Genomic DNA, 72,089 nt, shown 5'->3' on the forward strand with positions numbered 1-72,089 from the left:
ATCAATTCTAAGAAATGTACCACTCCAGTGTGAGATGTTAGTGGGGAAGGATGTGCCAGTGGCCAAGACTAGGGGGTATATGCAAACTCTGTACTTTCTGCTCAATATTATTGCAAAACAAAGTGTTCTTTAAAAGTCTATTTTTTTAAATGACAGTTCATTTTTAAAAATAGACTTTTAAAAATGTTGTAGCTAAGTCGTAGAGCACTTACCTCTCATGCATGAGGCACTGGGTTCGATCCTCAGCACCACATAAAACAATATTTACAATTAAAAAAATATTTACAAAAAAAGCGACAGTCTCAGTGTTCAAGCATTTTATTTAATCAGATAAATCTCCACATTGTTGCATATACCAACTTGTATACAATATAAGGGCATGTCATTTGTTTACAAAGCTGAGCAGTAGGCTGACATGTCTAAAATTTCAAGAACATTCAAAGAGCAAACACAGAAAAGGTCATGCAAGTTCTAGAATAGTGAGTGGATCATGACAGAGCTCACTCAATTTACCCTATACCTTTCTAATGCACATATCTTTAAGCAGGAAAAACAAAAACAAAAACAAAAAACCCCCTAAGACCAACAGGCTGCTATTGTCAATAGTCAGACACACATTTCAATCAGGGATGTTGAACCTCTTACCATTTGCTGGACTGTTTGGAAAGAACTTAACCCTAATCATAGAAAAGGGTTAGTTTATTTGAAGAGACTTACTGTGGTAAAATGTATGCCCTTTATCCATATTATGCCTTGAAGTCACTGAGCTTTCACTAAAGTATGAATGCACAATACCCAAACTAGGCATCCCAGCTATGACCTTTCATTTAGCTACACTAAATGTCCCAGATAAAACACTGTGAAGATTAAAGATACCATGAGTAGCGAAACAGTTCAACTGTAAAATAATCTAGGTCTACCATAATTTGGTAAGTGACACTAAGTTTAAGAACCTTAAAAGACCCTATGGACTTTTTCTCAGGTGACAGTTTTGAACTATCTTATGACACATTTGACTTTCAGGTTTATAATGATGGCTAACTAGAAAATAGACTTTTTACTCATGCAATCTCAAACTTACTTGTTCATATCTAGATAATTTATAACCCACCATACTAATGGGTATGTAGACATGATCAAAAAGATTCTTTTTGCAAGCTTTGCCTCACTACACCCTTGACTCCTCCCAACCCCAAATCTATGATCCCCTAGCTTTAAACCATAAGATCAATTCTGAACTCAAACTTGCTTGAATTAAGTTTATAGGATATAACATGCAAATCAGGGGCTAAAGTTATATTCATTTGTCAACAGCAAACATTATAAATGTATGCTACTACCCCACTAAACAGAAGTCCTGGAGAAACCACAAAGATAACAAAACACCCATATTAAATTAAAAAATGTTCTTGAAGTAATAATTTTATTTCACAGCAGTTCAATTTACCACCAAATGCTTAATGACCACAAAATGTTTCTGCAACTAAACTAAGAGTTATAGGGAATTGGGAATATATGTTAGATACTAACTATCTTCAAGCTTTGAAGATGTCATTGCATGAAGAAAATTATGGGAAACACTGTTCCCGATAATTATGTACACCCTTAGTGTAACATATGGAGATCACTGTCTCCGATATAGACACTGTGGTAGGCAAAAACTACCTTGTTCTTTATACATTATGGAAGACACTGCTCCCGATAATGTGAGTTAGGTTTGTGATAAAGGTACTGGAAATTTTGCAAAATTGGAATTTAAGTTACACCCTGCATAAATTGAGCTGTAAAATTTTGTATCTATGAATACTACCACAGCCTTTAAATAACATTTATTTATAAACTGGTCACAATTCACTGCATTTAGCAGAAATATCATTTTTATCTGGTAAGCTAAATAAAAGTCTTGATTAGCAACCCCTAATTAAATTTAATCTTTTTCCAATACTTAGCATCATAATTTTATTTGGCTTGCGGCTATTTTCTAACACCCTCAAGTATTGACCATGAGTGCAAAACTTCCAGTATCTGTTGGGTTTTATTAGCAGATGCTGCTTTTATTCAAAAAAAACGACAGTATAACTGTCATAATTATGGAAGGCACTGCTTCCGATAATTATCTTCTATAAAAAAAACACCATTTATAGTGAACTCTGTCACTGATAAATAAACAATAAATATCTCAGTGCCAAATCTTTTCCCAAAAGATTAACACTTTGACCAAAAAATTGGCGGTGTGTTCTTTTAAAAGTCTGACAAACTGAGTCTGAAATTAAATGCCTAAAACTGATTCTCTTTCAGAATACTTTGGAAGAAACAAAAACAACAAAGAAGGAAACAAAGGCTATGGGGCAGGGGGCAGAGGTCAGATGAAAAGAAAATGTACTATAAGTCTTTGGCTTCTGGTCTTCTCTTTTCTTGAACAATATTAAAACATTAAGGCCTTACTCCTGAAATAAACAGTTGAACCTCATTTTATCCAACTAAAGGATCCCTATTTCAGATTTCATTAGTAAGAAAACAAGTCTTCTGAAAGCCAACTGTTTTGTTCAGGGATGCAGAAACCAACTAAATCCTTATGGAAGGGCATATCTCATTTGGAGAATATGATCCTATAATCTAGTATCTCTTAGCATCAAATGAAAGTGAAGGATCACACCAAGATACCATTTCCAGCCTTCACTAGATATTACCTTCTTCCTTCCACTTCAAAAGATACCAGCTCAGCTGGGTACAGTGGTGCATGCCTATACTCCCAGCAACTTGGGAAGCTGAGGCAGGAGGATGGCAAATTTGAGGCCAGCCATGGCAACTTTGAGATCCTGTTGCAAATAAAAAAAGGTGCCTCAGTGGACCACAGCTGGGTTCAACCCCCAGTACAGAGGGGTGGGGGTGGGGGTGGGGAATAAAGAAAAGACACCAGCTCATGTCAGCTCCTGTCCTTGGGATTTAGAACAACAGTTCATGTAACTGGTTCTGACATTTTCCTAATTAGGATGCAAAGAGGCAGTTATCTTTACAAAGCACTTAACATTCTAGAGATAATCAGAGAAAATACTCTGTCATGAACTTTTTTGGTGGTTACTCACTTTAACTTGAAATGCAGGTTCCTACCCTGTATTAAAAGCTGCCACCTAAAGACATCTAGTAGCATCGAGATGACTGGGTAGAATTTTAACATTAGGTTTTGTAGTCCTACTTGAAAATTTAGCATAACCAGCACAAGTCAAACCAAACTACCCTGATGTTCTTACGTAAGTTATGGGTATCATGTTTAAAACTCATTGTCAATATTCCAAACATCACCAGATAGAGCATTTGCTACTCCTTGAATAGTCCAAGTAGTTAGAGCCAACTGGTTTCTAAACAGAGTTTCATTAAAAGCACCGTTATTTTTCTGACGTAGTTTCAAGTTCTCTAGTAAAGCTGACACCGTATGAGAGCCAGAGCCCCAGAAGATGTGCCGAAAAGGAGAATCTCTTGGAGATACATAGGGTGAAAGAAAGTGATACTCCACCTATGAAAATAAAACAGGGCAACTTACACAGTGCTATGACTGCAGAGAGAGAACACTATTGTTGAGAACTGTTGTTCTCCCATTTCAAATGTTAGATTCTCCTGATTTTGAGAACTTTGAGACCCAAGCCACTAACCTTCTAAAGTTAAAATTCTGAAGCAAACTGTCCATTCCTCTGTCAAAGTGAACTAACTATATTGAGATTTTGGGGTACAAGCAGATATCCTCTGTTCCTTCCAAGCAGACTAGGATAAAACAGTTACGGTCGGACTTAGGCAACAATTGATCTGTTTTTTCGGATCCTAGGGATAAATTCACAGCCTGGTGCATGCTAAGCATTCTAACTAAGTGAACTAAACCTGCAGCCCCCAAAGTGTTTATAAAGTACTAAAAAGAGGGGACTCAGGACATGATGGCTGTGATTCAGCCACTTGGGGAGGCTGAGGCCTAAGCAACTCAGGGAGTTGCTCTAATAAAATATAAACAGGAGCTGAGGATACGGTCACTGTTGAGTGCCTCTGGGTTCAATCCCTGGTACCCATGACCCCTCAAAAAAGAGGTCTTTAGGGGCTGGGGATGTGGCTCAAGCGGTAGCGAGCTCGCCTGGCATGCGCGCGGCCCGGGTTCGATCCTCAGCACCACATACCAACAAAGATGTTGTGTCCGCCGAGAACTAAAAAATAAATATTAAAAATTCTCTCTCTCTCTCTCCTCTCTCACTCTCTCTTAAAAAAAAAAAAAACCCTCAAAGTCAAATATTTCTTTTATTGCTGGGTTATATGTGTTGATTTTAGATTTGCTAAGAGTTAAAATCTGCCTTCAATTCTAAATAAGCTAAGGACTCTAGGTTCCCAGATTTACTCTACTTTTTGCAAATGTAAATTTAACAAGTAAAATTTTACACACTTCTTTGGTCATCGTGGCATATGCCTGTAATCCCAGTGACATGGGAGGCCTAGGCAGGAGGATCGAAAAGTTTGAGGTCAACCTCAGCAATTGAGTGAGAGTGTCTCAAAACAAAAATTTTAAAAATGGCTGGGGGGGGGGGGGGCTGGAATTGTGGCTCAGTGGTAGGTCGCTCGCCTAGCACAGGCGGGACCCAGGTTCCATCCTCCTCAACACATAAAAAACTAGAAAATAAATATTAAAAAAAAAAAAAAGATAGGCATCAGCCAATTTTCAATTAAAAAAAAATAAAAATGCTAGGAATGCAGCTCAGTGGTTGAGCACCCCTGGGTTTGATCACTAGTCCCAAAAATAAATATTTAAAAATTACACATCTAGTTCCTCCTTTTTTGTTTTAATACTAGGGATTTAACCCAGGAGTGCTCTACCACTGAGTTATATCCTCAGCCATTTTTAATTTGGGATTGTGATCCTCAGCTTTCCAAGTAAGTACCTGGAATTACAGGAGTGCACTATTACTAAGAAGTTTACTTACTTTCATGATACGATCATTGATTTCCCTCATGACAAATCTATTTGTTTTCTCAGCATTATGGAAATCTGTTGTCAGTCTGGAAGTAGCACGGAAGTAGTCTCCACGAGCAGAATACAACCACTGTAGATTCAGGCCCATCTCCTGTCAAGGAAAGACATTAAATTCACTATTAGAAGTTGTATTTTCTCAGTATGATTTTACGTATCATTTTAATAATGTAGATGTGGCAACTGAGGAGTAGTTTTGTTTTGTTTTTTTTGAGACATGGCTTTGTTAAAAGTTGCTTAGGGCCTCACTAAATTACTAAGGCTGGCTTCAAACCTGCAATCTTCCTGCTTAGCCTCCCAAGCTGAGCTGAGATTACAAGCGTACGCTACCATGCCCAACAGAAGATAAAAGGAATGACTTGACAGGGAAACTTGGGACTTAGAAAACAGCAGAGGAGGTAGAGAGGGAAGATGGGAGGGGAGGGGAGGGGAGGGGGGATAGTAGGGGATAGGAAAGGTAGCAGAATACAACAGTCACTAATATGCCATTATGTAATAATGTGAGTATGTAACAGTTGTGATTCTGCAATCTGTATTTGGGGTAAAAATGGGAGTTCAAAACCCAATTGAGTCTAATGTATGAAAGATGATATATCATGAGCTCTGTAATGTTTTGAACAATCAATAAAAAAAAAAAAAAAAAAGAAAGAAAACTAGAAACATCTTGTACCAGAGGCTCTATGAACACAGTAATACATTCATTTTTTTAACCCAGCAGCTAGTACAATTATCTATTCTTAATCTCATAAGAAAACCATCCTCATTAAGAAATTCAACATAATTTACTAAAGAAAAATTATAATCCTATGTATTACATTGTTTCCAGTTCAATTTCCCTATGGGGAAAACCACAAGTTGGTTCAATGAACTTCAACATCTAATTATTTCTATCTGGTAAGTCCCATTTTCTGAACAGTTACAATTAGTTTCAAGAAAGCCATAATTATTAAAATTCAGTTATCAGTGAGTTACTTCAATTAAGAACCTTAAATCAGGTCCTCATACCATAAAACCAGTTGGACACTACATTAATAACTACTGGTATGCTCTTTCTATTTGAGCATTGTCCAAAAGGAATATAACCCATATTCACAACTGAGATCTTCATGTCTTACCTATGTACAGGTTGACTGGGATCAGACACAACAGAACACCACACAGCTCTACATTCTGAAGTACGTGTTGTGTTCTATCCTAAATTTATATCCCAAAACTTCCTCCTTTTTCAAATGAGTAGAATACTAAAGCAAACTTATACCTCCATTTACTTTAAAACACTCTTCGTGTTCAAGTTCAATTCCCAGTATAAAACACACACACACACACACACACACACACTCTGGTTGCCAATCATATCGCTCCCCAGGAATATCATACTTCAAATTGATGGATACTTTAGCAATAAGAACCTAGTCTCGTGGAAATGTGAATTAGTATAGCCATTATTGGAAAACAGAGGTTCCTCAAAAAATTAAAACTAAAGCTACCATATGATTCAGCAAATCCACTCCTGAGTATATTCCTAAAGGATATGAAATCAGGGTGTCAAAGAGATACCTGTACTCCCATATTTATTGCAGCACATTCATAATAGCCAAGGAATGGAAACAACCTAAGGGTCCATCAACCAATGAATGAACAAAGAAAATGTGGCTGGTACACATAGACAATAGAATATCATTCAGTCATTAAAAAAAAAAAAAAAAAAAAAAAAAGAATGAAATCCTGTCGTTTATGACAACACGGATAGAACTACAGATCATTTTGTCAAATGAAAAGCTAGACTCAGAGAGGTAAGGTACTACATGATCTCACTCATTCATATGTGGATAATCAAAAAGTGGATCTCACAGAAGTTGAGAGTAGAATGGTGGTTACCACAGTCAGGGGAGAAGGGAATGAGGGAAGGATGGGTAAAAGCTCATCGGTGGGTATTAAAAGTATAAAGTTCTGAAAAGGGATTGAACCCATGGCCTTGTGCATGAGAGGCAAGCACTCCACCAATTGAGCTAGATCCCTAGCGCTAAACAGAAAAAAATGTTTGAGAAGATATGTTTACCCTGATTTGAAAAAGATTATACAGTATATCAAAACATCACATGGTACTCCATAAATACACATTTTATGCTTTTAGGTATCAGTTAAAAAATTAACTTAAATTTTAATAAAATTTATTTTTAAATAAATTTCAATTAGTGTTTACCTTTATATCTGCTCGGTACTGGTTCAGATCTCTCACAAATGAAAATAGTTTGTTGTTGTACATCTCATAGTCCAGATTCAACTCAATGTCATGGGTAAGTTTAATCATGAACTGACCAGCCACTTCTGCAGCTGTTCGCATCATTTTGTCCAACTGAGGGACTTCTTTAATCAGTACATCATAGGTATCCATATCAGTATTCAAATAAGGATAATTCCCATTCTGGAAAACAAAGGAAGGCTACTGTACTCACGGGGGTTATAAGAGTTGGGGTCTCACATTCTAGCTTCACCATCAAGGTAACAGTTACTGCAATTCTTCATTTTTTAAAAAATATTTTTTAGTTGTACACAATGCCTTTATTTTTATTCTACCGCTGAACCACAACTCCAGCCCACAATTCTTCATTTTTAATATATTCCCACCCACTTTTATCTCATATCTGCTTCTATAAGAAGATGAACATTCTTGCTACTTCCTCTGAATCTATCCTTCTAGAATGACTAATTTCTTCCATCCAGGTCCTATAGAATTCATGTTTTATCATATCACATTCTCTGAACAGATTTCAAGCCAAATTCCTTGAAGCTATATACTCTGTTCTCTTTGGGAAGCTTGGCCCATATTGATGGGGAAAGAGAAAAAGCATACATGAATTGCACTATAAAAAGTGTTATTCTTGGATTAAAATTTACCTTCTTCCTAATCATGCAGCACTTGGTCCATTCATACATATTACCTTTCTAACAAAATGTTTGATGCTTCTTATACAACTTTAGTAACTATTTCTTATGCCTCAGCTCTACTCCCTGCTATTGTCCTCGGTGAAACTCTTACCAATAATCCTTTGACTTTAATTCATTACTTTCAGACTGTACATTTCTGACTGTACCTCCTAACCAGAACTTCTAGGCTTTGTCATCTCAAACTACATTTGAAGTTTTAAAAGATCTTCTTAAGATGAATAGGAATCACAAAATCCTTCAACCGTAAGACATGACATCCAGTAGACATTATGACCAGCTAATTCAATCCATTTATGTTGCTGCTCTTGCAAAAGGTCAAAAAAATTTCAACCATATATCTCAATTCACATCTTCTATCACTCCCTTACTTTATATTTTCTTCCCTCCTAGTCCTAGCTAAAACACCCAATGATTAAAAAGTTCAATTGTGGAGTTGGCTTCTACTGAATTGACAATTTGATGACAAATCAACAGCTTCCATCTGACCCCCCAATGCTAATGCTACTCTAGCTACTTCAGTGCAGACGACTCCATCATTCTATTTATTCTGCCTGGCCTTCAGTGCCTTCTAACTGGCTCTTGTGTCAAGCCAATCTTATTTCTGTACAATATGCTCAGTTCAAAGTTCTGCCTACTGACAATCACACCTGTTTAAATTTTCTGCTTTTAGCCATAAATCCCTGCTTAAGACATGAGCATTGCTAGACAAAGATCTAGAACTTCGTGCAATCATATAATCAATATCAGTATTGTCTGGCAGAACTTTCTGTTTAATGCAAATATCCATACTGCATTATTCAATATTCAGTCCCTGGCTACTCAATCATTAAAGAAACTAAGCCTTGTTAGTAAAACTCACACTTCTTTGAAGAAATTTTAGTAATAAACTCAAATGCTCATTAAGCCAAGATAACAAGTCCATTTTAAAACTGATAATAAGGGAATATGCAGTAATTACAACTTCTGAAAAATCTGAGCATTCTAGGAAAGTTGGTCTCAAAGTTAATACAAGGTCTAACATATAATGCTTTAGAACTCTTCAGACTCACCTCACAAAAACAGAAAGAGACTGCTGGAATTCCGGAATATGCAAGGAAAGGGAAAGCAGCATTATCAAAGGAAAGTTGCTCACTGCCAAGGAAAAGAGAACATGTCTTTAGAAAGTTTCCTAAAAAACAGACTGCTGCCAAGCCACACCTCTAGCCTCGAAATAAATTCTTAAATAGAATATCCCTAAGGATAGCTAAGGTGGCTGCAAGGTTAAGAAGTTTATAGTTCTACCTAACCCAGTAGGTGCTACTGGGTGATTCTGCTTTTCTTTTGGCTTGTTCATTCACTTTTCAACTTACGCTTTGTTAATCCAATTGCTGTCCTGATACAGAGATAGTCTAGTAAGTGGATGTTTCACCTATAAATAAGAAATTATCATTAGAACTTAACTTTTCTGAACTTATTCAGGCTAGTCACTAAATTATATTCATAATTTATATATTTACATTTACATTGAAAAAAATTTTCTTCAAAGCAGTTAAAACAGCTCAAATTTCTTAAGCTAACCCTATAGATTTATATGTCAGTTCCATTACTTATGATGAGAAAAAAAAAAAGTCTTCCTTATTGACATTTTACAGGTGGCCTGACCACAATTTAAAATGTTCTTATCTAGCCTTCTGGATATGCCTATTTTGTTTCTGGTTTCTTCCTTGTACCACTTTTTTTTTTTTTTTAAATGTATTTGTTAGTTATAGGTGGACACCATGTCTTTATTTTGCTTTATGTGGTGCTGAGAATAGAACCCAGTGTCTCACGCATGCTAGGCGAGCACTCTACCTCTGAGCCACAACCCAAGTCCCTCCTTGTACCACTTTTTATACTGCTAATCTAACCAGCAAACACATCACTGCCTTGAGGTCCTATAATAATTTCTAGATTCCAACAGGATCAAGGCCAACATCCAATATCTGACCTTCGTTTTCTCCCAACTCCAGTATATATCCTCTAAATCCATTAAGCAAATATTCTCTTTAACATGTGTTCCTCCCTCATTCAAAATTATAGTCATTTGTCTTTATTCAATGAATATTTCATCTGGACTTATTTAAGTCCATTTAAGCCTTCCTTAGCATTCCAACTTAAACACACTGTCCTGTGGGCATCTACAATACAGTTCAGGGTCTCTTGGCATTTTGTTACATATTCCAAAGAAGATTATGTTTTCTTTGAGATTGGAGCCGTGTGTGTGTGTGTGTGTGTGTGTGTGTGTGTGTGTGTGTTACCTTCCTCACCTCACGCAGTTCAACAGGTTAGGGATTAACAAACCAAGAGCATGACTTAAATAATGCTATTATAAAATTTATCCTAAATTCTTATCATTGGTTACTGATAATGGCCTAAATATTTTTCATCTTATATAAACATGACAAAAAAGTTATACATTTTTGTAATTAGTTATACACTCACGTCTTGCATTGTTTTCTCAATAAGCCTGTATAAGAGAGGGCTGGCAGAAACCTTGAAGTTGCTGGTACCTGCAAAGAAATTATTTTAACATTGCCCCTTTTCCAATTGAGATTTCTACAACTAAAAAAAATAAGAACAGGAAGAGAGTAACCTACCTATAGCTGTGGTGCTATGTAACAAATAGTAACAAAGTATACAAAAAAAAGTAGTTGAGGAGCCAAGATCTTTGAGAACTCTTAATTGACTCAACTCAGGCTCTTAGTCCTTGACTTTACATACCTTTGTAATTTTTTGAGACTTTTTTTAAAAGAGTAATTTCAGGTTCACAGCAAAATTAAGAGGAGGTACAATGATTTCCCATAGATATCCCACGCATAATCTCTCCTATAAAACTACATATAAACTTTTAAGTAACATGCAAACTCTTTCATGAATTCGATTATCTAGTATTTCTATCAGTGCTGCCACAATCTAGCAGGATATGAATTAGAAGTTCTGCTCTATATGGTATGGGTTAGTTCCTTCTGGTCTAAAATATGGTCCAGATTAGTGGTTCTAAAACTAAAAACTGTTCCAGTTTCTGACTCAAAAGATCTAGGGTGGGGCCTTGAAGTGTGCATTCCTAATAGTCCTGATGTAATTGATCAGAGGACCACACTGAGACCCACTGCTCTAGACAAATCAATCTGTGTCCATTCAGTAACCTTTTTTTTTTTTTTTAAAGAGAGAGACAGGGTTTTGTTTTTTTTAATATTTATTTTCTAGTTTTCGGGGGACACAACATCTTTGTTTGTTTGTGGTGCTGAGGATCGAACCCGGGCCACACGCATGCCAGGTGAACGCGCTATTGCTTGAGCCACATCCCCAGCCCCCTCCTTTATCCTTTATGAACTTTTCTTATGTTGTTTCAGAGTTTACCTGAATTCATAAAATTACTAGTGAAAAGGATACTTACCAAGAACAACTTTATCCAGATTAATATAAGTAAAAGCCTTTAAATGCAAAGAAGAAAAGTATCCCTAAAAGAGAAAATATTAATGAGTATGAATTAATCTATCTATTACATTAGCTTTTATTAAGGATTCATTTTTACATCTGGATTCTAAAATGGTATAAATAAACCTAAAAGAGCAATTTCTACAGGACAGCAAAAGTCAATACAAGTTCAGGTGGCTGTTCTGAGTACAAATGATATATAAAGAATACCTCAAGCCATTCAGTGGCACCAACCGCTCCAAAGTCTCCAGCACTCCAACTGGCAAAAATGATGCTTCTGCTGGGTTTAAACCCACCTGAAAGAGAACAAAAAAATTAGGTTAATGTTGGGAAAGGGGTACAGGCAAGTAACTGACATAATAAAGCTTCTAATTCAAAATAGAAGATTTTAAAATATTGATTTTCCTATTGAGACCCCAGGTAAAGAGTGCTAAAGGAATAGGAATAAAATTTTTAAGTGATCTACAAAGGGTAGAATGAGATCTCTACCAATAAGATTTCAAGTACACAATAGTTACTCTTTTTGTTGAGTCCCTTTGTTTTTTTATTGTTGTTGTTGCTGGGGCGGGGGGGGGGGGGGGGGAGTACCAGGAGGGGCACTTGACCACTGGGCCACATCCCCAGGCCTATTTTGTATTTTATTTAGAGACAGGGTCTGGGTTGCTTAGCACCTCACCATTGCTGAGGCTGGCTTTGAACTCCCAATCCTCCTGTCTCAAACTCCAGAGCTGTTGGGATTATAGGCATAAGCCTAACACTCCCAACCCTTTTTATTTTGAGACATGATCTTGTTGAGTTGCTTAGGGCTTCACTAAATTGCTGAGACTGGCCTTGAACTTGAGCTCCTCCTGCCTCAGTTTCCCAAATCACTGAGATTACAAGGGTGCACCAATGACCTGGCTCTTGGAGTACCTTAACTCCTGAATCAAAAAATATTTGGAAATCGTAGTGCAAGTATGATGTGCATCTTCTATAATTTATATTTTTTTGGTAAGTGGGGAGTACTAGGGGTTGAATCCAGGGGCACTCTCTACCACTGAGCTGCATACCCAGCCCTCAAAACAAGAATTTTGAATTTGCAATCCTTTGGTGCCAGTCTCCAAATGGCTTGGATTATGCGCATGAGTCACCATGCCCTGTGATATCTATCTTCTTTGAGAACAATTTGCTTAGCAGCAAAGTCATTTAAAGGGTTTTTGTTTGTTCATTCATTCACTACATTGCCCAAGCTGACTTCACACTTGTGGGCTCAAGCAATCCTCTCACCTCAGTCTTCCAAGCAGCTGAGAAGATAGGCATGCACCACCACACCCATGTGAACATGGAAATATACTTATGAAATAGAACAAAAACTCAGAAATTTAAGTTATGGGAAGTTTCTAGAGAAATCTCATTTACAGCAGCTCCTTTTGGAATTACATATGACACTGCTCTCCATCCCAATAATTACGCAAGATAATTACTTTTCTGTATCAATGTATTTTGTATAAAAGTTAACCAATTTACCATATAACTGAAAGGTTCAAGCATAATATGGGTTTGCATTATGTGTGTAGGTGGGTTGGAAGAGTGGCAAGTACCATAGAAAAACTTGAAAATAAACAGAATAATATTAGCATTTTGTTTGGCTTTAGCACCTTCATATATGCCACTATTAAATTTGGCATGTCATTCTGGATATGTCAAATTGGAGAAGGAAAAAAAAAAAAAGGCTAAATACTTTTCCAATATCCAAAAAACCTGATGATTTGGGCTAGGATTGTGGCTCAGGAGTAGAGTGCTTGCCTAGCACATCAGAGACCCTGGATTCGATCCTTAGCATCACATAAAAATAAATAAAGGTATTGTGTCCATCTACAACTAAAAAATAAATATTAAAAAAACCCCGATGATTCAATAAGACCCTTCTTTAGAGTCATTTCAAAGTCAAAAGCAACTAAAAGAAAAGACAATCTACCTTATGTTTAAAAATTAGCATAAGAGAATCCTAAGAAGATAGGCAAAAGTGAAGAAAGCATATAATAACATCTAGAACTATACATAGTACATAAATGTTCAAAGGTCTCAAACTTTGTACTTTACCTTTTAAAACCATATCTGAAAATGTCCGGGCAAGTTCCAAGAGAAGAGCTGTTCCTACACTGGATTTTGCAGCGCCAGGACCCCAGGAATCTCTCTGGGCCCCTACTACAATATAGCGATCTTGGAGGGGTGGGGAGAAAAAGAAAATAAATTACTTTTTTACACAACTGAGTTTATTATTTTTTTAAAAAGATATCACTCAGAGAGCTGGAGTTGTAGCTCAGTGGTAGAGCAGTTTGTTTGCCTAGCATGTGTGAGGCACTGGGTTGAATACTGGGCATAGCTCAGTTGGTAGAGAGCTTGCCTTGCATGCATAAGGTCCTGGGTTCAATCCCCAGCACTACAAAAATAAATAAATAAATAAATAAATAAATAAATAAATGTGTTGTGTCCATCTACAACTAAAAGAATTATAAAAAATAGTACTCAGGGGTGCTTATACCCTACCCTGTTCTAAATTGTGAGGCTAGTATTGAATTTACTCAAGTCTTCTGAGAAACTGGGATCACAGGCAAGCAATACTGCACCTGACCTTTTTTGTTGTTGTTTCAAGGATTGAACCTAGGGGCACTTAATCATTGAACCACATACCTAGCCCTTTTTTATTTTTGAGACAAGGTCTTGCTAAGTTGTTGGGGTTTGGCTTTGAAGTTGCGATCCTCCTGCCTCAGCATCCCAACTGATGGGATTACAGATGTGCACCACAGCATCCAGCTATGATGAGCTTTAAAACTGTTTTCTAATAATTAAGTCTAGAATAAGCATGCCAGTAAAGTGTAGAGTATGCATTAAGTATAAAAGAGCCTAACTACAGATCTGACATAGAACATCGGAGATTAAAAATGTGCTTATCCCTAGTCTAGTAATGATGGTCAGTTTTTAACTAGGGTCTTATTACCTCCCAATAAGGCTGATAACACCACAGTCCAGGTAAGGACAGATAAGATTTAGCACTTCATAAAACCAACCCATGCTAGCCTTCCTGCACTCCCTACTTCTCTGGCCACATGCCTAAGGGGAGAATTAAAAAAAAAAAAAATCAATGGAAAAAGTACAAAACAAAGGTCTTTCTTTACCTGGTTCTTCAAAGCCTTTAATAACTCCAAATATATTAAGAATTTTTATCTCTTTCAGCACATTGTTCACAGATAGCTTCACACTCACATTCTCTGGGAATTGCATCTTACATGAAGAGTCTGTTCTCCAACTAGAAGGACAGTCTTTTTCTATTTTTCTAGAAGTAGAAAACAGGCAAAGATCTGGGTTATTGTTATTTCTGTAAGGATTGGAAAATCAGTCCTACAGTCTGTCCAGGTTCTAGGTTCAAAGGACACATAAAGAAAATATAAAAAATTTAATCCCTAGTGGTCAACCATTTTCCTCTTACTCCAATCAGTAGGCAGTTATTTGAAAACCATGAGTTATTTCCTAGTTTAACAATATTTTTAAATGTCTCCTTACTCTCATCTGCCTAAGACAAAGCTAGTTTACATTTGAAATACATGCCAAGATGTACTCAGAACAAAGATCATAAAAGTCCATTAATATAATTCATATTTCCCAGCTCTCTCCAAAGGTAACGTATATTCTCATCTATTACAAAAGAATATTCCTGGGCTGGGGATGTGGCTCAAGCGGTAGCGCGGCTGGGTTCGATCCTCAGCACCACACACCAACAAAGATGTTGTGTCCGCCAGAACTGAAAAATAAATATTAAAAATTCTCTCTCTCTCTCTCTCCCCTCTCTCTTAAAAAAAAAAAAAAAGAATATTCCTATGTTGCTGGGAGTTAATTATCTTTCCCTAATGTTTCGTTAAAAAAAAAAAAAAAACCTGCATCAAAACATTACGCCCACGGGTGGTACAGGATAGAGTTCAAACCAGCCTCAGCAACAGTGAGGCAGTGCTAAGCAACTTAGTGAAACCCTGTCTCTAAATAAAACACAAAAAAGGGGACTGGGTTCTTTTTTTGGTAGAGTGCTTGCCTGCACATGTGAGTCACTGGGTTCAATCCTCAGCACCACAGGAAAAATAAAACACTTTGAAATAAGTAAAGATTTGGTTTTGTAAAATATAAACAAGGATTGGGGATGTGGCTCTGTGTTGAGTGTCCCAAGTTCAATCCCCAGTAATCGCCCCACAAAAAAACAATTATTACCCCTTACTATAACACAATTTTTTTCAAAGTTTGAATAAAGGTCTAAAATTAGATATCTATTGTATGACAATATTAGGCAGAAAAAAATTAATGATATATGTACTCTCAGACTGGAATATTTCTTGTTTTGAGATGGGGGTCTCACTATGTTGCCCAGGCTGGTCTATGGGCTCAAGTGAACATCCTGCCTCAGCCTCAGCCTCCTGAGTACTAGGACTACAGGCAAGTGCTACCTACCACAGCTGGTTATACTCTACTTTTAAGAGGTACTTGTGTATTAGGAAGGATCATCCAAAAGAATTAATTATGACCATAAAACATTTGGAAACTATTATGAGAACTGAGGACATTCAACATAGACTAGGAAACCAGAATAATTCTGTGCTACCAAAGAAAATCATCCAAATATTAGTGGATGTTACAGTGTTACTGCAGCTCAACATGAATTCTAACATAGTTTCTCCTATAATTTAATAGGTTACCATAGGTAACAACATGCTTTACCATAAAAAGGACTCAAGCAGAAGTTATGCCAGAATACCACACAATGAATTCACTGACCAAATTGAACAAGAATTCCTGAGTTTATAAATCTAATATCTATTATCAATATCACTTTATAGAGGATTTTTTCATTTTATTCATACCAAGTTATTAAATAAGTATTTCCCCAAATTCCCAAATGTGGAAAATTATACACAATGATTTTCAGGTTTTATTAGATCAATTTAAGCTTATTAGTCAGTTTTCTCTTATAAAACCTCACCTTACAAGACAGCTTTCAAATAATAACTTACGCTAACAGCTTTTCTGCACATTCTCTGGAAATTGTTTGGACAGGTATATTAGGCAATCCTGATGATTGAGATGGAGGAAACTGAGTATGATTGAAAGATGGGAATCCAGGTGTGTAAGGGTCGCCTGTTCCTAGATGAGCCTAGTAAATAGAAATGAAAGAGTTAATTAGCTCTCTCTGCCACTTAAGAAGTTACCTAGAAGATTCCGATTGGTATGAGGCTACACAACCCAAGCTAGTTCAACAACCTAAAGTCTAAGTGGCTCCATAATATGTAACACTTATTTTTAGATGACATAGGCCAAATTCTCAATTCAAAGCACTACTGATGAAGTATTTTTGGCAATAAATATTTTTAGCAATTTCAATTCAAGGCACTATATACACCTTATTTTCTTTATGGTACTGGAACTGAACCCAGGGCACTCTATTATTTAGTTATAGCCCCAGATCCACCCCCCCTCTACACACACACACACACCCTTTGGAGATAAGGTCTCACCAGTTACCCAGGCTGGCCTTGAACTTAAAATTTTCCTGCCTCATCCTCTGCTTGAACCCCAGGCATACACCCACCCTGGTAGCTCAAGACATTACTGATAAAGTACTTATCTCCCTGCTTCCTATTAAAACTCTATTAAAGGAGTATTAAAGGAGGCACAGTTCTATTTCTTTTTTTTTTTTTTTCTTTTTTTGGAAGCAGGGATTAAACCCAAGGGCATTTAACCACTGAGCCATATACCCAACCTCTAAGTTGCAAAGACTGGCTTTAAACTTGTGATCCTCCTGCCTTAGCCTCCCTAGTCGCATGCTCCACCATGTCCAGTGCATAGTTTTAATTCTACTAAGGTAGGTGGAACCAGTAACAATTAGGAGAACTCAAAAACTCATTGAATTAAGAAATAAGAACTCACATGTCCAAAGACTGCAAGGTCTGCCTTAGGAACGGGAAACGTAGCCTGGTCCATGTATATTAAGACACCAATTGCATTTGCGCTTTCAGCATTTGCAGCCTACAGAAAAACATAGTCAGAAAATGAAGATCTAATCATATAAGGTGAGAATAATATACATTGGACTTTAAGCTAAAGAACAAATTGTTACAGGACCAAACTGATATTCCCAAAAGTTTCAAGTATCTTATACATTTAGAAAAAAAAAATCCCTTAAAACTTAACAAATTACAGAGAATCTTGAAAATTGATTCAAGATAACTATTGTCTTTTAATATTTTACAGTCCCTTTCTCAATAGGACCCCTAGCTCAGAAAATAATTCCAAGAGTTAATAAATGAGATGGCATCAAGTTAAAAAGCTTTTACAAGCATAGGAAACACTTGAGAATGTGTAGAGAGAACCTACAGAATAGGAGAAATTTTTCTGAGGATTAATATCCAGAAAACATAAAGAACAAGTTTAACAAACAAAAAAACCAACTAACCCAATTAATAAATGGGCAAATGAACTAAACTGACACTTCTTACAATGGCCAAAAATATATGGAAAAAAAATGTCCAACATCATTAGCAATTAGGGAAATGGGAAATGAAAAACATAACTACACTGAGATTTTATCTCAGACCAATCAGAATGACAGTCTTCAAGAATACAAACAATAAGGGATGTGGCTGTGGCACTCACTCACCTAGCACATGTGAGGCACTGGGTTTGATCCTTAGCACCTCATAAAAACAAATAAATAAAAATGAAGATATTGTGTCCATCTACAACTAAAAAATATTTTAAAAAGAATACAAACAATAATAAAGGATGTGTTGAAAAGGGAACACTCGGGCTGGGGATGTGGCTCAAGTGGTAGCGCGCTGGCCTGGCATACGTGCGGCCCGGGTTCGATCCTCAGCACCACATACAAACAAAGATGTTGTGTCCGCCGAGAACTAAAAAATAAATATTAAAAATTCTCTCTCTCTCTCTCCCCTCTCTCACTCTCTCTTTAAAAAAAAAAAAAAAAAAAAAAAAAGAAAAGGGAACACTCTTATACTGTTGGTTGGACTATAATTAGTACAACCATTATGGAAATTAGTATAAAGGTTCCTCAAAAGACTAGGTATGAAACCTCCATATGATCCAGCTATACCATTCCTCCATATTTATCCTAAAGAATTAAAGTCGTCATACTATAGTGATACATGCATACCCATGTTTATAGCAGCACAATTCACAACAGCCAAATTATGGAACCAACCTAGGTGTTGATCAATAGATGGATGAATAAAGAAAATGTGGTACATATACACAATGGAGTTTTATTCAGCCATAAAGAAAAACAAGGTGCTGGAGCTATAGCTCAGTGGTAGAGTGCTTGCCTAGCACGGGTGAGGCACTGGGTTTGATCCTCAGCACCACATAAAAAGTAAACAAAGTGACATAAAAAATAAAATGTAATTTTCAGAAAAATGGATGGAACTTGAGAACATGTCAAGTGAAATAAGCCAAACTCAGAAGGTCAACGATCAGAAGTTTCTCTCACATGTAGAAGCTAGAGAGGAAAAAAGGAAAAGAAAAGGGGAGTGGGTTCCTTGTGAAAATCAAAGGGAGATCGATACAGGAAAGGGACCAGGCAGGACAAGTTGAGGGTAAGTGGAAATATTGGAGAATTATATTGGCCAGATCATATTGTTGTTATATTCATACATGCATACATAATAACAAATCCTACCTTTACATACAACTATAATGATCTTGTCCTTTGTGTAGCATGTTTTAATTTCCTCTTTAATAAAACATAACTGAATTCTATACACACATAAAGCCGGGTTATACAGACGTAATTTAAATTGCTTTCACTTAAGCTTTTTTTTTTTTTTCCTTTTATTACTGGAGACTGAACACAGAGGCTCAACCACTGAACTACTTAGGTCCTCCCTAAGTTGCTGAGGCTGGCCCTCAAAAATTGTGATACTCTCAACTTATTGAGTAACTGAGATTATAGGAGTGTGCCCATGCCCTGCTCATTTAAGCATTTTTTTATTATTTCATTTTCATAGACAATGATGGCTGGCTACAAAATACTAGGAAGTGAATATGCCATAGTTTTGAAGTATCCTATGATTTTAGATAAATGAAATTTGACAAGAAATAGCATTTAACTAACTAGTAAGATACCATTGAATTTGGTAACCCATACTCACCTTTTCTGCAAAAGTGATTTTCCCAGCTTTAACAATCACTAAAGATCCATTAACAGGAACATTTAAATCCTCAAAGTCTTTTTTAGTGCCAAAATTAGCATGAACCAATTTGCCCTAGAACAAAGACAGTAGGTTTAATGAGCATTAATGAGCTGTATCAGAACAGCTATAGAATCTGAAAGAGGAAACCAAGAAAGGGAGGGAAAAAAAGTGTGTGGGGGGGGTCAAAGCCAAAAAGATATTGTAAAGTTCTGAATGTCAAAACTGGTCAGTTATCAGGAGTAAAACCAAGATTCCCAGCATTCTTTATTTATGCTTTTGCTTATCACATGATGGCTTTAATTTAAAGACTATTTTACATTGCTTCGGATATTTCTGGGGAAAAGAAGTGATAATAGGATATACTAAACGCAGAGGCATATACAGGTTATCATAGAAGCACCAATGACATAAGATTTCCATTCCTGAATCTCAGACAATTAAGGACATGCCTAAGTTTTAACTGAAGAGTGTAATAAATCTTTCCAAAAAATTGTTAAATACTATATTAAAATAAGGTGACTTGCATAAACCAACTTTTAGATGTTTGCATAAGTTGTCATCAAGTTTCTAAACTATTAGTATTCACTATTGGTGAACAACATTAATAACCCAATATCTGAATATAGAAAAATTGCAGATGAACTAAAATCTCAATGTTACATAACAAAACAATCACCCCATCTCCAAATGATACAGGTGACCAATCAGGAATGCAGAAAACCACCATAAAACTTCATCTGGTGCAGAAGGCACCCATTAAATATAAAGCCAACATACAAATATGTGATTTATAACTGGCAAATAATCTGACATTTTATTATTTACTTTTATGGTGATCAAACCCAGGGCTTTGTATATACATAAGCATGCTACCAACACTAAGTCATACCCCCAGCCCAAGGTGGATATTTAGCTGTTCCAAAGGGGAGTTTGATATGTACATTCATTAGCAAATACCACCATGTGTCTGGCACTCTCCAAGGCTATGGGACATGTCATAAATGAAACTAATCTCTAGTTTACATTCAGTGGAAATAAATAGTTGGTGTTAGGTGCTAGAAGTATATGAAAGGGAAAAACAAAACAAACAAACAACAATAACAACAAAAAAAAAACCAGTAAGAGGAAAGTAATTAGAGAGGAGCTACTTTTTTGCATCCCCAATCCTTTTTATTTTATGACAAGGTCTTGCCAAGTTGGTTAGGACCTCCCTATGTTGCAGAGGCTGGCATGGAGCTTGTGCTGCTCTTGCTTCAGCCTTCCAAGTTGCTGGGATACAGATGGGGGTGCATCACAGCACCCCATGGAAGGCAAGTTTTATAAAACTTCATAAAAGGCTTATAAAACTTTATAAAAGGTTTGAGGTAGGAACATGCTTGAGTTTAAATGGTAAACAACAAGAAGGTCAAAGTGACCAGAGCAGAATGAGTGAAGAGGAGAGCTATTCATCAGAGTAGCATTTCATGCACTGTTTTGCCTTACTTACAGTAACTGTTGTAGCTTTACTGTATGCCACGTAACCCTTTGGATTCTCCAACAGATACGGCAGGCTATTATTCAATAGAATCACCGAGTTTTGAGCATGGCTAAAAAAAGATTAAATTAAAATGAAGCTAAGGCCAACCTTGGGGAAAAATATATTAAATAGCTTGAATACATTTGAATTATCTAGCTTGAGGGAATTTTGCTCTAAATCTTTTTTTTTTTTTTTTTTTTAAGTATGTTTCTAGAACATATGTTCTATGCTCTAAATCTTAAAACTTGTTTTTTACTTTTAAAGTCATTGCTATGGTTAACATGACTTGAAAGTCATTACTTCTATAAAATAAGTTTATGATCTTTTGACATACCTGCCTTTGACCTGAATCTTAACATAGTGTTCGTCACGCCAGACTTTGCTGAGTTTAAATTCATGGAATTGATTTTCTATAAAATAGGCAAGACTTTCATCTTTCTGAGACCCAGCCTCACGAGGAATATATGTATTTTGATTCAACTGCCTAGAGGGGAAAAAAGTCTGTTAAAACATTTATAAAACATTTATCCCAATCACCAAGCAAATTGTTTTAATCCCAGAGCTCAGAATTATCCTCACAATTAAATGAACTATGACCCAAACTTCCTAAAATGACCAGATAGAAAAAAAAAAATCAGAAGAAAAAAGATATGTAGTTTCAATTTTTACCTCTTTGAAGCATTTTGAATCCCCTGGAAGCAAAACTGTCAGAACTCACATGGTTCTTACTAATGATACTCAGCCCACTAATTTTTTGCCCCTGTCTCCCATGGACCACACTTAATTTGTCCATAATGCCTATGAAGTAAAAATACCAAAATTGCTAATTTAAGACTGAAAGAATTCCTACATTGAAAATATAGGAAGCTAGCAAAAGGTAAAAAGATGATTTGTTTTTTACAGAGACATGTGTTTGAAGAAGATGGGACAGAAACTTTATAAGGATATCTCTTGGGTTATGAATTAATGAGTGAGAACCAGCAGAAATCAAGAAATAGTAGAGCATATATCAAATCAGGCAGTCAAAAAAGTTATGACTGTAGAAGATGAAAGAAACTATGCCCTTGTGGACAGTAGCAGAGCTCAACACATTGTGACAAAAGGCTAAGATGGAACTGATCAAAGCAGAAAAAAGATCTTGATAATGAGCAATAAGCTACAAAAAAAAAAAAAAAAAAGGATGGCAAAAAGATCAAAGCTATGAAATTTTCAATGGAGAATTCCCAGGAAAGTTCTAACTTTTCTCCACTACTGCTGAGTAATTCTTTGCTGACCCCTTTTTTTCTGTAGCTATAGGGAAATCTTCCCTACCCTAAAAAGCCTCTCCTCAAGACTCACCCTTGTTTTCTTTCACTGCCACCTAATAATCAGTAAGTATGCATTTAGACATTGAAGATGAACTTGTGAAGTAATTAAAACTTACTTGATAGTGCTGGTGAAATCTATGGTATTCAGTTTCTCTGACAACATTGCTTTAAGGTCTGCCCAATACAAGCGAGAAGGTGTTTCATGGAAGTCCTCTTCTGCTTCTGAGTTTTCTGATTCCTCCACCCCTGTTTCTGATTTTCCACAGTCAGTTTTTGATTCTACTCGTTTACAATAGCCGAGATAACCAATCATAAATCCTGAAGATAAAAAAGTTTGAGAAATAAACTTGTAGAACTTATTAATAATCTACACCCATAGAAATCGTTAATTTTTTAAGCTAAATCTTGAAAATACTGATTTTAATTAAATTCTAAGTAGTTTTAAAGTATACAATGCATTTCTGTTTCACAGATTTTTAAACCATTGAATCTATTATATAGTAACTACTTAAACAGTTTATTTGTTCAAACTATAGGTAGGTATGCTTTCTCATCAGAAGCCTTCCTTGAAACCTCAGGCTGAGGTGTATGTTTCTAGCATAAGATATGCACAAGATATTAAAATTATTTGTGTATCTCTCTTCTACTACATTAAATTCAATGGCAGGTATAAAGTATTAGTTATCATTGTACTGCTAGTGTCTAGCATAGAGACACTTAAAAGGTACAAAATAACGATCTGCTGAGCTAAAATAGACTTCTCAAAATTGGTTAGAAGAAACACTTACCAATCAAGAAAAAGATGATTACAGCAATAGTCCCATAGCAGATACTTCCGTTAAACCTTTTTGATTTGGGGACACTGGCCCTCATATTACTGTCAGCATTTTCTTCTTCATCTACAGCTAGTTTCATCTCCACATGACTGTTATCTCCATCTACTTGGCGTGCCAGACTAAACCGGGTGTATGACAATGGTTCTCCACCAAACTGAGATTTAACAAAAAAAAGGAAAGCATTATGGAGAAAAAAAAAAAAAAAAAAGGAATTAGGAACATTTATAAAAACTTGCTCAAGTACTAAACTTGGTTTTTCTTTTCTTTTTTGGTGGGGGGTGGTGGTGGTGGTACTGGAATAGATCCCAAGTCCTAGAACTTGCTAGGCACTATACAACTGAGCTACATTTCACAGCCTGTTTTATTTTAAGACAGGGTCTCACTAAGTTGCCTACACTGGCCCTCAACTTGAAAATCTCCTACTACTTCAGCCTCCTGAGAAGCTGAGAGTATAGGTGTATGCCACCATGAACATGCACATGCACATGCACAAGTACCATACTTGGACCATTACTATCACCTGATAGAGTTTTTGTTGTTATTGTTGTATTGAACCAGGGATTGATTGAACACAGGGGAGCTTAATTATTGAGTGAAAACGCCAGTCCCTTTTTAAAAAATTGAGACAGGGTCTCAGCTAAGTTGTTAAAGCTGTTTTTGAACTTGTGATCTTCCTGCCTCAGCCTCTCAAACTGGGATATCAGGTGTGTACCACCATGCCCGACCTACCTGATATACATTATTAAAGGAAAAGAAGTTCCTCTTTCAAATTAACAACCTTCTCTCTGCCCAGTTCTGTCAATGGCAGATGAGGGCTAGATCACATACTGGTCTTCTTCATTAAGCTTTTTCATTCAGGATTTCTGTTTGTATATCTCCTCTATACTTTTTTTTTTTTTTTTTTTTTTGGTACCAGGGATTGAACTCAGGGGCACTCAACCCCTACACCAACTCCCCAGCCCTATTTTGTACTTTATTTAGAGACAGGGTCTCACTTGAGTTGCTTAGCACCTCACCGTTACTGAGGCTGGCTTTGAATTTGCGATCCTCCCGCCTCAGCCTTCCAAGTTGTGCCCAGCTCCTCTATACATTTTTTTTAAATATTTTTTTTTTTAGTTGTCAGTGGAACTTTATTTATTTAGATGCGGTGCTAAGATTGAAACCAGTGCCTCACACATGCTAGGCAAGTGCTATACCATTGAGATACAGCTATAGCACCTCCTCCACACATTTTTAAAAGAGAATTCTTCATACTAAGATATCAGATCTTGCTGTGCTGCCTAGGCTGGACTCAAAGGAAGGGTGGATCATACCAGGGGGCATTTTCTGTTGCTATAATAAAATACCTGAAGCTAGATATAAAAAAAAAAAAACAAAACACCTGAATCTAGGGCTGGAGTTGTAGCTCAGTGGTAGAGCGCTTGCCTAGCATGTGTGAGACACTGTGTTGGATTCTCAGCACCACATATAAATAAAATAAAGGTACACTGACAACTAAAAAATATTAAAAAAACAAAAACAATCTAGCTGGGCATGGTGGTGCACACCTGTAATCCCAGTGACTTGGGGAGGCTGAGGTAGGAGAATTTCGAGTTCAAATCCAGTCTCAGCAAAGGCGAGGTGCTAAACAATTCAGTCAGACCCTGTCTCTAAATAAAATACAAAATAGGCCTGGGATGTGGCTCAGTGGTCGAGTGACCCTGAATTCAATCCCCAGTACCAAACAAACAAACAAACAAACAAAACCCACAAGTGAATCTACAGCCTATATGAATCTACCCTATGTGTGATGACATATACATGTAATCCCAGCTACTCAGGAAGCTGAGGTACATACAATTTCAAGTTAGAGGCCAGCCTGGCAATTTAGTGAGATACTATCTCAAAATTAAAAAAGGATTAAGGCTCAGTTGTAGAGTATCCCTGGGCTCAATTCTCAGTACCGCCCCCCCCCAAAGCCTAGATATACCCTTCCTTTATGGGATCTGTATATGCCTCAAAACCTAGTTCAAATGTAAAAGATCACATAAGTATAATTGAGGATATTATTTCATGCTTGCTGGGTGAAAGTCAGGCTTTTATACTTCACATACTTGCAGACAAAAATATTAAAAATATCTTACCAAGTTAGAGATTGCTGATCTGGCTTGATCCATCATTTTGAGTTGCCACAGGGAAGAACCTAATATTAGAATAAAGAATTAATATAATGAGATAGATAATACTATATCAAATTAGTGAGGGCTTTTCATCATCAGAATAGATTATTATATATCAAATTCCTGAATTAAAGCAGGGTAGCAGTGGGATTAGCTTGAAAGACAGGACAGAAACAAAAAATTTGAATATGGACTACCTACTAGCTAATGCTACTCTATCAATGCCAGATTTTGGGAGTGTGTTGTTATATTTTTGTTCTTAGATTAATGCCAAGTAATTAAGGATGAAGTATCTTGTCTGTAATTCATTTTCAGTACGCATGTGTGTGTGTGTATCACCCCTATGTGGCAAATAGCTAACAGTAAATCTAGTTAAAGGGGATAGAAAGAGTATCACTGTACTAATATTTCAACTTTACCTGCAGGCTTGACATATTTGAAAATTAAAATGTGGGGAAAACTAATTAGAATGTCATTCCTGCTAAGCAGATTTAAGCAGCCAAATTTAGCAGCAAAAAGAAAAAGGGACAGGGTTGGGGATGTAGCTCAATGGTAGAGCACTTGCCTAGCATTCAAGACCTTGGGTTTAATCTTCAGTACTGAAAAAAAAAAAAAAAAAAAAAAAAAAAGGTGGGGGAGACAACAGACTATCATCTGGGGGAGGGGAAGACTGAAGCAGAATTAAGTCAAAATCACAAAGCATCTGCAATAGACATGAGAATCCTAATCCTTCATTTAAAACAGTTGCTCTAATAATCTGTTAGATCTTACACACACACACACACCAAAAAAAAAAAAAAAAAAAAAAAAAAAAAACCACATAGGTATGCTATTTTACAGATGAAGACATCAATTACCTAAGAAGCTAAGTGATTTATATAAGGCTGCAAACTGATAATTTTTTTTTTTTTTTTTGGTACCAGGGATTAAAATCAGGGGTGTTTAACCACTGAGCTACATCCCAAGCCCTTCTTAAGGTTTGTTTTGTTTTGTTTGGAGGAGGTACCTTTGGGTTTTTTTGTTTGTTTTGTTTTGTTTTTTAAAGAGAGAGAGAGAGAGAGAGAGAGAGAGAGAGAGAGAGAGAGAGAATTTTTAATATTTATTTTAAATAAAGATGGACACATCTTTGTTTTGTATGTGGTGCTGAGGATCGAACCCGGGACACACGGATGCCAGGCAAGCGCGCTAGCACTACCGCTTGAGCCCCAGCCCCAGCCACCTTTGTTTAATCTAGTATTTTCCACCTCCTTTTTTATGTTTTATGTTGAGACAGGGTCTTGCTAAATTGCTCAAGTTGGCTTTGATCCTCTTGTCTCAGCCTCCAGGGCGGCCAGAATTATAGGCATGTGCTACTGCACCTGGATGCAAACTGATACTCTAAACCTAAAGTATTCTTGGCCAAGGCAGTGGCATATACCTGTAATCCCAGTGGCTCAATGGTCTGGGGCAATATTACAAAATTGAGGCCAGCTGTACAATATAGCAAGACCCTCAGCAACTTAGTGAGAACTGTCTCACTAGGAAAAAAAAAAAAGCTGGGAATATAGCTCAATGGTAAATAGTAAAGCATCCCTGGGTTCAATCCCAAGGAAGGAAGGGAGGGCAGGAGGGAGGGAAATTATATTCTTACCCCTGGAATTAATTTTTTTAAAATTGTAGTTGGACACAATCTTATTTTATTTATTTTTATTGGTGCTGAGATCGAACCAAGGGCCTCGAATGTGCTAGGCAAGCACTCTACTGCTGAGCTATAACCCCAGCCCTTTTTTTTAAAAAAATATTTATTTATTTATTTTTTTAGTTCTCGGCGGACACAACATCTTTGTTGGTATGTGGTGCTGAGGATCGAACCCGGGCCGCACGCATGCCAGGTGAGCGCGCTACCGCTTGAGCCACATCCCCAGCCCCCAACCCCAGCCCTTTTTAAAAAAAATCTATTTTTTAACTGTAGTTGGACACAATACCTTTATTTTATTTATAATCAAAGTAAAATATCTCTGTAACTAAACGTCATGTCAAGTTAAAGCCTTTACTGAAATCATAATTTTCAAATTGATTTGGTCTGAGTGCATCCAGGTACTTGAAAGTGATGTTGAAAATAGACATCTATTACATATAATCCACTTTTAAGTCTTTTCCAAACACAGAAGTACACTTATAGCACATTATTTAAATACCCACAAGGTAGAAAGCATGCCACCTACATAATAAAAGACACTGTGTAAACTGGCTTTAGAGAAAGCCTCCTCTTTTGAAACAGGGTCTCACTGAGTTGCTTAGAGCTTCGATAAGTTGCTGAGGCTGGCTTCAAACTTGCAACCCTCCTGCCTTAGCCTCCTGAGCTGCTGAGATTACAGGCAAGTACCACCACACCTGGCTAAAAAGTTCCTTTCTAAAAAGTACTATTAATCAATTTTTTTTTTTTATCCCCAGGCTTTAAAGACCAAAGTCATATGCAATCTATCATATTCTTAGAAGTACAATCTCTTGCCCCTTCTGGTACAAAGTTTTATCACTACCATTGCACCAAAAGTGTATAACCACAATCACTTGGGCCAGAACCAGAAGGCCCCACCCTAAGCCAATTTTGATCATCCTTTTTCTAGGAGAAAACAGTTTATAAGTTTAAAACTTGTCTGAACCAACCATGCCTCAATTTTTATAGTTTTAAATTAATTTTGTTTATATAATTTTATTTATTTATTGCAGTACTGGGGATGGAACCCAGGATGAAACATCCCTACTAGGCAAACACTCTACCATTGAGCTATACCGTTGGTCATGGAAATAATTTTAAGTCATAACACATTTAAATAAATTATTTAAACAAATTAAATAAACGAGATTGAGTGATTTTCAAATCTATAAACAAGTAGACATTTACACATATTTATTATTTATGTAATTAAAACCAGAGTACATGTTACTGATAAAACAAATGTTATTTTTATTTCAATCTACAGACACAAAATTAATAACGTAACATAAAATAAGTCACTTGAATATGGGAGCACAAGCCTATAATCCCAGCTACTTGGAAGGTTGAGGGATGAGGATCACAAGTTCAAAGACAACCTCAGCAACTTAAATGAGACCCTGGCTCAAAAGTTTTGTTTTTTTTTTTTTTAAGGACTGGGGTTGTGGTTCAAAGATTAAGTGCCCCTGGGTTTAATCTGTGGCAAACAAAACAAAAACCCAAGTGAAATCACTCTAATTTATGTACTCTAAAGGGGCATGGGAGAGAAACTTTTCCTACCAGTTATCAACACCATTCTGTCTATAAACAGTTCTATTAAAAAGCCATATCTAAAAGTCAAAAACAATTCTCATTTGGTTTATTTCAAGATGTCATCACCAATGCTGATTAATCTATTACAAGATATAATCCTAATATCACCTGGATTTTTACACACATTAGTTAACTGTAAAGTTCCCAACGGGGATAGAACTTGGGTACTCATATATGCTAGGCAAGCACTCTACCACCGAGCTATAAATATTCCCCAGCCCTTTTTATCTTGAGACAAGGTCTCACTAAATTGCCCCCTTGCCTCAAACTTGCGATCCTCCAGCCTCAGTCTCTGGAGAAACTGGGTTTAAGGTATAGATCATCACCACACCCAGCTTGAGGGGAAAAAAACCAGTTCAATTCTTATGTGAAACAGAAGGAGGATCTGAAATGTCTTTGAGTTGTGAGACAGAAGATAAACAGGCAAAAGATACTAGGTAGACTACAATCCCAACCTTCCTTAAAATAAAGTCATCTTGCTGGGGATGTACCTTAGTGAAGAACTATCTTGAAATCTCAAACTAATTGTAGTATCTCAAGACTAAGGATCTATAAACATTTCATAGAGCTGGAGGTTGTGGAAGAATTCAGATATACTCTTACCTATTATAACAGACAAAGCCACTACTCACTCTTGTGAAGTAAGAACAAGCCATTTGTCAATACCAGCAAGCCCACTTCAATTTAGAAAATCAGCTACTGTTTCAAGTCTTTGGAGTTCACATAAAAGGAAGTTTCTGTACCCGTTTTTGAGGATCTGTTCTAAAAATCTTCACTGCCTTATGTTCATAATCTGATTTTCTCCTAAATGAGACAGAATACACTTTACCTACATTCTTCCCTGTTCCTTGAGGTCCTATTCATCTCTTCCAGACTCAGCTCAATGCCCATCTTTATGAAGTTTTTTCTGACATATTTCCCTATCCTGGAACACTGGATAATGGACTATGTGTTAATTAATAAGGAGTAAAAATTTTATTTCTTAACAGTATTGGTGCATGATTCATGCATATGAGGTTCCAAATGACATGAAAAAAGAACATAATGAAAAGTTTGGAACTAGAATCTTTCCCATCTTTATCACTAGTCTGGTTTATCCTGAAATCACCAGGTAAATCTTGGGTAGAAGGAAGTTTCTTTAAAAGCAGAAAAACTGCTGGGCACAATGAGTGGTACACTGTGGCAGAATTTCAAGTTGAAAGTCAGCCTCAGCAACTTACTGAATTAGGTAACTTAGCAAGATCCTGTCTCAAAATAATAAATATAAAAGGCTGGAAATGTGGCTCAATGGTTATGTAAGCCCTGGGTTCAATCCCAGGTATCTAAATAAATAAAAGCAGAAAAACTGTAAAATATACCTGGTAGGGTTCTAAAATCTCAAGCACCTGGTTGTAGACAACGCAAACATTTCCTTAGACAACTATGCATTCACCAGGTGAAAAGAAAAGGATTACATGAATTTACCAAACTTGTGCAGGGTGCTCAAAACTCGTGTACTTATACACACACATACACACACACACTCTCACACTCTCACACACACACACACACACATATGAATTCACAAGGGATGGTCAAGGTGCTTCTAGTTAAGAGTTTAATTTTATGGCCTGAAATGAAAGAGCAGTGAAGCAGCAGCTTCCTTCCCATATAGCTTTCTGAAAAGAGATTGCCCAAACTGAAGGTCAGAATTACAGAACCACTCGAAGTCACTGCGATCTGCTCATCAGGGACAGCAGAAAGAAGGCACCTACACAGAAGAGTTCCACAAGGCCATTTTTAACTAGGTTTCATTGTTTGCCTAAGGTTTAGCTAGGAACCTTACTCCATAATAGATAAGCACATTATCAGAAACAAATAACTGGCTTAGGGTTGAGTTACCCAAACTAAATCCTTAACAATGCCTAGGTTTACAGTCATGATTACTTGACAACAGCATCCCAAAGGGGGTGGCGGGGTACTATATTACATCCAACTGTGAGTTCTTCATGTAAAAGTTGTCAACTGTGGGTTCTTCATATAAAGCACACTAAGTTTATAATCCAAAACCATAAAGACAATGCAGGACCCACAAGTACTTTAGAGAGCCTAAACTTAATTTTCGCAGTAAATTCTAGAAGTCAGCTTAAATTTCTTTGTTAATGGGTCAAATTTCCCAGCTCTGAGACAAATGAGTCAGCACCTACTATTACAGACTCCTAGTTAAGCCCCCAATAAAGACGTCGGGCAGCCGAATACTTCTGTACCTGGACAACTATTTCCTATTTCAATCCTCTTAACGGGAAAATACACAATACTGCAGTCCTCTCCATAAGTCATGTACCCCAAGGTCACTGCAATCAGTGGGCAGGGAAAGTGTTAAATGAAAAGAGGTGTCACTAAATATCATTTTCTTACAGACCCTCTCTCCACACAACCACAGTAGAGAGCTGTCCAGCAGAAACAATAAACACAATAGGTCTCAAAAGCCCTTTGATCACACGGCTAATTCCCAGAGTTTACACACAAGTCTTTTTCCTACGGTCTAGGAAAGACTGCCAGCAGTACTCTTAATGTGAACACCTGGGACGTTCTGTTGGATTCCGCCTTGGGAAAATTTGAGAGTCCACACACAAGGCCAACAGGCAGAGCCTGGCAAAAGATCAGGTGGTAGGAGCTCAAATGTTCTCAGAAACTGCCACCTAAATGCCCATGACACTCTCGTAACCGAATCGGGGTCAGCTTTGTCCCTTCTAGCAGTGAGACTAGGCCTTGCAGAAGAGAAGGGTTATAAGCCCAAGGTCACCCAAGAACCCCGACAGCCACTGCTGGGGGTTACTTCCTGGAGCAGCCACGTGCTCCAAGCTCAGCAGTGCTGCTGCAGCGTGGCTGCCCCTGAGCCTGGCTAGGAGGGCATGCAGCTTTTAAGAGCCAGCTAGTGAGGAACAGGGATCGACCCGGCCCGAGGAGCCGGAAGCAGAATGGAGAGAGGGCAGAGCGATGATGGGATATTTTTATTCTTGCCCTAAGCCCTAAAGAAAAACCATTCGCCTCTCCGCGACCAAGGCAGGCGCAAAACGCAGGAGTAAAAGGACGTTCCACTCTGCAGAGCGGCCCCACCCCTCTGCACCTGCAGCCCGCTCTCGGCGCGGCCGCAGCCCCCGGCCCACCAGCTCGCGGCTCCCGCAGCATCCCGCCCGCCCCACCGAGGCGCTGCAACCTCCGCACCTCCCCGCAGCTGCTGGACAGCACCGAGGTGGGGTCGGCCCGGACACCGCTCCAACCCGCCTCCCAGACTGAGGAAAGAACAAGAGGGTCTCTGAAGTTCTAACAGCCGCCGCTCGTCACTCACTCAGGCGCCTCCTCCTCTGTCCGCTACCGCCCAGCCGCTACTCGAGATCCAGACGCCCTCTGAGAGGTTGGCCACCCGCAACCGGCGGCTTATAGCATGGGCCCGCCCCACTCGACCCCCTAGGATTTGCGTCACTTCCTGCCTCACGTACACCTAACGAGGTACTCTAAAGAAACCGCCTGGGGTGATGTGCGCGCGCACCCGGCCCCGGCCCTCCGCTTGGGTGCGCCGGGTGGGGCGAGGTCTTAGAGAAAAGGCGCCAAGACCGCAGGTGCCGGGGGAAGCCGAGCGATTGGCGCACTGGCTTTCTACTGGGCGCCCTCCTCTGGGTCACCGGACCCAGCCCCTGTCGCCCGGAGCGCTCCGCCTAACCTTGACCGACCTCCAGGCCCTGCAGTGCAAGGTCGAAAGTGTTAGCTTTGACTCCAAAATATTTATGGTGAATAGTTACTTAAAGTGAATAACCAGGATGGAATATGAGGTAGCCACTAAGGCATATTGTAAACATATATATTTCGCAGCCTCAGAAATAAGCAAAAAGGGGAGAAAAATATAAGCAAAATGCAAAATTGTTTTCAGGAGGTATACAAGCAGCACTTGAACCTAGACTGACAGAGGGATTTGCATATGTTTAAGGCATAAGAAAATGGAAAGGAAGGCAGAAACAAGAAACATGCTGAGGTGATAGGATTGTAGATTTAACTTCACGTTTACTGCCATTATTGTTACAGGACTGCTGAATACGACAGGATTCTTGTCACTTTTAAAAGTCTTTGCAAACATTCACATTTTGCCTTCTGTCCATTACAGACCAAGACCAATGAGAGAGAGTTTACAAATAGCTTCGAAGTTAAACCTGGACCAACAGAGGGTTACAGATAACAACAACAGACTTTGTAGGTGGAGCCCTACGGGACCTGGGGCAGTACTTTAAAATGCAAATCTATTCTGGGGCTGTAGGCTCTTGCCTTTTCCCACATTCCGCTCTGAAATAAGGGCAAATACTTGGGATTTGCCACCGCAGGTTTTTGTTTGTTTCCTCTGTAGTATTGGGGATTGAACCCTGGGCTTGGTGCATGTTAATTAAGAGCTCTACTACTCAACTACATCTCCACCCTTAGATTTTATTTTTAGATGGGGTCTTGCTAAGTAGCTCAGGCTGAGGTCAAATTTGCAGATCTTCCTATCTCAGCCTCCCAGGAGCTGGGATTATGGGCATGTGCCATCCAAGAGCCCTGCAGCAGTTCCATTTACACCCACCCCTGTATAAAATCTCTCTCCACTCTAAAATATGTATTTAAAAATCTTATAAGCCAGAACATCGCTGCACCTTAGTTGCCTTGAAATTCAGACAATAGACCGTCTGCTTTTTCTTGGTTATGAGGTAGAATGGGCCCCGTCAGGAGGATGGTGCAGCCCTCCTGCCTGCCCCAGTTTTATTGGGGGTCTCAGGGAAGTTTCAGTGAGTCCTGCCCAAGTCTGCTTCCTGACTTTTGAATGGTGAAATGGGAACTGCATGGGTTGCCTCCAAAAGAGGATGCAAGAATTCAAGATGCTTGCAGAACTGGTGATTTTAAGGAAATTGAATTCCCCTCTTTTTGCCTCAATTTACTGTTCCCTTAATCTGTTTATTACCTTTGAATAGCCTTCAGCAAGCTTTTGTTGTGAAGGTCTTCCGGTTTTAGTTGCCACAGTGATTGGAGGTTATGATAGTTTGGGTTATAGTTGAGGCCACCTGATAAGGTGACCTGATCTTATTTTTTTCCCTTTGAGGAAATGTAATTAACATTCCAAACCCCAATCTTCCACGTGCTTATCTGTCAGATAAGGCTCTCTGTGATTTTCAGTTGCCCTTTTTTGCCTTTTCCCTGCTCCCTTTCCTGGTTGACTAGCTACCTAAAATCCCCCACCTTAACCCTCCCCCACCCCTTAAGGACTTGTGTCCTTAAACTCTTTTAAAGTGGTTGGGCATCGTCTAGTCTGGCTATTTGTTGCTAAGAAAGGGCAAAAGTGAGGGATTGACCTCAAGTCCTGGTCCTCTATCAGATGGTGCATGCAAGTTAAGGATATTTAACAATGCTAGTATTTCAAGGTGAAATATCTCATACCTTCATGGAGAAAAGCAAAGTCAGGATCATCCATTGATATGAAATTTCAAATAAAATTTTATATTCACTGAATAAAACACCAAAGAGGATGTCAATTGTTTTTATTTATTGTTTTTATTTTCATGCTTTTATTAGTGGTAACAGACACTATGCAATCAAATTCCCTTACTAACTCTTTGTCTCTGGAAGTTGCAAGATATTCCTCCTCTACAGTTTCAAGTAAATGAATATAAATATATCTTGCTTTGTTATGAATCCTGTATGTTTTTAGCCTCCAACTCCAAACATTCAGACATTTTCTTTTTTTAAAATCTGATTGTCATTGTTATTATTGTTACCATTATTACATAGCATTATTTCATACTTGTGGAAATCCAGTAACATAGAATGTTTATAATGAAATAAGGTTTTGATAACCTTTATCTAAACTATCCAGTATAGCTGATGTGGATAGTTTTCAATGTTCAACCTTCCACAAACTATAACAAAAGATTTACCTCACTCTGGAAATAAAATTCTTGCAGTTCTTCCAAAAAGTGCAGAAAAATCAAATCATGTATGCTAGAATTTTCATAAAATTTGTGGAGGTTGTCAAGAAATGTACAGTGTAAAAAAAATGTGCTAAAGAGAAAACAACACCTTGAGTTATGGGGGAAAGAACACAAAGCCTGGAGAGTCAGATGCTGGATGTATCAACTTTAAAATGGGGCTGACCTGCCTCCCAACTATTACTAGTAATTTTCCTGAAAGATACAATGCAAGAAAGAAAAAAAAAACTATAGTGAGATCTGAGCTATGGGGCAGGATATCATCACTTAAGTGTGATCTTATAGCAGATGCCATTTGATTGCGTGTCTAGGAATGGAATGTAACTATAATGGGAAAATGTTTAAGTGGAAATGTTAACTTTCCTCCATAAGTACTCACTTAAAATTTTTATAATTGAGATATAATTCAGAAACCATAAAATTCATCATGAAAAAAAAAATTGCTTCCCAGGTTTTCCTTTCTATGTTTAAATGAGCTAAGGCAGTGAGGAACTCCTAAAAACATGACTGGCTCAGAGTAGACCCTTGATCAGCATTGGTTCAGTTCAGTAAGAGTCTGGGTAGGGAGGACTGGGGTCCAGTAGGACTGTGAAATAGAAGATGTCTACAGACTGGGGTAGCATTTAGGTTCATGTAGAGGAAGAGAGAAGACATTTCAGTGGAGAATACCCCTACTCACATGAAAGGTCTGAAGTGAGAATGAGCCTGGGGTTGTTAAAAAATCCTAGCCTTGGGCTGGGGTTGTGGCCTAGCATGTGAAAGACCCTGGTTCAATCCTCAGCACCACATAAAAATAAGTAAATAAAATAAAGGTATTGTGTCCAGATGGTATACACCTGTAATCCCAGCAGCTCTGGAGGCTGAGGCAGAAGAATGGAGAGTTCAAAGCCAGTCTCAGCAAAAGCGAGGTACTAAACAACTCAGTGAGACCTGTCTATAAATAAAACACAAAATAGGTCTGGGAAACACAAAATAGGTCTGAGGATGTGACTCAGTGGTCCAATGCCCCTGAGTTCAATCCCCATTACCCCCACCCCCACCACCACCAAAAAAAAAAAATCCTACCCTAGCCAGGCATGGTACTGTTTGGCCTTTGATCCCAGCTACTTGAAGGCTGAGGTAGGAGGGTTCCAAGTTCAAGGATACTCTGAGCAAGTTAGTAAAACATTGTCTCAAAATGGAAATAAAGGGCTGGGGATATTACTCAGTTGGTAGGGTGTTTGCCTTGTATGTACAAAGCCCCCAGCACCATTAAAAAAAAAAAGGGAAGAAAATATAAAAAGGGCTAGAGATGTAACTCAGTGCTAAAAGTGCCCCTGGGTTCAATCCCTATTACACGCCACCCCCCCCCAAAAAAAAAGCCACTCTAAAGGAAATACCTGATACCTACTGCAGGGGGATTACTGATGAAAAAGAGGGTACAACCGTCATCCACTACAAAATTCTCCCTCTTTTTCTTCACATGAAAACTCCTGTAGAGGCTTGCTAGTTGGTGAGTGAAGAATAGCAGAAAAAGCAAACCAGAGAAGCCACTTAAGTAGTAAAAAGAGCCCCAGCCTAGAAGTCAGCATCTGATTAATGGCTCTGTGCCTCAGTCTCCTTGTTTGCCGCATGGAAATAACATCCCTTTATTTCCTTCATCAGTGAATTTCAAACTAGGAAATCTTCTTAAACTATATGGTTAAACAAATGTGAAGTGTTTACTCATTCAGAGCCCAATGCAAATAAGAACATGTACAGTGAGGCAGAAGCCTGGAAACTGAAAAATCCTAAGCTTCTAGCAATGAGGCTATTGCTTAAGAAATTTTCTTTTCTTTTTTTGGTACAGAGGATGGGACTCAGGGTTAGGCAAGTGTGCTACCCTTGAGTTACATCCCCAGCCCAAGGCTATTGCTTAAGAAAGAAAAGGTAAAAAGAAAGGTATCTTCAAGAATTTTTGAATGCTTTGATTCCAGAAAAAATGATAGTTATTGATAATGGCTGAGATGAAAAGGTAATCCCTTATTGTTTATTGAGTAGAGTTGTGTATTGGGCAGATATGTAAAGAGATATTCAAACATGTACCTCTGAAAAGGCAAACAATACAGCTGGAGAAACTATTTATAAAAAGGGACAAATAGCAAGAATGCAGATACATATACACAATGGAATGTTATTCAGCCATTTAAAAATGAAATTGTAGGGCTAGGGATATAGCTCAGTTGGTAGAATTCTTGCCTCACATGCACAAGGCCCTGGGTTCAAGCCCCACTACCACCACCACCACCACCACCCCAAAAAACACAGAAAGACAAATACCACATAATCTCACTCAAATGAGGAATATAAAAAGTTGATCTTGGAAGTAGAGAGCAGAATGGTGGGTACTAGACTAGAGCGAATTGGGGTGGGAATGGAATGGGGCAAAGTTGTTCAATGAGTACTGAGTTACAATTAGATAAGAGCAAGAAGTTCTGCTGGGCCATTGTAATGTAATCCCAGCAGCTTGGGAGGCTGAGGCAGGAGGATCTCCAAGGTGCTAAGCAACTCAGTGATCATCCATTATCAGTGGGTGACCATTGATAATGATGATATGTTTCAAAAAGTTAGAAGAGGGCTGGGGATGTGGCTCAAGCGGTAGCGCGCTCGCCTGGCATGTGTGCTGCCCGGGTTCGATCCTCAGCACCACATACAAACAAAGATGTTGTGTCCACCGAGAACTAAAAAATAAATATTAAAAAATTCTCTCTCTCTCTTTCTAAAAAAAAAATGGCTGGGGATATAATAAAAAAAAAGTTAGAAGATTTTGAATGTGTCATTATAAGGACATGATAAATGTTTGAAGAAGGAAGTATGTTTTAAGTTGATTTAAACATTACATATGTATTCATATGTCAAAATATCACATAGCACCCCATAATATATATGCAATTTTTATGCTTTTATGTACCTTTTAATATATATATATATATATATATATATACACATCTATATCTATATAGATAGATACATCTAGCTCTGTGTATATGTGTGTGTGTGTATTACACATAATTTTGTTTTTGTTTTTGTACCAAGGATTGAATCTATGGGTGCTTAACCACTGAGCCACATTTCCAGCTCTTTTACTTTTTATTTTGAGACAGGGACTCTATAAATTGCTGAGGCTGGTCTTGAACTTGCAATCCTCCTGCCTCAGCCTCCAGAGCCACTGGGATTATAGACTTGCACCATCATGCCTGGCAGTTCTTTAAATCTAACTGTTTAAATCTAATTGTTCCAAATGATGTGCCTACTTAGATTCTAGTTAACGTTTATCTGTTTTTTAATGTAAAAGTACAATTGAATGAAATTCATTTTCCTCTTCAGTCCCAGGTACAAGAGGGGATCTTTGCCACTTGCCTCCTGAAAGCAAAGTCAAACACAAACCTCTTTTTTTTTTGGTACCAAGGATTGAATTCAGGGGCACTTGACCACTGAGGCACATCCCCAGCCCCATTCTGAATTATATTTAGAGACAGGGTCTCACTGAGTTGCTTAGCACCTGGGAGATCCTCCTTCCTCAGCCTCCCGAGCTGCTGGGATTATAGGTATGTGCCCCACACCCAGCTCTAAACACAAACCTCTTAGCTGAGATTTTGACCAGGAACTGAGGAAGAATAATCAATGTAGAGAAAGCATTGAAAAACCAAATTTTCAAGATGAGGGGAAGAGGTTCTTAGTTTTTAGATAGAGGCATTTATTATTTTGTCTCTTACATTTGAAAACATTAATCTGCTTATGTTGTGTATATTTTATCACACTTTTAAAAATACCATTAGCTGGGCACCATGGTACACACCTGTAATCCCAGCAAATCAGGAAACTGAAGCAGAAAGATTACAATTCAAGGCAAGCCTGAGCAATTTAGAGAGACACTGTCTCAAAATAAGCTTTAAAAAAAGGACTGGGTATGTAGCTCTATGGTAAAACACCCCTGGGTGCAATCCTTAGTACAAAAAAAAAAAAAATTAATCTATCAATTTAGTAATAGATCATCTAAAACCATATGTTTTTTCTGGGGTTATACTTCTGGCCCAAATGGTATATGGGGAGTCTTTTGGATCTGCATTTCTCGAAGATTTTTTTTTTATTATTACACTCCATAGAAAAACATCCATTTTATGTGTGTGTGTGTGTGTGTGTGTCTGTGTGTGTGTGTGTTCACATGAAACTGAAATAAGTCTCATGAAATAATACTCTTGCTGTGTGCAAAGCACTCTGGAATTTTCTATCCTATTTAATTGTGAAAATGCTAATTTCAGCCCACTTTGTTGATTTCCTAATGGGGTGTGTGACTGTGTTTGAAAACCACAGGAGGTAATTCTAGACTATCTACTTTTCCAAAGCACATGTCTTTTTAGTGAACAGGACACAGGACTTCAACTCTCAACGTTTCTCCCTGTTTCTTTGCCCACTGTTTAAACTTTCTACCACCCTACACTTCAGCAAATATTGATTAAGGTTTTATGAGTGGAGAGACCAAGTAAGAAAACACAAATCAAATGCTTTCATATAGTGTCACACATTTTGACCAGTGATGGCAGACCAGTCATACAACAGGTCTTTGTAGAAACCTCAGTAGAAGGGAGGGGGTATGGGGGTAGAAAAGGCAATGGAATGAGATGGACATCATTACCCTATGTATGAAGACATGAATGGTGTGAAAATACTTTGTATACAACCAGAGATATGAAAAATTATACTCTACATGTGTAATGAGAATTATAATGCATTCTGCTGTCATATATAACTAATTAGAATAAAAAAAATTTAAAAAAGAAACCACTCTAACTATTCAGCTCTATCTAATCAGAGCTCCTATGAACTTGTTATATCAATTTTCTTTCTTTCTTTCTTTTTTTTTTTTTGGTACCAGGGATTGAATCCAGAGGCATTTAACCACTGAGCCACATCCTCAGCCTTTTTTTTTTTGGGGGGGGAGGGGTAAGAGGAATTGAACTCATAGGCGCTTGACCTTAAGTACATCCAGAGCCCTATTTTGTATTTTATTTAGAGAGAGGGTCTCACTGGGTTGCTTAGCACCTTGAATTTGCTGAGACTGGTTTTGAACTTGTGCTCCTGCCTCAGCCTCTAGAGCCACTGAGATTACGGGCATACATCACTGTACCCGGCTATCTCGTTCTTTTTGTTTGTTTGTTTCTCCCTTAAATGTGTACATGAAAACCTTCAGTTTCCTATCCTTATATTGCTGACTGAATTTTTTTTGTTTGTTTGTTTATTTCCCCAGTTCTTAAAAAGAAAGCTCACACAAGGAGAACATGGAACAGAACCAATATCCAGGTTAATTTTTTTTTTTTTTGGTGCTGGGTATTGAACCTGAGGCAAGCACTCTACCAACTGAGCTATATCCCCAGCCCAATATCCAGGTTAATATGGAGGAGTTTGCCCCCACTTTATAGCAAATGGCAAAGGTTATTTAGGACAGAGAGAAGAAAGTAATTAATTTTTTAATCAATTACAAGGATAGTTGTGCCAACTAGTTTAGTGATATGAGGATACAGGTTGTGAGGTTCTATTTAACCCCATCTGGGCAAAGTAGGTTTGGCTTCATAATAGAATTTCAAGATTAGAAGGAACTTTAACTCATGTTCTGACTCTGGCCTATCGTCAAGGTAAGCATTCAATAAAAGTATGTTGAGTTAATTAAACAAAATCTCTCTACTTCATCCCATCAAGTGGCTGTTGTTTAGTTTCCCCTTTTTCCTGTCCAAAAACAGTGAATCTATAATTTCCCAAAGCAGAGAACCTTGGGCATTTTGAATGATGGCAGACCAGTCACACAACAGGTCTTTGTAGAAATCTCAAAAGAAGGGAGGGGGTGTGGGGGTAGAACTTCTGCCAACATTCAGAAGGTTTTTACTTGTCCTGAGCTGAATCCTCTCTGCCTATACTTCCTATAAATTTATTATTGTTTGAAGACTACTCTCCTATTCACAACTGTCTTCTCTTTAGGCTAAATACCCAAATCTCTTCTAAGGGCCACCATAGGATATGATTTAATATCTCCCCATCCACTAGTCCCTTTTGGAAGCACGATATTACTGACCTTTCCAGAATAAGCAGGGCGGGCATTCCTATGTAGATGCTGCAGACTTTATGAAGGCCATCTGTCTGCACCACATTCACTGCACATTCTCAACTCATGCTGTTTTCAACAGGGTTCAATGGGAACAGATGGGTCTTTGAAGTAATGAGACCTAGGTTCAAAATATAGTTTTGCCATTTAGTAATTAATCATATTGGTATTTCAAGTTAACTGTTTTCCATGGATAATGTGATATCCAGATATTGTTGCAGTCTAATATATTGGTATGTAGAATATCTGCCCTAATTTATCACCAGTCTACTTCAGCTAAAGATGAAAAGAATCTAATCATCTCAGCGGCTTGAGAGGCTGAGGTAGGAGGATTGCAGGTTCAAAGCCAGCCTCACACTTATTGAGGCTGTAAGCAACCTAATAAGACCCTGTCTCCAATAAATAAAGAAATAAATAAAAAGGGCTGGCTGGAGATGTGGCTCAGTGGTTAAGTGCCTCTAAGTTCAGTTCCTGATACCAAAAAGAAAAAAAGAATCTAATCTGGTTGAAAACCTCCTTATAATGAGAGCTGAATAACAATAGCTAAGGTTTATTGAGCATATACTAGTATTGTGTGGGTACCATTCTAAGGCCTTTAAACCTACAAGTTCATGTAGCCCTCATAACAATCCTTAAAAATGAAAATTATTATTATCCCTATCTTCTAGGCATGGAAATTGGTATTACAGAGAAGTTAAGTAACTTAAGTATTAACAAAAAGAAGTCAAACTTAGGTTATCTTGCTCCTGGACCTGGCCCTAAACAATTCCACTATACATACTACCTTCTTACAAATGCAATCTGACCTAGACTGCCTGCACTACATACTTGGCTATATAGATTACTCAAGGCAGAATTTTATTTATTTATTTATTTATTTATTTATTTATTTATTTATTTACTGGAGATTGAACCGAGGACCTCTGCATGCTGGGCAAGCGCTTTACCATTGAGCTACACCCCCAGCCCTTTTTATTTTATTTTGAAACAAGGTCTTCCTAAATTGCATAGGCTGGCCTTAAATTTGCAATTAAATTTTAATTTTCCTGCTTCTACTACCTGAGTAGCTGGTATTACAGGTATGCCCCACCATGCCCCCTGCTCAAGGCAGAATTTCTATTAAAGAGATCCGAGGACCACCCATGTAGTACAATTTGAAAGAAAAACTCAGCACTTGGAGGATGCACTTCAAAATTTGGATTTATTTTTGTGTTGAGGGAAATCCCAGATAATTCTAAAAATCAGACTGATTCTGCAGATATCTAGGTACATATGCGATAGAATTACAGTGTATTCTGCATTTTTTTTTAGTACTAGAGAATGAATCCAGGGGTGCTCAACTACTGAGCCTCATGCCCAGCCCCAGACTCTTTTCTTCAGTAATTTTTTTTTTTTTTTACTTTGAGACAAGTTCTGAGGGCCTTGCTAAATTGCTGAGGCTAGTCTTGAACTTTCAATCTTCCTGCCTCAGCCTCCAGGGTCCCTGGGATTACAGGCGTGTGCTACCATGCCTGGCTTCAGTGCTCCCTTATTGTCCCTGCAAGACAGCTGATCTCTTTAAATGTCTATCTGCTTTTGATAAGGAGAGTTATTAAATCAAACAAATTATTTTAACTTTGTTTCCAAACTATTTGTGAGTCAGTTTGGCTTTACAAAAAAAAATTTTCTTTTTTATTCTTTGGACATCTGAGCTCCCCTCCTGCTTATATGTGAATTTCCCTTCCTGACATCTAATACTTTTGATAAACTATGTGCCATATGGCCAAACACTGCCTAAGCTGAGAGCTTTTGAAAAGACTAATAAAGAGGACTTTGAGAGGAATATTGCATTAATGTAAATGAACCTATGTGTAAAAAAAACACTTGAAAAACAGACAAACCTAACTCCCAAGTCAGCAAATTCAGTGTGCAGGAAAAATACCAAATCATCAAAAACTTTTTGGTTTCTTTGGCTCAATATGCATAGTAGACAGTTTCTCCCAGTTTGGAAAATAATCCTGCCAAAACTTTTATTTCTCATACATGGAAATGTGGTCAAGGAGGCAACTATATGGTGGGTACATCTGTGAGAGTTGGCCTGACTTCCCCTGGTTCATACCACACGGGCTTCCAAATGTGGGGAGAGCCTCACCCAGAGCTGGGCTTCCCAGGCCTCAGAGACGTAACAGTCACTGAATCCCCAGCTTGTCCAGCTACTAGGCAGGGTGCTTGTATTTGTGTCATCTTATTTGACTCCTGGCTACTCTGTGAAACAGGTATCTTACCCATTTTATAGATGAAGTAGAAATGCAAAGAATACAAACTAATTGGTTAGAAGTGACAGAATTTTTAAGTTGCAGAGGCTACCCTCAAATCTTTGAGATCTTCTCTTTAAAACTACTTTTCATACTGCTCAGGTATTGAAATACTGAAGCACTATCTAGAAAGCGGAGGGTTGAAGCTCTGTGCCCAGATTAGAGTGACTTAGTGCCAGCCTAACCCTAACCCTAACCCTAATCCTAACTACACCCATCTTAGGAAGGTTTGAGTTTCATTTACAGTTGAAATTTATGCCAGGGACTCAAAAGATTCTAAAATAAAATGACAAGGTCACAGTACAGTGTGCCTGGAATAACTCTCTCCCAGATGCTTCCTAGAAATAACTTACTGTACCATGGGATTTAGAACTGGCTTAACTAATGAGATGAGTGTTCACAGCTGTCAACCAGGTGATGGGAAAGCAGCCAACCTACACATAAGCAGGATAAACTGTCTTCAAACTTGCATGATATTACTTCTTCTGAAACTTAGTTCCAGTGAGGATAGGGAGCATCTAAAGAGAACCACTGGCTTCTGTAATTAGGCCAAACCCAGGACATAAGGTGGGCAAAGTTTGCCTCTTATCTCAGCCACTTGAAAGGTTGAAGCAGAACAATCACAAGTTCAAGGTTAGCCACAACAACTTAGCAAGACCCTGTCTCAAAAGTGAAAAATAAAAGGACTGGGGATATATACATAGCTCAGTGGTAAAGCTTCTCTGAGTTCCATCCCTAGTACACACACATACACACACAGAGTGGGAAAAGGAAGCAGAAAACTCCAAAGGGTACAAGAATCCTGGGAACAGAGGTAATCTTGAGCCTGGTGTCCTCTCCATTGCAAGGAGCCAATCTAGATGGTGGGCAAAATCCAAGATCCTACCTTGGCTTTATCAAGGAACAGGGAGGTTTCCCTTCAGGTGTTGGGATGAGTTAAACTGAAATTGGCTTTGAGATCCATAGGCACTGTAGACTCTAACCCAGTGCTTCTTAAACTTTAATGGTTCATCTGGGGGCCTGTTAAAATGCAGATTATGATTCAGAAGGTGGGGGTGGGGCACAGTTCAGCATTTCTTGCAAGCTCCTTGAGGATGCCAAGGCTGCTGGTCTTTAGAGCACACTTGAATAGATTTTAGAGGAAGGAGAGGTTTCATAACTATCTCTCCAGCCCTTCCCACAGAGAGGGCACACTGGGCAGCCAGCTGGCATGAAAGTGGTTTCAGCTTGGCAGCTATTTTTATGTAGCCATGGTGGCCTATTATTCTATTTAGCTTTTCAGTGGACAAGGTCAATTCCTGGGGCTATCACAGCTTAAATAAAACAGCCCTCAGGACCATTTAGTGCGTTTGCTGGGACTCCACAATTGCCAAACAATCCATTCCTTCATAGTTCTTGAGATGATTTTCCTACTGAGAAGATACTAGGCTCCAATCTGAAATTTTGGCCTCCACAGCAGCTCTTGCTCCACACAAAGTAATAAATTGGCTGTTTGAAACAGTGTCCTCTGCCCTTGGGTAGCAGATTACCTGATGACCTTGGGTGAACTGATAAAACTGAGTTTCTAAAGAAGCTATAAACCAGAGGAACAGCCCAGACTGTTGTGAACTTAACTGAGTGCCTTGGGAAGGCCAGCTGAATAGCTGGTCCCCACACATTCTGCTCTGGAACCTCTCCTGCAGAACCCGCAAGGACTGGAAAAGGGTAGGATTTTTCTAAAACAAACAACAACCTCCACCACCACCCCAAACAAACAACAACAAAAATCCTTATTGGGAAACATACGAAATCACTACTTAACCCACTCCCCATAACCACTCATATTCACAGCATGAAACAAACAGATCACAGAGTGTGTATTTAAATTTGGAGTCTGGTTCAAGGTCAGCATGAATGGAGTGCCATCCTTGACCTGCTCTCTCTTCTCTACCTCTCTAGGTTGGCAGAAGCTTTTGGGTTTCAGGCAATGACATTCACACTTGGGGGGTTAGGTGCTCATACAATGCAGGTGATATCATCCCTGGCCTGGATGATTGTTGCATGGGTGGCCCTGACCTGAGTCTTCCCCAGTCCACCAAGGTTTCTCTAGAGACTGAGCCTGCAAACACCACTCCAGCCTTTTTGGCATCTCTTATGGAGTTAGCTCTTGGAAGGCCAGCCCTCTCCCTCTCTTGTTTCTCTCTGGCTACTTAGCCCAGTCACTGGGCTGGGTCATGCATGGCCCCAAACCTGCACCTGTGCCTCAGTGACAGAGGACACCTCTCCAGTGCTTATCTGTGTGCACTGCATTAGCTCCTTCTGTCAGAGAAGATTGTGTGGCTTCATCCTGTTCCTAATCTGAAATTGCACTGTGACCATTCATTAAGCCCCTACCTCCTGTCTCTGATTTTCCATTGTTCAGAGAGTAGACCCTATGAGTGAGCCTTAATGAGTTCACATTCCCAATCTTCTCCCCCTTGTTCCTGACAAATATTTACCAGGTGTCTACTGTGTGTCAGACCTTGTTGAGTACTGGTGATAAAGAGCTGTCCCAGGATATCCCTTGGATTCTCTGAATTTATCTTTCAAGTGCCCCACAGGGGAGGGGTCTTCCAGAAGCCTGCTATTTCACTTGTCTAGCATTAAAAAATTGTTAAATATAAAGAGAAGCATCCTTGTTTCATATTTAGATATCAAAGACAAAGGGCCAGTACAGAAGGAGTACTGAAATGGACATATCATTATGTTTCCAAGATTTTTTGTGAAAATAAGCTAACATCAGATATGCAACTGCCATGTGTATCTAAGGGAAAGTCTGTGAGGAGTTGCAGGTGAGGTCCACACACTACCATCTGGATCTCTACAATATTAATTGGATTCCTTCTCTATCCCCTGTTTATTGTACATATACCAATTTGTGTTCTCTCTCTAAATGCCAGGTTTTTATTCTCAGGTGTCCTCTGGCACTTCCACCTGAATGACCCACTCAAATTCAGCCTGCCCTAGAGAGAATACATCATACTCCCCAGAGCTGGTGGTCCTGTCTCCTGTGCTCCTTGCTTTCATGACACCATGCTTTGAAGATTCAGAGGACAGTCCTAGGGATAGTCCCCATTGAAAGACACCACACAAAGACACCGCACTACGAATGAAAGACATCACACGACACAAATCACCGAAGAGGTTCCACTTTATTACAAAAGGCTGTGGGCTTATATAGATCTAAGGAGAGGTGGCAGGGCTTAGGTAAATGACGGATCACCCGTTTATTGGTAAGTTCTCCCAGATGTCAGTTCCAGAGCCCAAGAAGTTAGTTCTTATTGGGGCTAAGGTTGCCTGCCAGCGGGATTTGAATATTGGTGCCAGCAGGAGAATTGGCGCCAGTGGGAAAGGGAGAGGCAGGAAGAGAAGCTCCTCAGGTGCCATGTTGGGGTTTTTGGGGTGTGGCTGCCATTATACCTTTTCCCAACATTCCTCCCTTTTTGTTTTCTTAGGGACTAGGGCGTTGTTGGTCAGATCCGGCTGCTTCCTGCTGTGTGGGGGCAGCGTGGGGCCTAGAAAGGGAAGTGGAGGAATGTTCAGGGGGCAGGTCGGGGGATATCATGGCAACCAGAAATAAAGCCCAGTGGCTATAGACAGCTACTTCGGTAGGGGTGAAGTCTATGAAAGTTCCCTGAAGCTAAAAGTCGTCGATGGCATCGAACCAGTCCTGGATGGAGGACTGGTATCAGCCATTGGTCCTATAACAGAGACTCTAGGAAATATTGGAAGTGTTGCCTTGACATAGCGTCACCAGCACCTGAAGAAGATCAGAGCAAACAAAAGCAGGATGAAGATAAAAATTAAGGCAAAAGTCAGTTTTTGGCAGAAATTCCATGTTGGGGGACTGACAGAGAAGAGGCCAAGGGCCATGAGGAGGCTTAAAAGGACATAAAGGCTCAAGAATCCAGGATGGCAGATTAAGAGGTTCTCCGGGCCCGTTGTTTCTCGCTGTCCCATGTCCGTTGCATTCCATCGCGCCTGGTAGTGAGCTTCAGCACTGAGTGAGCTGTTCTCTTGAAGATGTTGGGGGTTCATCTGTCATCAGAGGCTGATAGTGCCTAAGTAGAAGCTGGTTGAAAGTTTTGTTAAAGATATTCCATAATTGGCCCTGTAGGAAGCAAAGCAGACAGGGCAGGAACAGACACATCAGAAAAAGAAGACATATGGGCTCTAAAAGAGGCAACAGCCATGATTGGAAGTTGGCTAAAAGCAAGGTGGCAAATGAGTTTTGGTTTGGTGGATTTTTCAAAGAGGTAGCCAGGTTGGTGAGCTTGACTACATTATTTTCCACAAGGCCTGATTCATTGATGTAGTAACAGCATTCTTCCCTCAAGAAAAGACAGGTTCCACCTTTTTCGGCCGTTAGTAAGTTTATAGCTTGTCGGTTTTGAAGAGTAACTTGAGCCAAGGATGTGACCTGCCTTTGTAAAGACGCTAGAGATTCTGCCGTAGAAGTGAGCGCTTGTTCAAGTTTAGAATTTAAGTCCTGTACAAGCCCATAAGGAGTGTCCTAGAGCTCCACCAGAAATTCCTGCTCCCGCCTCAGATGCAGCCAGTGAGAGACCCACCATTACTGGAAGGAAAGCAGCCCGCCTACTTTGCACAGGGGGAGACAAGAGGGCCTGTACTTCAGCAGGTGTATAGAGGGTCAATTGCGGGACAAGCGTTACCAGTATACATGGGACGGAGGTGTTGGTGGATAAGATGGTGGTGAGAGAACCATTACACCAGAAGAATGAACCAAGTGGTGCATAGAGGGTGAAGTTAAAGGTGATGTTAGAGTGGCAAAACTCTGGGAGACACCCAAGCCCAGGAGGCAGCGTCAGGGAATCACGGTATGGTTAGACTCCTCGGGCTCCCATAATGGAGCGTCAGGTGAAAGGGTCCAGAGAGAACAGCGAGCAGATGGAGTGGAGAATTTGAGAGGTCAGAAGCCGAGAAGTTTAAGGGAACTGCTGCAAGCAAAGGTCGAGTCAGAGAGGCGCATAGGTAGCAACGAGTTGGTGCAATGGCGGGGAGGGTTTGATTTAAGAAGGTTACAGTTTCGGTAAGTAGTCGTAGCCATGAATACTGTGGTGAACTCCCAGTATTAGGCTCATATGGATCCTGTATGGAGCCTAATAACTGCTATTCGGAATGCTTTACGTCAGTAGAGATTATAGTTACTGAGGGCTGGGAGGGTTGAAGCTCCCAGGAGATGGAGATGGAGCCACCGGGGGTGGAAGAGGATATGTCACAGTAGAAGGAAGCATTTACCCTAGAGGTCCAGTGCGAATGGTTGGGGTCAGTGATAGCCAATTGATAGCCCCCCGAGATTGATCTGAAATTTCCAACGCAGGAATCCCTGATGCATGCACGTGGGTTATGAATGTTGCATGACCAGTAGGGGCACCCCCCATAGGTTTCGGGCCACCATTTGCAGTAATCCTGTGTCTGATCATATAAGAAGCAAAGGTAAGGCCTAGTGGCTGTTTTTAAAAGTTCAGAATTCTGGAAGGAGAGGGGAAGGAAGATAGATGCATTACATCTTGTAGGGGCGCAATCAACCGAAGAAACTAGGCGAGTGTAACGAGTGCTGCCTTGGACATATGTCTCTCTAACTTTGAATCTCCAAGTATAAGAGGAGGATGATGATGTCCCTGGGAGAAGGGTGATGACAGTGAAAATACCAATTAGAAGACTGGGAGTCATGGTGGAGTACGGGCGGTTACGCGGGACAGGTGAAGCTTTAGAGGATAGTTGGGATGTGGAGAGCAGGAGTAAAGGGGAGGTCTAGGAGGTGACTCTTGAAGTTCCTCTGGGGTTGTCTTGTCGTCAGCAGGTGGGGTGGCTTCCTGGTGATATGGCTTCAACAGGATTCCTCAGTTTGATCTGCTATGAAGCAAAGCATTGCTGAACATAAGTGGGATGAGGTGGCCCAGTTGAATCCAGTAACATTAAGGGCCCAATTACAGCCAGTGAAAGGGCAATCGCCTTGGCCCATAAACTGAGAGCGGGTGGTGCCATCCTGTTGCCATGTCGCTTGGATGTAGAAACGCCATCTGTGGGTTGGGATAGAAGCTTGAGAGAGATTAATGATTAGTAACAAGAGAAGGTTGGCAAGAAACTGAGTTTGGTGGGCCCCAGCATGGTGGAAATATGACTATATGGGGTCCTGTCTGGCAAGGTTTCAACGACTGAGAATGTAGCTCTCGAAGTAAGACTGCATCACCCGGTTGAAGAGGGTCCGATTTAATTCCTGGTTGTGCTGGAACAGAAGTAACAGATGGTGCAGGAAGACACCGGTCTGCGTGTTCTCTTAGGAGTTTGTATAGAAGCATGAGATAGGGCAGGTAGGACACAAGGGAAGGAGGAGTGACAGGAAAGTTTTAGTTGATTAAGAAAGGCATCCATAGAACAGCTCAAAGGGGCTAAGGCCTGAGGGGGCTCTAGGGGTTGCCCGAATTTGGGTGAGGGCCCATGGCAAAAGATTGTGCCAGGACAGTCTGAGTTCAATAGCAGGTTTAGTGAGATGATCCTTGAGAATGTCATTAGGCCTCTCGATCTTACCAGAGGATTGGGGTCAGTGGGGGATATGGAGCCTCCAAGTGCTGTTAAGGCCTTTGGAAACTAGTTAAGCAATCTGAGAAGTGAAGGCTGGATCGTTGTCTGACTGGATGGAGGCAGGAAGTTCGAACATAGGAATGATCTGCTCAATGAGGATGGAGGTGTCAGTGTCACCAGTTTTCCTGGAGGTAGGGAAGGCTTCTATCCAACTGTAAGAGAGTGCTATCCCCAAATTACAAACAGTTAGATCCTGTGTCAAGGCCTGACCAAAGTGGTAGGGACTGTCCCTGAAGCCTTGGGGTAGGCCTGTCCATGTCAGCTGTTGAAACCTAAAGAATGTAAGGTCTTCCCATGTGAAGGCAAAAAGTCAGGATGGAGATGTCTCAGACCTAGGGATCAACTAGATCAGGGGGCAATGGCACGGTAAGTACTGTCAGGTCATTAGAGAGGGTGAGAGTTAAAGGCCAAAGGAGATGGGTGGTAGTATTCTTGGGGTGTAATTGGAGGGTGGCTCCTAATAATTGGAGAACATCTCTGCCTAGGAGAGGAACTGGACAGAATGGAATGACCAGAATAATGAGTGAATGGGTGTCCCTCCAGGGCACAGGCCAGCTTTACAGTTCTGTTTGGGGAAAAGGGTTTGTCATCAATCCCCATAACTGAGACCTGGGAAGGAAACAGAGGCCTAGAATGGGCAGGCAAGACAGAATAGGTAGCCCCCGTGTCCACAAGGAATGGACTTACCCGCTGCCTGGAGCACTACCCTGGGCTTGGAGAGGGCTGAGGGGGTCTTTGAATCTGGGCTTCTTCAGTCTTCTGCGAACACCAAAAGTTCAGGAGAAGGGACTGCCTGACTGGTAATACCCCTGCATAGAGGCGCTGAGGAAGGGCCAGCCATGGGGCAGTCAATCTTCCAATGTCCTGTCTGCTTACAGGTGGGGCATGGCCTGGAAGGAGGCCGTGGGTTTGGGCATTGGCGAGCCCAGTGACCTTCGCATCCATATTTGAGGCAAGCCTCTGGTGGAGAGGAATGCTGATTCCCCTCTGAAACTTTTGCTGGAGATGTAGGCCTCAGGGCTGCTGCCAAGGCCTGGGTTTGGGGTGATACCTTTTTTTTTTCTGCAATGGAGCCTGCTTTAAAGGCCATTTTTACCAGATCTCAGATAGGGGTCTGAGGGTCCTCCTTAGCTCATTTGAGTTTTTTTTTTCTTCTGATATCATAGGCCAATTGAGTAATGAAATGGGTTGCTAACACTGTAGCCCTGATGGGAGACTCAAGATCTAGCTTAGTGTATTTGGTTAGGGCCTCTGTAAGGTGGTTGAGAAATAAGGATGGATTTTCATCAGGATTCTGGGTAATGTCCTTCAGTTTATCAAAGTTAACTACCTTATTAGAAACTGCTTGCATGCCTGCTATAAGATATTGGACCATGTGAGCACAGTGACGGCGACCTTGTTGGCCATCTTGATAGTCCCAGTTAGGTTCAGTTATGGGACATGCACTCGGACTATCCCTTCAGCACCAGCTACTTCCCTGAGAGGACAAAGGAACTGTGAGTTATCTGATAAGAGGAATCAGTGGGACCGGATGTGGGCACTGACAGGAGAAGAGAGGCGTGAGTAGGGGGAGGGAAAGGGCTTGTCAGTAGAAGAGGTGAGCAGAGTGGGGGGGGAGATCCTACCCATTGCAGCCAGGTGGGACCCATCCTGCCTGCCCGTTGGAACCGGGTGGCAAAAGGGAGGCGCACGTGAGTCAGGGGCTCGTGTGAAGGCTTCCATGGCACAATAAAGGTGAAGGACGGCGGCTCACCTGCTGGCTGAGGTAGGATCCTGAGGCCTCTCCAGGCCGCCGAGGGCGCACTACCAGCCCGTTTCGCCAGCCGCACTGGGAAGGTGGAGCACCAGCGCACATGTCTGGTGGCCAGGCAGACTGGAAGTGCACAGACAGGGCCACGGGCGGCAGCAGTGAACAGGAAGAAGAGGGAGGGGAGGGGGATGTCTCTGCGGAGGAAGTGGAGGGGAAGTGCGCAGACAGGGCGGCTACAGCAGGGAGAGGGAGGGGACGCGGACGCGGTACCGCTGGGAGGGAGAGCAGACATGAAGAGTGGAGGGAAGGGCGCAGAGGGAAGGTTGGGAGCAGAGAGCAGAGGGCAGGACGGGAAGACCTGGGAACCTCCTAATACCCTTTCAGGTGCTGGCAATAGTTAAAAAAGTCCCGGAGAGATTTGAATCTAATGAGCCTTCTGGAGGCCAATGATTGCCATTATCCAGTGGATATGTAGGCCAATCTTAGGTACAGAATTTGATCAGAAGTTTGGGCTTAATGTCTGGTGTGAGGGAGAGTGTGGCCAGATATTTTATTAGACATTTGCGAGATGAGGCTTCAGGTACAGACGAAGAGGTACCCATATGCCGCAGTCTTGGCTGGGCACAGAATCACGAGCCACCACACAGCTTTGTAGATTCAAACAGCAATTCTTTATTCCCGAACTCACACCGGCCTCCACACACGTTCTGGGGCAATCCCAGTTCTGCTGCCGCCCAGTTCACCTACTCCACGAGGCTTATTTCCCAAAATGCTCTCTGAATCTCACGAGAGTTCAACAGGAGCTTAGGCAGCAGGAACGCCCTAATTCCAGCAGCAATAATCCTCAACATCGAACTTCCCTAAAATCCAAGGTCTTAAACTGGGAACACCTTGTCTTAAACCGGGAACGCCCTAAACCCAAGGATTGGGATACTTCCTCAAACTGCAGGATACACCCTAATCCTGGATCCACCCTCGTCCTTGGGCAGGGTCACCTAACATGCAATGTCAACAGCGAAATTAACATGGGGTACGCTGGCAAGGAAATTTCCTACTTGGTAATGGCCCTCAGCATCTCCCCCCTTCTGATTAATTAAACAACAAGCAATGTGGCTTAAGGACCGTGCCTGGTAGGTTGTCCAATTCAACATATGGTTCTTACCCGTCATGGGAAAACTGACCTTTAGGCGTCAGCCTCCTGTCTTAGGTTGAATCCACTGCAATCAGATCAACCCGTCACTGACTACCGGTCCAGCATTCAGCCAAGCTTGTGGAAAGGCCTATGCACCAGTGGGGGGGTGAGGTTTCTTGCCTCACCTCTGTTGGCCCCCAAATATCCTTGGTGCCAGTGGGGGGGTGAGGTTCTTGCCTCACCTCTGTTGGCCCCCAAATTTTAGACCATCACTAGTAGAAGGGAGGAGGATACAGAAATGCCACGACACCAAGCCAATTGACGGCTCCTTTGGAAAAATTGCGTCACTGGTGACACCATCAGCAAAGATATGCCAGCATTACCACAATTAACATGGGGTGCGCTGGCAAGGAAATTGCATCACTGGTGACACCATCAGCAAAGATATGCCAGCAGTACCACAATTCGCTGCATCAGATGATATTTCACAATGCATGCAACTGATATATAGTCCAGGCAAGTTCTGCAGGCAGTTCAAATTGGAGGAGTCTATCAATATGTCCATTTCCTCCCAAAGTAAATCGAGTCCTTGATTGAGCATAACTTGTTGAGTTATATTCATTGATGCATCAGTTTATACAGTTACTGTGATGGCTATCATAGAAGCTGTAGTTTGGTTTTATCTTAGTCTTCACCGGCACTTGGATGGAGATGGGAATTCTGGCAATGATGCTAAAGAGACATTATCCTGAACAGAATTATTAAATATAATGAAAAGGAAAGGTGAAAGTAAACAAACAGATCTGTTAACCTCCTAAAAAACAATCCTTAACAGCTGTTTACCTAATTTAAATTAGTAAGCAAACAGATCTGTTAACCACCTTTAAAAACAATCCTTAACAGCTGTTTACCTAATTAAAATTAAAGCATTTAAATCACGTGAATAAAAAAAAAAATTCGGATCCATTATTTCATGAGCGCTCCTCAAATATGAAATATGGACATACACACATACAGACATACAACACAAAACAGAAATGTGCACACATAACATACAACACATAAGACAATAAAGGCCTTGTAGTTTTACCTAGGTGAAATCTCCATTGCAATGTTTAAAAACTCCACAGTCAAAAAATAAAACACAGTCAAAAAATAAAACTGATCAGAAAAACATTAACCTAGGTTTGTATGAGCTCAAAAATAAAATAGAACTTTACGATGTGGGAAAAATGCAATAATAAAATAGATATTGAAAAAAGCACCATGGTTAATCACTGTCGCAGATGTAAGAATAGCCAAACTGGAGCTCTGGATATCAGCTGTTATGGATTTGAGTCAAATCATCTTCTTTTTCTGTAGAAATTGCTTTAGTTAATCTCTCTGGAATCCAAATCGGCTGCTGTTCTCCCTGCGGAAAAACACAGACGGAACCCCGATTCCAGACAATAACTGGATCAGGACCTTTCCATTGTCCTGTTAGAACATCTTTCCAAAGTACCTTAGGCTTATGTACATTTTTCGGATACATATGTCTTTCCGCAGCACTAAGTCCTGATGAATCCAAATTTAAAAAGTTTAGAGTAAAAAGGGTTATTTTAAGTTTATCTTTGGGGGATATATACCCCTTACCAATTCCCTCTTTTTGCTTTAATAGGTACGTTTTAATAGTTTGATGAGCTCTTTCAACTATGCCTTGTCCCTGTGGATTGTATGGGATTCCTGTTATATGAGTAATACCGAATGATGAGCAAAATTGTTTAAAAGAGGCAGATGTATAACCAGGACCGTTATCAGTTTTTAACTGTTTAGGAACACCCACAGTGGCAAAATTTTGTAAGCAATGAGCTATAACATCTTTAGTTTTTTCTCCGGCATGAAGGGAGCCCATCAAAAATCCAGAAGAAGTATCAACTGTAACATGCAAATATTTTAATTTTCCAAATTCTGGCAAGTGTGTGACGTCCATCTGCCAAATATGGTTAGGTATCAGTCCTCTAGGATTGACTCCAAGATTAACTTGTGGTAGAAAGGTCACACAATTTTGACATTGTTTTATTATATGCCTGGCTTGTTCCTTAGTTATTTTAAAACGCTTTTGTAAAGTATTAGCATTGACATGAAACCTTTTATAAAAATTTGTAGCTTCTTCTAATGTAGAGAGAATATGTACGTCATGTGTAGTTTTATCTGCTAAATCATTGCCCAAACTAAGGGCTCCAGGCAATCCTGTATGTGCCCTAATATGTCCTATAAAGAATGGATCTTTTCTGTCCCATATTAGACTTTGTATAGTGGAAAACAAAGAAAAAACAGTAGAGGAAGGGGAAATCCTACCAGCATCTTCAAGGGAATTAATAGCATTAACTATATATTGACTATCAGAAAATAAATTAAATACAGAATCTTTGAACATCACAAAAGCTTGTAAAACTGCATTAAGCTCTACCTTTTGAGCTGATTGTTTGGGTACTAAAAATGTAAAAGTTTGATCAGGGGTAACTACAGCTGCTGTACCATTATTAGACCCATCAGTGAATATATTTGGAGCATTCATGATAGGTGTTTTCCTTGTCATTTTAGGAAAAATTACAGGATGCTTAGACCAAAAAGACAACAAAGGATTCGATGGCAAATGATTATCAAATGAAACATTAGATTTACACATGATTATTGCCCAAGTATTTAGCTCATTAGCTAACTCATCAATTTGATCCATAGTATATGGAGTAATAATTTTATTGGGAGAAATTCCAAACACTCCTTTTGCTGCTCTTATTCCTTTGAGTATTAATTGTCCTACAGCCTCAGGATACCTAGTAAGAATAGTGTTAGGAGAATAAGATAAATGTATCCACAATAATGGACCTTCTTGCCAAAATACTCCTGTAGGAATATTTTTTGTTGGTAGTACAATAAATAATAAAGGCAAACTTATATCAATTCTATCTAAATGCATATTTTCCATATAAGTTTCAATAATTTTTAATGCCTTTCTAGCTTTAGGAGTTAACATTCGGGGTGAATTAGGATCTGATGGACCCTTTAGAATATCAAATAAAGGTCCCAACTCTCCTTTTGGTATGCCTAGATAAGGCCTTATCCAATTTATGTCTCCCAATAACTTTTGAAAATCGTTGAGTGATTTGAGTTGATCTACTCGTATTTGAATTTTCGGTGGACGGACCATGGTTGAGGATAATAGAACTCCTAAATAATTAATTGGAAAATTTAATTGTACTTTATCTATTCCTATCTCTAGATTATAATTTTTTAATAAGTTCGTAAGTGTGGCATAACATTCCAGCAATATGTTTTTATCTTTATGTGCTAATAATACATCATCCATATAGTGAAATATTTTTAGTTCAGGATTTTGATTTCTAAGTGGCTGGATTGCTTTATTTACATAGATTTGACACATAGTTGGACTGTTAGCCTTACCTTGAGGGAGTACTTTCCACTCATATCTCTCATCAGGACCTTCATGATTTAATGCAGGGATAGTAAATGCAAAACGTGGACTATCCTCGGGATGAATTGGAATCGGAAAAAAACAATCTTTAATATCTATAGATAAAACATGCCACGTTTTTGGTAAAGCAGACAATTGAGGAATCCCTGATTGAGCAGGTCCCATAATAACCATCTCATTATTAATGGCTCTTAAATCTTGCAATAATCTCCATTTACCCGATTTCTTTTTGATGACAAAAATGGGAGTATTATGGGGAGATACGGAAGGTTGTAAATGTCCTTCCGCTAATTGTTGTTTGACCAGATCATGGGCTACTTGTATCTTTTCTTTAGTCAAGGGCCACTGAGGAACCCACACTGGTCTTTCTGATTTCCAAGTAATTTTGATTGTCTCAGTGGCCCTTTCTGAAAATCCGACCCATGTCTGTCTGTTCCTTGATCTAATTGAATTGGTGCTGCTAAACCTTGTTCTTGTTTTCCTAATCTTTTTTCTTTCTTAACACCTTGTCTAGCCCTAGTAGTGGGCGCATTAGAATTGATGTTATTTGTTAACATCAAACCTAGTTGATCCAGGACATCTCGTCCCCATAGATTAATAGGAAGGTGATCCAAAACATATGGTTGTATAGTTCCTTCACATCCTTCAGGATCCTTCCAATCTAATACCATAGAACTTCTATGGGGATTAGTAGCCACTCCTAGGCCTCGAAGCGTTTGAGTGGCTTGTTGTAATGGCCAATGTTTTGGCCATTCTCGACGAGATATAATGCTAAGGTCAGCACCTGTGTCCAGTAGCCCATTAAACTCGTGCCCTTGAATATTTAGTTTTAGCATCGGGCGAGAATCTAAATTTAAAGACAACATAGCCCAGTCTACACCTGTGGAGCCTAATCCCTTAGAACCTCTTTCTACATTATGACTAGAGAACTTATTATGTAGGCTGGGTATTATTAACAACTGTGCTATTCTATCTCCAGGTGAAATTACTGATATACCTCCTGGAGAACTAGCTATAATTTTTATTTCACCTACATAATCGGGATCAATTACCCCAGGACTTATCATAAGTCCTTTTAATGTAGATGAACTACGTCCCAATAATAAGCCTACTGTTCCTTGGGGAAGAGGTCCTTTTACTCCTGTAGGAATGATTTGAACTCCCATCTCTGGAGTTAATACTGCTCTGGCAGAGGCGCAGATGTCCAACCCTGCGCTCCCTCGGGTTTGTCTGATGAGGGATTTAATGGACAATGTGTCCTGGGCACCACCCTGATGGTGTTGCTGGGTTCCTCCACTGCCCCGTATATTTGTGGTTTTGGGCCCCGGAGCATTGGGCCCCTCACTCCGTTTTTTGGCAATGAAGCCTGATGCCTTTCTCCACGATATTGTGGGTAAATACCTGATCCTTGTCTGTTTTTTGATAACGGAGTACCTTCTATGGTGGTTTGAGAATGGCATTCATTAGCCCAATGTCTCCCTCTACGGCATCGTGGGCAAATACCCGGTATTCTATTCCTTTGATTTCTAGTTTTGTTAAAACCTCCTCTTATAGGGCAACTCCTTTTAAAATGTCCTGTTGTTCGCAATTATAGCATGTTTCTGGCCTGGCATCTAAAGCCTGTTGTACTGCAGCTGCCAAGACTTGCCCTTGTTCATTAATATCTCTACATAGTTTAATATATGTATTTAAGTCTTCATGTCTCCATGGTCTAATAACCTCTCTGCAGCAACGATTCGCTTGGTCATAAGCAAGTTGTTTTATTAATGGCATTGCTTGATCTGTATCCCCAAAAATTTTGGCGGCTGTTTGAATAAGCCTATCTACAAAGTCAGCGTAAGGTTCATTAGGTCTCTGTATTACCTTAGATAGCTGACCTTGTGAATCTCCATGTCCTTGTAAAGTCTTCCATGCCCTAACTGCGTCTACAGCAATTTGTGCATATACAGCAGGATCATATTCAATTTGTTGCCGTTGACCCTCATAAGGTCCTTTTCCTAAAAGCATTTCTAGATTTCTTTGAGGGTAACCAGCTGCTGCATTTCGCCTAGCTGTCTCCGTGCAAAATTCCTCATTGGCAACTTTCCATAACAAATATTGTCCTCCATTTAGCACAGATTTACACATGCTAGCCCAATCTGCTGGCGTCATGTCCAAGTTAATAATGGATTCGACCATGCTTACCGTGAAGGGAGCTTGGGGACCGTAGGTTGTTACAGCCTCCTTTAACTGCTTCACTGTTTTAAAATCTAAAGCACGGTGAATTCGCTGCCCTCCTACCTGTTCAAGTACAGGGCATGCTAATCTTTGAGGTCCTGTCTCAGGATCCCACTTATCAACTACGGGGTTTGAGGGCCACTCAGCTGTTTCCATCGGTGGGGCTGTTGGTTGAATTACGCCCTCTGGTAATAAAACGGAGTTAGTAACAGCCTCTTGTTGTGGCCTTTTTCCTAATAACCCCTTTTCCTTTAAATTTTCTTCCTCTGTCTGACTAGCTCGAGAGACCTTCTCTTTTGCTTGATCTAAAATGTCTTTCTCCATGGTCTGAATCTCTAACACTTTGCTTAACACCTTTTCGGTTTCTTTTTTACTAATTTCTAATCTTCTATAAGAATAACGCAACCCAATAAGATAACACAGAACAAAACCGAAACTGAATGAAACAAAAACTGAATAAAAATTCGCTGTATCAATTTTCTCTTTCTCTGGGCTGACAAACTTCAAACCTTCAGCCATCCATTTTTCCCAGTTTGCCTGAGAAATTTCTAGGGACAGGCAGCTTGAAACAAAAATGAAATAAATCAAAACAAGAACACATTGTTTTTTAAAACAGTCACCCATTCTCTCGCCTTCCCTCAGGGGCGAGGAATTTCACTTACCTCCAAGTTTCAGACGTTCCGCGTACAGGCCACCAAATGCCGCAGTCTTGGCTGGGCACAGAATCACGAGCCACCACACAGCTTTGTAGATTCAAACAGCAATTCTTTATTCCCGAACTCACACCGGCCTCCACACACGTTCTGGGGCAATCCCAGTTCTGCTGCCGCCCAGTTCACCTACTCCACGAGGCTTATTTCCCAAAATGCTCTCTGAATCTCACGAGAGTTCAACAGGAGCTTAGGCAGCAGGAACGCCCTAATTCCAGCAGCAATAATCCTCAACATCGAACTTCCCTAAAATCCAAGGTCTTAAACTGGGAACGCCTTGTCTTAAACCGGGAACGCCCTAAACCCAAGGATTGGGATACTTCCTCAAACTGCAGGATACACCCTAATCCTGGATCCACCCTCGTCCTTGGGCAGGGTCACCTAACATGCAATGTCAACAGCGAAATTAACATGGGGTACGCTGGCAAGGAAATTTCCTACTTGGTAATGGCCCTCAGCACCCATAGTCACAGGGAGAGAGAGAGAATAAGAGTAAGAGAGAGATAAAGAGAAAACCCAGGCCAGAATAGCTTCCTGGAAGCTCAGGGCAAACGGGGGTCAAGTGGGCGTCCCCAAAATGACCAACCGTCAGCGAGGAAATACAGAGGGCACTACCTGGTCGTCACCAGTGAAGTGCGTTCTGTGAGGCCAATAGGGCCGGGGCCGAGGGCAACCTGATGTCAGGAAAGTTTTTCAACTGCAGTGAAAGAGTCAGGAATGAAAGGAATGGGGCTCCAGCTCCAGCAGAATGCAACTCCGGGCCAGAAGTTCCCGTGGAGGAGAAAGAAACTAGGGAGCCTCTCGTGTAAACCCAGAAGCCTCACGCCCCAAAGGGAAGTGGATTGCCAGAGGGTCCACTGTGGCCAGTGAAGGTCTTAGTGGGGTGGGTTCCCTCCTCCCTACCAGACGTCAGGAGCCTGCCAGACGATCACAGTCACGGTTCCTGCTGTCAGCCCGAAGGGAGTTGGCGAGCCAGGAAGGGGGAACTTACCTAAACCAGATCAGTGGTGAGTGCAGGGAGCCAGTGCCCAAAAAGATAGACGAGGGCAAAATGTGTTGGTGGTGATGGCGGTGGCAGAGATGGGGCTCAGTTTGTTGAGCACACTGTCTCCCGGGTTTCGGCACCACTGAAAGACACCGCAAAAAGACACCACACTACGAATGAAAGACAACACACGACACAAATCACCGAAGAGGTTCCACGTTATTACAAAAGATGAAAGACATCACATGACACAAATCACCGAAGAGGTTCTACTTTATTACAAAAGATGAAAGACATCACACGACACAAATCACCGAAGAGGTTCCACTTTATTACAAAAGACTGTGGGCTTATATAGATCTAAGGAGAGGTAGCAGGGCTTAGGTAAATGATGGGTCACCCGTTTATTGGTAAGTTCTCCCAGATGTCAGTTCCGGAGCCCAAGAAGTTAGTTCTTATTGGGGCTAAGGTTGCCCGCCAGTGGGATTTGAATATTGGTGCCGGTGGGAGAATTGGCGCTGGTGGGAAAGGGAGAGGCAGGAAGAGAAGCTCTTCAGGTGCCATGTTGGGGTTTTTGGGGTGTGGCTGCCATTATACCTTTTCCCAACACCCATAGCCACCTAATGAGTGCTCAGTAAATGTTTATTGAAGAGAGTTCCTTTAGCATCAGTTTGTGCCTGAGCTCAAATGAAGTCAGCTTATTTATTGGGAAATAACTTGCCCACACCAATGCCCTGCAGTTAAAGATAATCATAAATCTGGGAAAAAAGCCCAGGAACTCTGCCAGTTGGCACATTGACATTGTGGGAGTTGGTATCTGGTTTGCTTAGTCCAAAGCCTCAGTTCAGACAATGGTAGAGGAAGGAGAAGACATATTGATTCAAGTAAAAGAGAAGGTCTCTCAAGTTAGTCAGACAGAGGAAAAGATTCAAGTAAAAGAGAAGGTCTCTCAAGTTAGTCAGACAGAGGAAAAGATTCAAGTAAAAGAGAAGGTCTCTCGAGCTAGTCAGACAGAGGAAAAGATTCAAGTAAAAGAGAAGGTCTCTCAAGTTAGTCAGACAGAGGAAAAGATTCAAGTAAAAGAGAAGGTCTCTCAAACTAGTCAGACAGAGGAAGAAAGTGTAAAGCAGAAAAAGCCATCAGGGGAAAAGTTACAACAGGAGACTGCTACTAACACCTTTCTATCAGAGGGCGTAAGTGTCCAACCAACAGCACCACCTCTACAGGAGACTGCTACTAACACCATTCTATCACCAGAGGGCATAAGTGTCCAATCAACAGCACCACCTCCATATGCTAGGAGGCTCCCAACCCCCACAGTTGATAGTTGGGATCCTGAGACAGGATCTCAAGTATTAACATGCCCTGTATTTGAGGTAGGAGGGCAGCGAATTTACCATGCTTTAAATTTCAAAACAGTGAAGCAGATAAAAGAGGCTGTAACAACCTATGGTCCTCAAGCACCCTTCACTGTAAGCTTGGTTGAATCCATTAACAACATGAACATGACGCCAGCAGATTGGGCAAATATGTGTAAAGCTGTGCTAAATGGAGGTCAATACCTGTTATGGAAGGTTGCCAATGAGGAATTTTGCAAGGAGACAGCTAGGCAAAATGCAGCAGCTGGTTATCCTCAGAGAAATCTAGATATGTTGTTAGGAAAGGGACCTTATGAGGATCAGCAGCAACAAATTGCATATGATCCTGGCGTATACTCACAAATTGCTGTAGAGGCGATTAGGGCATGGAAGACTTTACAAGGACATGGAGGTTTACAAGGTCAATTATATAAGGTAATACAAGGAGCTAATAAACCTTACGCTGAATTTGTAGATAGGCTTATTCAAACAGCTACCAGAGTTTTTGGGAATACAGAACAAGCAATGCCATTAATAAAACAACTGGCTTATGCCCAAGCGAATTGTTGGTGCAGAGATATCATTAGACCATGGAAACATGAAGATTTAAACACATATATTAAATTATGTAGAGACATTAATGAACATGAGCAAGTCATGGCAGCTGCAGTAAAACAGGCTTTAGATGCCAGAGACATTAATGACCAAGGGCAAATTGTGGCAGCTGCAGTAAAACAGGCTTTATATACCAGGCCAAGAACATGCTACAATTGTGAACAAACAGGACATTTTAAAAGGAATTGTCCCATAGGAGGAGGGTTTAACAAAACTAGGTATCAAAGGAGTAGAATACCGGGTATTTGCCCACGATGCTGTAGAGGGAGACATTGGGCTAATGAATGCCGTTCTCAAACCACCATAGAGGGTACTCCATTATTAAAAAATGAACAAGGACCAAGTGTTTATCCACGATATCGTGGAGAAAGGCATCGGGCTCCATTGCCAAAAAATGGACAGGGGGGCCCAATGCTCCGGGGCCCAAAACCACAAATATACGGAGCACTGGAGGAACCCAGCAACCCCATCAGGGTAGTGCCCAGGACACATTGTCCATCAGATCCCTCATCAGACAAACCAGAGGGAGCGCAGGGTTGGACATCTGCGCCTCTGCCAGATCAGTACTAACTCCAGAGATGGGAGTTCAAATCATTCCCACAGGGGTAAAAGGACCTCTTCCCAAAGGAACAGTAGGCTTATTATTGGGACGCAGCTCTTCTACTCTAAAAGGACTTATGATAAGTCCTGGAGTAATTGATCCCAATTATGAAGGTGAAATAAAAATTATAGCCAGTTCTCCAAAGGGTATATCAGTAATTTCACCAGGAGATAGAATAGCACAGTTACTAATAATACCAAGCCTACATGATAAATTTTCCAGTCGTGCTGTAGAAAGAGGTTCCAAGGGATTAGGCTCCACAGGTGTAGATTGGGCTATGCTTTCTTTAAATTTAGATTCTCGCCGCATGCTAAAACTAAATATTCAAGGACATGAATTCAATGGGCTACTGGATATAGGTGCAGACCTTAGCATCATCTCTCGTCAAGAATGGCCAAAACATTGGCCATTACAACAAGCCACTCAAACGCTTCGAGGCCTAGGAGTGGCGACTAATCCCCATAGAAGTGCAATGGTATTAGATTGGAAGGATCCTGAAGGATGTGAAGGAACTATACAGCCATATGTATTGGATCATCTTCCCTTAAATTTATGGGGACGAGATGTCCTAGATCAATTAGGTTTGACATTAACAAATAACATCAATCAAAATGCACCCACTATTATGGCTAGACAAGATTTTAGGAAAGGAAAAAGATTAGAAAAACAAGAACAAGGTATAGCAGCACCAATACAAATAGATCAAGGAACGGACAGACATGGGTTGGATTTTCACAAAGGGCCACTGAGACAATAAAAATTAATGGAAATCAGAAAGATCAGTATGGGTTCCTCAGTGGCCCCTGACTAAAGAAAAGATACAAGCAGCCCATGATCTGGTCAAACAACAATTAGCGGAAGGACATATACAACCTTCTGTATCTCCCCATAATACTCCCATTTTTGTCATCAAAAAGAAATCTGGTAAATGGAGATTATTGCAAGATTTAAGAGCCATTAATAATGAGATGGTTATTATGGGACCTGCTCAATCAGGGATTCCTCAATTGTCTGCTTTGCCAAAAACTTGGTATGTTTTAGTTATAGATATTAAAGATTGTTTTTTTTCAATTCCAATTCATCCTGAGGATAGTCCACGTTTTGCATTTACTATCCCTGCACTGAATCATGAAGGTCCTGATCAGATATATGAATGGAAAGTACTCCCTCAAGGGATGGCTAACAGCCCAACTATGTGTCAAATTTATGTTAACAAAGTAACCCAGCCACATAGAAATCAAAATCCTGAACTACAAATATTTCACTATATGGATGATGTATTATTAGCACACAAAGCTAAAAACACATTGCTAGAATGTTATGCCATACTTACAAACTTATTAAAAAATTATAATCTAGAGATAGCAATAGATAAAGTATAATTAAAATTTCAAATTAATTATTTAGGAGTTCTATTATCCTCAACCATAGTCCATCCACCAAAAATTCAAATATGAGTAGATCAACTCAAATCACTTAACGACTTTCAGAAGTTATTAGGAGACATAAATTGGATAAGGCCTTATCTAGGTATACCAACAGGAGAGTTGGGACCTTTATTTGATATCCTAAAAGGTCCATCAGATCCAAATTCACCCCGAATGTTAACGCCTGAAGCAAGAAAGGCATTAAAAATCATTGAAACATATATGGAAAATATGAATTTGGATAGAATTGATATAAGTTTGCCTTTATTATTTATTTTACTACCAACAAAAAATATTCCTACAGGAGTATTTTGGCAAGAAGGTCCATTATTATGGATACATTTATCTTATTCTCCTAACACTATTCTTACTAGGTATCCTGAGGCTGTAGGACAATTAATACTCAAAGGAATAAAAGCAGCAAAGGGAGTGTTTGGAATTTCTCCCAATAAAATTATTACTCCATATACTATGAATCAAATTGATGAGTTAGCTAATGAGTTAAATTCTTGGGCAATAATCATGTGCAAATCTAATGTTTCATTTGATAACCACTTACCATCTAATCCTTTATTGTCTTTTTGGTCATTGCATCCTGTAATTTTTCCAAAAATGACAAGAAAAACACCTATCATGAATGCTCCAAATATATTCACTGATGGGTCAAATAAGGTACAGCAGCAATAGTTACACATGATCAAACTTTTACATTTTTAGTACCCAAACAATCAGCTCAAAAGGTAGAGCTTAATGCAGTATTACAAGCTTTTGTGATGTTTAAAGATTCTGTATTTAATTTATTTTCTGATAGTCAGTATGTAGTTAATGCTATAGTATCCCTTGAAGATGCTGGTAGGATTTCCCCTTCCTCTACTGTTTTCTCTTTGCTTTCCACTATACAATGTCTAATCTGGGACAGAAAAGATCCATTCTTTATAGGACATATCAGGGCACATACAGGATTGCCTGGAGCCTTTAATTTGGGCAATGATTTAGCAGATAAAACTACACATGACATACATATTTTCTCTACACTAGAAGAAGCTATAAATTTTTATAAAAGGTTCCATGTCAATGCTAATACTTTACAAAAGCATTTTAAAATAACTAAGGAACAAGCTAGACAAATAATAAAACAATGTCAAAATTGTGTAACCTTTTTACCACAAGTTAATCTTGGAGTCAATCCTAGAGGATTAATACCTAATAATATTTGGCAGATGGATGTCACACACTTGCCAGAATTTGGAAAATTAAAATATTTGCATGTTACAGTTGATACTTCTTCTGGATTTTTGATGGGCTCCCTTCATGCCGGAGAAAAAACTAAAGATGTTATAGCTCATTGCTTACAAAATTTTGCCACTGTGGGCGTTCCAAAACAGTTAAAAACAGATAATGCCCCTGGTTATACTTCTAGCTCTTTTAAACAATTTTGCTCATCATTTGGCATTACTCATATAACAGGAATCCCATACAATCCACAGGGACAAGGCATAGTTGAAAGAGCTCATCAAACTATTAAAATGTACTTATTAAAGCAAAAAGACGGAATTGGGAAGGGGTATATATTCCCCAAAGATAAACTTAAAATAACCCTTTTTACTCTAAACTTTTAAAATTTGGATTCATCAGGACTTAGTGCTGCAGAAAGGCATATGTGTCCAAAAAATGTACATAAGCCCAAGGTACTTTGGAAAGATATTCTAACAGGACAGTGGAAAGGTCCTGACCCAGTAATTGTCTGGAATCGGGGGTCTGTTTGTGTGTTTCCACAGGGAGAACAGCAGCCGATTTGGATTCCAGAGAGATTAACTAAAGTTCTGACTCAGTGATTGTCTGGAGTCGGGGGCCTGTTTGTGTGTTTCCACAGGGAGAACAGCAGCCAATTTGGATTCCAGAGAGATTAACTAAAGCGATTTCTACAGACCAAAAAGAAGATGATTTGGCTCAAATCCATAACAGCTGATATCCAAAACTCCAATTTGGCTATCCTTACATCTGCAACGGAACCAGGATGCTTTTGTCAATATCTATTTTACTATTGCCCTTTCCCATATCATGAAGTTCTATTTTATTTTTTGAGCTCATACAGACCTAGGTTAATATTTTGCTGATCAGTTCTATTTTTTTGACTATAGAGTTTTTAAACATTCCAATGGAGATTTCACCTGTAAAAAGTTATAAGGCCTTTACTATTATGTTATGTGTTGTATGTATTATATTATGTGTGCACACTTGTGTTTTGTGTGATATGTTTGAATGTACGTATGTCCATATATCATATATGATGAGCGCTCATGAAAAAATGGATCCAAATATTTGTTTTTATTCACATGATTTAAATGGTTTAATTTAAATTGGGTAAACAACTGTTGAGGATTGTTTTAATATGTGAACAAAAAAGGAGGTTAACAGATCTGTTTGTTTACTTTCACCTTTCCTTTTCATTATATTTCATAATTCTCTTCAAGACAATGTAAATTGTTAAAAAAATTGTTTTCTTTTAGTGCCTTCTGGAATGTTACATAATTTTTTCTTTAGCCATTATTGCCAGAATTCCTATCTTCATCCCAGTGCCAGTGAAGACAATGTAAATTGTTAAGAAAATTGTTTTCTTTTAGTGCCTTCTGGAATGTTACATAATTTTTCTTTAGCCATTATTGCCAGAATTCCTATCTTCATCCCAGTGCTGATGAAGACAAAGATAAAACCAATCTACAGCTTCTGCAATAGCCATCACTGAACTGCTTGCAGAACTTGCCTGGACTATGTATCACTTGTATGCATTGTGAACTCACCTGTATGCATTGTGAACTATCTGTTGGTGCAGCGACTTGTGGTAGTGTTGGGGTATTTTTGTTGATGATGTCATCGGTGGTACAATTTTTCCAAAAGGAGCCGTCAATTGGCTTGGTGTATCTTCCTCCCTTCTGCTTGTCATGATCGTTCAGCTAAAATTTGGGGGCCAACAGAGGTGAGGCAAAGAACCTCACCCCCCCACTGGTACCTCTCCACAGGTGTGGCTGTATACTGGACCGGTAGTCAATGATGGGTAAGATCCAATTACAATGGTACCAACCCAAGACAGGAGGCTGACGCCCTGAGGTCAGCTCATCCGATGACGGGTAAGTACCATATGTAGTATTGGACAACCTAAGGCAGGCGCACGGTCCCTAAGCCACATGCTTGTTGTTTAAACAGAGAGGGGGAGATGTTGAGAGCCACAGCCAAAGGGGCCCCAGCAAACTTCCAGCTGCCAGCAAACTTCCAGCTGCCGGCTGATGATTGGCTCACAGCGGCCCCAGCAACATCTAACTGATTGGCTCCTCTGCGGTGATGTTCATTGGGCTGTTTCCCCGCCCTTCAGAATGCCAGCTGAAGATTGGCTCACAGCGGCCCCACCAACATCTAGCTGATTGGCTCCTCTGCAGTGATGCTCATTGGGCTGTTTCCCTGCCCTTTCAGACCACGGAGCTGCTCATTGGGGGACTTCTTTGGCTCCGCCCATGCGACCCAGCCAATCGGCCTCAAGAGCAGGAGGATTGTGGGAGGTGGAGAGGCTGGTGTGGGGGTGAGAGGCTTGTGGGAAGCCGTGGTGGCAGTTGGGCTCTGAGGGTTTTTTCCTGAGGAGCTGTTTTATTTGGTGTGTGTAGTTCTAAAGATAAAGTTAGCTTCTTTTGACAAGTGGCTCCTGAATTGTGCCCAGCCAGACTGCAGCATTTGGTGGCATCTAGCTGATTGGCTCCTCTATGGTGATGCTCATTGGGCTGTTTCCCTGCCCTTTCAGACCACGGAGCTGCTCATTGGGGGACTTCTTTGGCTGTGACTCTCAACAAGCTGCTGGTGATTAGCATTGAACAGATCCCAGCATCTTCATTTTTTTAAATTTATTTTTTAGTTTTAGGTGGACACAATATCTTTATTTTATTTTGATGTGGTGCTGAGGATTGAACCCAGTGCTCATGCATGCTAGGCGAGCACTCTACCACTGAGCCACAACCCCAGCCCCCAGCATCTCCACTTTTAATATTTAAATCAGAGCTTATTCTTAGGGAGAGTTGCAAGTTTCCACAAGGAAGGAAATGAGATATTGACTGAGACTTCTTCCATACCTGGGAAATCATCCCAAGTTACTGTCTTTCTGGAGGAACAGTGAGGACTTCAGTTTGGCTTGGTTTCAATCACTTGGCCTGTGTTGACTAATGGTTTCTCTGCAGAGCACCAGGATAAGCTCTGAGCAGGGGCTCTGACACACTAAACATAACTGCTTCTAGAGATTTGTTGGCATGTTTCTAAGTGCATAGAAAATGACCAAAAAGGAGAAACACGGCACTAATATGTTGATAATAAGGAAACTCAATACTGGGTACACGAGAGCTCTGCTTTTTTCCAAGTTCTAAAAAATAAAATCTATCTGTCTATTTTACAATAGAATGCATTTTGACACATTGTACACAAATGAAGCACAACTTCTCATTCCTCTGGCTGTCCATCTTGCAGAGTCACTCCAATAGTGTAATCATACATGCATCTAGGGTAATAATGATTTTAGAAAGGAAAATATTAGGAAAACAAACCAGAAAAGTGAATTGTTAAAAGTTTGGGAGTTGCATAATACAAAAGCTGAAACTCAAGGTAAAAGCATTTGCTGAGATGTTCAGAGGAGGAAAGACTATGAACAGAGAGACTTAGTCGGGGTCCTGGAAGAAATAAGATATGGGGATCTTCAAGGTTCAATCTGGGCAGGCTGTACTTTGGTCCCCACCATTGGAGCTTCAGGTTCCAAATAGTTCACAGGCACAAAGAAGGCATATTTGGGACCAACTGAACCTAGATTAGAAAAGTTCAACTTAAGTCCTTTAAGTACCTTAGAGATACTGATCTCTAAGTGTCTTGAGCTAAGACTTGATTATCTCTTATGTGTAAAATGGAAATAATATGCTTACCTCAGAGGTTTTTTTTTTTTAATTTCTTATTTTTTAGTTTTTGGCGGACACAACATCTTTGTTTGTATGTGGTGCTGAGGATCGAACCTGGGCCGCAAGCATGCCAGGCAAGCACGCTACCACTTGAGCCACATCCCCAGCCCCCTCAGAGGTTTTAACAAGGTCATTAAATCATCTTTTTTCCAGGTTTACCAAAGTGTGACATTTTATTAAATGTCTTCTCTTGCCCAGTGTTTTTCAGTTCTCCTGCACAACCCAGCACAGGCACATTTTCCCCTGTCCAGGCTTATATATATATATATATATGTTTTTGTGGGGTTTTTTTAACCTTTTATTTATTTTATTTTATTTTACATTTGAATCATTGGGGTATAATTTCTCATTTTTCTAATTGTACAGATTGCAGAATCACAGGGTTCATAGAGTCACCTATATACATACAACAATCAAAATTATATATATGTTTTGCTGTTGTTGTTGTTTATTAAATTATTTATTTATTCTAATTTGTTATATATGATGGCAGAATGCAATTCATTTCATATTACAAGGACTCAAAAAAAGTTAATGGCGGCTTCTCCTCCTCCTCCTCCTCCTCCTCCTTCTCCTTCTCTTCCTCCTCCTTCTTCTTTTTGGATGTTAGGAATTGAACCCAGGGGCGTTTTACCATTGAGCTAAGTCCCAGCCCTTTGTATTTTTTATTTCTGAGATTGGGTCTTGCTGAAGGATATGGAGAATAAGCACAAGGACATTTTCCCTATCTGCAGCTCTTCTCCCATCCACTTTGTCCAAAGTAAAATTGAAGCTTTTGGCTTTTGTCGTTTAAAATCTTAGGCCTCAGCCAGAGTAAAGAAACACTAGAGGAGCTCGTACCTGAGTGACACCTCACCCCCAACCTCCATGGGTCAGTTGACCCCAGTACAATGAGCCCCAGGAAATTCCCTATTCACATTCCTGTCCCACCTTAATGAATCACCCCACCCTAATACAATGAACACCAGGAACTACCCTCTTGTCCCACCTTAAAGGAAGGAAGTCTATAGACCCACTGCTAGTTTTTAAATATTTTTTTATTTATTTTTAAAAAATAAATGACAGCAGAATGCATTACATTTCTTATTACACATATAGAGCACAATTTTTCATATCTCTGGTTGTATATAAAGTATGTTCACACCAATTCATGTTTTCATGCATGTACTCTGGATAATTATGTCCATCACATTCCACCATCCTTGCGAACCCCCTGCTCCCTCCTTTCCCCTCCCACCCCTGTCCTATCTAGAGTTATCTTTGCCTCCATGCTTCCCCTCCCTGCCCCACTATGAGTCAGTTACCTTATATAAGAGAAAACTTTCAGCATTTGTTTTTTTGGGGATTGGCTAACTTCACTTAACATTATCTTCCCCAACGCCATCTATTTACTTGAAAATGCCATGATTTTATTCTCTTTTATTGCTGAGTAACATTCCATTTGTGTATATATGCCACATATTTTTTATCCATTCATCTACCGAAGGGCATCTAGGGTGGTTCCACAGTGTAGCTATTGTGAATTGTGCTGCTATAAACATTGATGTAGCTGTGTTCCTGTAGTATGCTGTTTTTAAGTCCTTTGGGTGTAGTCCAAGGCCCACTGCTATTTTCTGACCCCAAAATGAGCTAGGCAGCAGCGCATACCTGTAATTCCAGCAGCTGGGGGTGGGGGGATCGCAAATTCAAAGCCAGCCTCAGCAAAGGTGAGGCACTAAGCAACTCAGTGAGACTCTGTCTCTAAGTAAAATAAAAAAAGGTCTAGGAATGTGGCTCAGTGGTTGAGTGCCCTTGAGTTTAATCCCCAGTACCAAAAAAAAAAAAAAAAAGAGCCAGGCCAGGGTATGGCCAATTGACTCCACCATTGAATACTGAATAAAGCTTGCTGATCCAAGGTTTGCTTCCCATTTTATACCTCTGTCATTTGTGCACCATGTGCTAACACTTGCAAAGTTGCTTAGGGCCTCACAAAGTTGCTGAGGCTGGCCTCCAACTTACCATTGACCTGCCACAGCCTCCTAGGTCGCTGGATTACGGGACACACAACATACCTGTCCTCCTCTCCTGTTTCTCTGCATCTTTCCTTTTCTCCACCTCCTCCATCCAGTCCCATAGGGATCTCCACCATGAGGATCATCTCTCTGCCATCTGCTTCTTTTCTCTTCCCTAGATAGGTTCTTCTTCTTTCAATCTCTCTCTTTCACTGATCCTAATAGCTCCCTGAACACTTTTCCTCATACTTTTCTGAACACCTTTCAGCACCTTAGGGGTTCTTAAAGCCAGAAACCTCAATGCCATGTTTATTTGCTCCTGTCACCAATTTTGTATCTTAAGATTCATCTCCAGTGGGAGTTCAAAACTCATAAGAAAGGGATCATAGTATGCTCTGGCACTTCAACCAAAATATATACTTTACCTACTGTTAGGTCCCTAGGCCAAAGTAATTCCATTTTGAAAATCAGCACCTGCCCACCCAGGCATTATCTTCCCCTTATGTCCACCCCACAAGAGTCCCTAACTACTAAAACCACAGGAAAGATGTCAAGTAAAAATCACAGGACTAGGTGCAGTATTTTTTAACTACTCCATCATACTTAACTATATAATTAAGAAGTTGTTTGGTTTTTTTTTTCCAGCAAGCTGCTGCGCCTTGCAGAAGAGCAGTTTGGCAGATATTCTCTGTCAATAAACCTTTGCTTGAACTCACATCTGTGTCTCTTATGGATATTTGTGCCAGATACTCTGATACCTACTATAAGCAACAAAACCAGAAAAGATAAATGAAGCATTGTCTCTTTCTTTCTTTATTCTTCTTTCTTTATTTTTTAGTTGTAGGTGGACACACAATATTTTTTTTTCATTTTTTAAAAATGTGATGCTGAGGATCAAACCCAGTGCCTCATGTATGCTAGGCGAGCACTCTACCACTAAGCCACAACCCCAGCCCCATTTTTTTTTGTGTGCCAAGGAATGAATCCAGGGGTACTTAATCACTGAGACACATCCCCACTCCCTTTTTATGTTTTATTTAGAGACAGGGTCTCATTAAGTTGCTTAGAGCCTGGCTAAATTGCT

The 72,089-nt window shown here is 39.9% G+C and overlaps 1 protein-coding gene across 3 annotated transcripts; it reads right to left on the reverse strand.

Annotated features, from left to right (window-relative positions):
• Positions 1-302: 302 nt before the first annotated feature.
• On the reverse strand, positions 303-32,210 carry TFRC (transferrin receptor). Of its 3 annotated transcripts, none has more exons than XM_081301998.1 (19): positions 32,074-32,210; positions 25,418-25,476; positions 23,247-23,448; positions 22,575-22,776; positions 21,486-21,635; positions 21,122-21,221; positions 19,594-19,707; positions 17,357-17,455; positions 16,444-16,583; positions 14,566-14,723; positions 13,490-13,609; positions 11,618-11,703; positions 11,367-11,430; positions 10,412-10,479; positions 9,301-9,359; positions 9,001-9,082; positions 7,206-7,427; positions 4,956-5,096; positions 303-3,514 (listed from the first exon to the last, which is right to left on the reverse strand). In XM_081301998.1, exons 2-19 carry the CDS (start codon positions 25,451-25,453, stop codon positions 3,272-3,274), a joined length of 2,286 nt encoding a protein of 761 aa, XP_081158124.1. In that variant the 5' UTR covers positions 25,454-25,476; positions 32,074-32,210; the 3' UTR covers positions 303-3,271. The 3 variants fall into 3 exon arrangements, with proteins under 3 accessions (XP_081158124.1, XP_081158126.1, XP_081158125.1); XM_081302000.1 differs by having other exon boundaries at positions 31,974-32,105; XM_081301999.1 differs by having other exon boundaries at positions 31,950-32,088.
• Between the last annotated feature and the right edge of the window lie 39,879 nt (positions 32,211-72,089).

This window comes from Spermophilus citellus (genome assembly GCF_964194105.1).
Source record: "Spermophilus citellus genome assembly, chromosome: 7".
NCBI classification, from domain to species: Eukaryota; Metazoa; Chordata; class Mammalia; order Rodentia; family Sciuridae; genus Spermophilus; species Spermophilus citellus.

What these genes read in the sequence shown, in the direction of transcription:
- TFRC (XM_081301998.1), bottom strand. Translation starts at nt 25,453, where the DNA reads ATGATGGATCAAGCCAGATCAGCAATCTCTAACTTG. An exon ending in TAAAGGCTTTGAAGAACCAG is followed by an intron (nt 13,610 to 14,565) that starts GTAAAGAAAGAC and finishes CACCCCTCCAAG; the next exon opens with ATCGCTATATTGTAGTAGGG. An exon ending in TTGAGAAAACAATGCAAGAC is followed by an intron (nt 9,360 to 10,411) that starts GTGAGTGTATAA and finishes TCTTATTTATAG; the next exon opens with GTGAAACATCCACTTACTAG.